This window comes from Mus caroli, unplaced genomic scaffold (assembly GCF_978045245.1).
Source record: "Mus caroli unplaced genomic scaffold, Mus_caroli_1 scaffold_4, whole genome shotgun sequence".
Taxonomy (NCBI): Eukaryota; Metazoa; Chordata; class Mammalia; order Rodentia; family Muridae; genus Mus; species Mus caroli.
In genome coordinates, this window is record NW_028227259.1 from 32,537,799 (window position 1) to 32,598,746 (window position 60,948).

Genomic DNA, 60,948 nt, shown 5'->3' on the forward strand with positions numbered 1-60,948 from the left:
AGATGCATATTGTATAGAGCCCAATAAAGTGCTAACACACACACACAAAACCTAGATTAGGCTGGGCATGGTGGTGGGTGCCTCCCAGCACTTGGAAAGCACAGGCAGGAAGATCTCTGTGAGTTAGAGGCCAGCTTGGTCTACATATTGAGTTCCAGGATATCCAAGACTACATTGAGAGATCCTTTCTCAAAAAAACAAAACAACAAACAAACAAGCAAAAAAAAAAAAAAAAACCCAACCAACCAGCCCTACCTAGATTAAAATATCTCCCATCTTTAAATGAAAAGTATTTTGACTCTGCTTGACAGAAAAAAAAAAAAATCACAAACAAGATTAATAGCCTAGACTTTAGGTCTGGGTGTGTAGAACCAACTTTGTAATCTTGGGAAAATCCTCAACTATTTAGTACTCTTTATCTGCATAATTATGGAGTTACAGATAATGGCACAGATCCTTCCAGATGGAATATTCTGTGACTTAAATTTATTTGCCCCAAGATACATCAAAATTTCTGTCCTTTACCAAGTTCCTACTCTATGCTGGGCAGTTTTTATCGTTGAATCCTTGAGACAAATGTCTAAGAGGGACTTCAATAATTCTTTATTGAAACATAGGAAATACTTAGGAGAGTAACAAGCTTGAAGCCAAAAGAGAGCCTGGGACTGAACCTAAGGGTGCCTTTTTATTTATTGGACTGCTTAGTAGGGTTCTAAGAAGGTATAGCTTCCCTTTTCTGTGTCCTGGCTATGAAAGAGCATGACTTGGCCCTCTAGTGGTGTTTGTTGTAAGAGGTGTTTAAGTGATTGCTCTGGTAATCTTTTGCAGTTGTGCAATGGCAATTCTGATTGTATGAACAACGATGATGCACTTGCAGAAAACAATCTGAAACTTCCAGAGATACAAAGAAATGATGGATGCTACCAAACTGGATACAATCAGGTAGAAACTTGTCACCTTTACTTTCAACAATTCTTCAAGGTTCTCTCTTGCTCATGTTACCTGCATTTGTACAGTCCCAGACAGGCAACAAAGATGGGGGAATACATCCAATACCACTTGGAAGTAACTGGCCTGCAGTAGCATGAATACAAAAGGAGATTGAGAGGTACCTCAGCAGCTGCTAGGGTGAGGGAAAGTTTACCAACCAGTGCTATACATGTTCACTCAATCTATGTCCATCAGGAGCTAAATGTTTAAAGTCTCTATGCTCATCTTGGCTTTGAGGTGTTAGATGATTAAAAAAACATTTTTTTTTTGTCTAAAAAAGTGGAAGAGTAGATATAAAACATGTTATGTAAACGTCATGAGGAAAGTAACTTACAGATTTAATTAAAAAGCAGTTTATTTGAACAGGTAAAGGCCCACTATGCGGGGATTCTTCCCCACTGTTAAATGTTAGAAGTGATAGCAAGTTTAGCTAGTTCATGAGCCACTCTCTTCTCTGGCTGCCCCTGGAAGGATCCAGGCCTACACAGAACACTCTTCACACCCCTCTCCTTCCAGCCAGTGAGATAGCCTGCATGGGTTTCTCAATAGTTCTTATAATCAGGTCTCAGGTCAAGCCAGACAAGCACAAGAGTACAGGAAGGGCACTGCAGGGTAGAAGGGAAGGAGTGAGGGTCAGAAGTGGATTCCCACTGCCACACTCTGGGGCCAGGGTGGGGTGGGGGGATACTAAGTGGTACCTCTCTCTACTTGTCCAGACAATTAAGGAGGTCAACTGATGCTGCCTGTTGTCTAATTTTGTAGAAGATACTGAACAGCAGGAATCTTTTTTTTTCATTTTTTATTAGATATTTTCTTCATTTACATTTCAAATGCTATCCCAAAAGTACCCTATACCCTCCCTGCTCCCCTACCCACCAACTCCCACTTCTTGGCCCTGGTGTTCCCCTGTACTGGGGCATATAATGTTTGCAAGACCTAGGGGCCTCTCTTCCCAATGATGGCCGACTAGGCCATCTTCTGATACATACGCAGCTAGAGACGTGAGCTCTGGGGGTACTGGTTAGTTCATTTTGTTGTTCCACCTATAGGGTTGCAGACCCCTTCAGCTCCTTGGGTACTTTCTCTAGCTCCTCCATTGGGGGCCCTGTGTTCCATCCAATAGAAGACTGTGATCATCCACTTCTGTATTTGCCAGGCATTGGCCTAGCCTCACATGAGACAGCTATATCAGGGTCCTTTCACCAAAATCTTGCTGGTATATGCAATAGTGTCTGGGTTTGGTGGTTGATCATGGGATGGATCCCCAGGTGGGGTAGTCTCTGGATCTTCCATCCTTTTTTCTTAGCTCCAAACTTTGTCTCTGTAACTCCTTCCATGGGTATTTTGTTCTCCATTCTAAGGAGGAATGAAGTATCCAGGCGTTGGTCTTCCTTCTTGATTTTCTTGTGTTTTGCAAATTGTATCTTGGGTATTCTAAGTTTCTGGGCTAATATCAACTTATCAGTGAGTGCATATCAAGTGACTTCTTTTGTGATTGGGTTACCTCACTAAGGATCATACCCTCCAGATACATTCATTTGACCAAGAATTTCATAAATCCATTGTTTTTAATAGCTGAGTAGTACTCCATTTGTAAATGTACCACATTTTCTGTATCCATTCCTCTGTTGTGGGACATCTGGGTTCTTTCCAGCTTCTGGCTATTATAAATAAGACTGCTATGAACATAGTGGAGCATGTGTCCTTATTACAAGTTGGAACATCTTCTGGGTATATGCCCAGGAGAGGTATTGCTGGATCTTCCGGTAGTACTATGTCTAATTTTTTGAGGAACAGCCAGACTGATTTCCAGAGTGGTTATACAAGCTTGCAATCCCACCAGCAATGGAGGAGTGTTCTTCTTTCTCCACATCCTTACCAGCATCTGCTGTCACCTGAATTTTTTATCTTAGCCAGTCTGACTGGTGTGAGGTAGAATCTCAGGGTTGTTTTGATTTGCATTTCCCTGATGATTAAGGATGTTGAACATTTTTTTCAAGTGCTTCTCAGCCTTTTGGTATTCCTCAGTTGAGAATTCTTTGTTTAGCTCTGTACCCCATTTTTAATGGGGTTATTTGAATTTCTAGAGTCCAGCTTCTTGAGCTCTTTGTATATATTGGATGTTAGTCCCCTATCAGATTTAGGATTGGTAAAAATTCTTTCCCAATCTGTTGGTGGCCTTTTTGTCTTATTGACAGTATCTTTTGCCTTACAGAAGCTTTGCAATTTTATGAGGTCCCATTTGTCAATTCTCAATCTTACTGCACAAGCCATTGCTGTTCTGTTCAGGAATTTTTCCCCTGTGACCATATCTTTGAGGCTTTCCCCCACTTTCTCCTCTATAAATTTCAGTGTCTCTGGTTTTATGTGGAGGTCTTTGATCCACTTAGACTTGAGCTTTGTACAAGGAGATAAGAATGGATCAATTCACATTCTTCTACATAATAACCACCAGTTGAGCCAGCACCATTTGTTGAAAATGCTGTCTTTTTCCCACTAGATGGTTTTAGCTCCCTTGTCAAAGATCAAGTGACCATAAGTGTGTGGGTTCATTTCTGGGTCTTCAATTGTTTTCCATTGATCTACCTGTGTGTCGCTGTACCAATACCTTGCAATTTTTATCACAATTGCTCTGTAGTACAGCTTGAGGTCAGGCATGGTGATTCCACCAGAGGTTCTTTTATTGTTGAGAATAGTTTTTGCTATCCTAGTTTTTTTTTTTTTTTTTTTTTTTGAACAGCAGGAATCTTATTCTCAAATTGAATCTATCTCCTAGAAAGAACTGACTTCCTTTTCCATTTTACTTTTAGGAAATTTGCCTATTGAAAATTTCCTCTGGTCTTCTGGAGTACCATATCTACCTGGAGTACATGAAGAACAACTTAAAAGATAACAAGAAAGAGAAAGCCAGAGTCCTTCAGAGAGATACAGAAACTCTAATTCATATCTTCAATCAAGAGGTGAGTGCTTCCCCATCTCTCATGCAGTGTGGGGAAGAGGACACCCGGCACTTTTTCCAGACAGCTGCTCAGAAGGGAGAGAGTCTGAACAACAGTTCTTGATTATAAGACCTTGCTTCGTTTTACTTTGGGGTTTCGTTTGAGGTTCTCTTTTGCAAAGAACATCAACACCTGCTTTAAACTGTATTAATAGAATGTTACTAATTGCGTAAGACGTATGAAAACTATGACAGACAGCCATACGTAGTCACCCATTATGAGAGCACAGAGCACAAAAGTGACTTTAATATTTAATCCTTGGCAAGTGACATTTTTGTTACCAGAGTTCTAACGCAGAAAAGTAACCAAAAGCTAAAATGTCAGGGAAGGAAGGGATCAAGGGCTTCTGGCTACCGTTAGCCAGAAGAATGGTAGATATGGAGGATTAATGACTCAGAGTGTGGATAAACAAAGCCAGATGCAATAAGAAGGGCCTGGAATGAAACCCTTATGCTAAGGCTGCTTTTGCCACTTGTTTTTCTTGCCTTAAACCAGAGAGTTTCCCAATTTAATATGCACAGGAACCACTTAGGGTCTTGTTCCAGCAGGGTCTTACTTAGAAGGTCTAGGAAGGGAACTAAGATTCATTTTTGTAAACAGCTGCTTGTTTATGACCCTGCTATATAGTATTCAGGCTCCTAACTAGTGGGGCAAGCCTTCCAGTTAGTCTTCCCCATGCCAGTGGGCCCACTGAAGGGTGTTTTCAGAATTCTTCATGCTACCACACTAAGAGACTCTCAACAGAGTCTGAATGGAAACCATGAAGGAACACATTTGTTTTAGATTCCTCTGTGCCACCTTTACTGATAGGAGCTTCTGTTTTCCAGTAGCAATACAGTATGTTAGCATGGATGTTTGGATAACAGACAAATAAGATGGTGGTGCTGACGTCTGGACGCTTACTCTCTAGTGGCAGACAGAACAGTAAGGTTAGGATTCTGTTGCTATTAAAAAACTAATAATGATCACCTTGAAAAAAAATGGAGTTGTTAGGCATGGGTCTCTCTCGGGTAAGCTTGGAGCAAAAGCATCTCCCCTGGCTTGGGTGAGTCAAAGCAGATGGACCTAGTTCGTCTCATTCATTCTAAATTAGAACTTCTTCCCACAGCCCAGAACACTCCACAAGAAAAAAATTGAGCGATATTTAACCAGTCTTTGTTTTTTCCTCCTTTAGGTAAAAGATTTACATAAAATAGTCCTTCCTACCCCAATTTCCAATGCTCTCCTAATGGATAAGCTGGAGTCACAGAAGGAGTGGCTAAAAACCAAGACCATCCAATTCATCTTGAAATCACTTGAAGAATTTCTAAAAGTCACTTTGAGATCTACTCGGCAAGCCTAGTGCGTTATGCCTAAGCATATCAGTTTGTGGACATTCCTCACTGTGGTCAGAAAATATATCCTGTTGTCAGGTATCTGACTTATGTTGTTCTCTACGAAGAACTGACAATATGAATGTTGGGACACTATTTTAATTATTTTTAATTTATTGATAATTTAAATAAGTAAACTTTAAGTTAATTTATGATTGATATTTATTATTTTTATGAAGTGTCACTTGAAATATTATATGTTATAGTTTTGAAATGATAACATAAAAATCTATTTGATATAAATATTCTGTTACCTAGCCAGATGGTTTCTTGGAATGTATAAGTTTACCTCAATGAATTGCTAATTTAAATATGTTTTTAAAGAAATCTTTGTGATGTATTTTTTATAATGTTTAGACTGTCTTCAAACAAATAAATTATATTATATTTAAAAACAAGAGACTGATGACGCATCTCAGCTGGTAAAGTACTTACCCAACATGAGCAAGGTCCTAAATTAGATCCAAACATCCTCCCCCAAATCAATAATTAAGCACTTTTTATGACATGTAAAGTTAAATAAAAAGTGAAAGCTGCAGATGGTGAGTGAGAGATGCCATGAGAAAGCATTGCATATACCACATTAGTTAATTTCAGGTCTTGTACATTCCTTTCTGGACATGAGAGTAAGGGATTTAGCTAAACCACCTTTTGGAAACATAAAACATAATCTCTGATTTGAATTCAAGTCTACCTCCCTCCGGGTCCATTTTTAACTTTTAGTTGTAATTTGAAGACAGATATAGAAAAATCTCAAAACATTTTAATATGAATTATACACTTAGAGTTGAAGTCACAGATTCTGAGACCATGGAACTACTTAGGTAAGATATAGCTCCAAAAGATACAAGCTCCAAAATAATATCCAGAAGTTCTGCCTCCCTTGTCTGGAGTCTCCATGCACTGCATACCTCCTATTGGTGTCTGCCATTATATATCACACCTTAAAACTGAAGGCGCTTTCTATCCAGCTAGCATATGGGTCCCTCAAGAAAGCAGACTCTAGTGTATTAACCTTTTCTTGCTATAGGTAAGGAGCCTGAACAAAGGAGACCCCTATAAGTATTTGCTGAATGAAAAGAGAATAGTTAATCACAGTATAACAAAAGTCAGTTCTTGGTGAATACAGAGCATTTGGGTGACATTACAGTGATGTGTTATTGTCTTAAAAAAAAAAGTAGAAAAGAATGGAAATGAAACATTTTAAAAATTTCTAAATAAGGGGCAGATACAAGAGTATTTTGGGTTTTAGCCCAGACTACACTGTAGGGGGAAAGCCTGTCTCAACTTTATCCCAATTTCATATATGTATGTGCACATATGTGCATGTATGTGCACATGCACACATGGGTGTGTATGTGTGTGTATATGGTGATTATGATGATGATGAAGAGATGATGTCTATAACTTAATGTGTTTCTTCCTATTTCTGTACAAAACTGAGAATTTGGTGCCAATTCTCTCTCTCTCCTCTCTCTCTCTCTCTCTCTCTCCTTTTTATTATTTTATTTACATTCTAGCCATTGCCCCCCAGGATCCTCTCCCACAGTTCCTCATCCCATTCCTCTTTCCCCTGGTCTCCGAGAGGGTGCTCCCCACTACCAGACCTCCCTCTTCCCTGGGGTCTCTAGTCTCTTGAGGATTAGGTGCACCTTCTCCCACTGAAGCCAGACCAGACAGTCTTCTGCTACATATGTGCCTGTGTATGCTGCCTCATTGGTGGCTCAGTCTCTGGGAGTTCCCTGGGGTCCAGGTTAGTTGAGACTTCTGATCTTTCTATGGGTCGCCCTTCCCTTCAGCTTCTTCAATCCTTCCCATAATTTAACCATAGGGGTTTCCAACTTAAGTCCAATGATTGGGTTTAAGTGTCTATTTCTGTCTCAGTCAGCTTCGGATTGGGTTTCTCAGAGGACAGCCATTTTACACTCTTGTCTGTAGGCACATCATAGCGTCAGTAATAGTGTCAGGCCTTGAACACCCTCCAGCACCCTGTCATGAGATGGATCCCAATATGGGCTAGTCATTGGACCGACTTTCCTTCAGTTTCTTCTCCATTTTTGTCCCTGCAGTTCTTTTGGACAGGAACAATTTTGGGTCAGAAATTTTGACTATGGGTTACTAATCCAGTCCCTCTACTTGTGGTCCTGTATATCTACTGGAGGTGGACTCTCTGAGTTCCCTCTCCCCATTGTTGAGCATATTGGCTAAGGTCACTCCCCCATTGAGTCCTGAGAGTCTCTCACCTCCTGGGTCTCTGGTACTTTCTAGAGGGTTCCCCCACCCCTCACCATCCAAGGCTGCATATTTCCATTAATTCTCCTGGCCCTTTGGGCTTCTCTCCTGTCCACCACCCCCACCCCACCCCCATCTAATCTTGTTCCCTTTCCCCTTTCACTCCCCTCTCTCACCCAGGTCCCTTCTTCCCTCTGCCTCCCATGATTATTTTATTCCACATCTAAGTGGGATTAAAGCATCCCCACTTGGGTCTTTCTGCTTGTTACACTTCTTATGGTCTGTGGGTTGTATCCTAGATATTCTGTACTTCTTGGCTAATATCTATTTATCAGTGAGTACATACCATGCATGTCCTTTTGGGTCTGGGTTACCTCACTTAGGGTGATATTTTCTACTTCCATCCATTTGCCTGCAAAATTTGTAATATCCTATTTTTAATACCTTAATAATAGTCCATTGTGTAAATGAACCACATTTTCTGTATCTATTCTTTGGTTGAGGGACTGCCGTGGACTAGACTTAGTCGGTCCCTCAACCCACAGGAAACCAGAGTTTCAGTACTCATGTGGGCAAGGAGTTGGCGAAAAAATGGCAAACAGACACTGACACAGAGAGAGTGCTGTATCTGAATATAATTTCTCAAAGTGAGCATCAGACTTATATTACAGAAGAAAACAAATAAGTTATGTGACACATCAGCCAAGGTACATTGAAGTTATCTGACACAAAACAGAAAAATGCATACATAAAGACTGACAGGAACCAGGCAGTGGTTGCAACTGAGATAAAGGGCAGCCCTTTCTAAAGTCAGCCATTAGGGAGCCAGGTAAGGATTTCACACCCTAGTCACAATTTATGCTATTCCTCTGAGCCTTGTGAAAGCTTGTACCAGGGGGGTCAGCTCTTGCTTATGAATAATGCAATACTGTAGTTCCACCTTAAACCACAACCCTCCTTCTTCCTAGGCCATTGTAAATTCCTGCATATGGGAGTGACCGGCTGTAATTCTAAGCTTACTTTGTAGAATTTGCCCTGAGATTTTTAGCTCTTATCCAGTAAAATACTGCAAGAAAGCATACAAAACCCTCCACACTAATTCAGGGACAAATCTGGTTATGGGGCACCAGAGACTCTCCAAGAGACAAGTTTCTGTGAAACTTTTTGCCTCAGGACTGTGTCCAAGCTTTTGGGCTTGCCACGCAGACTTCGCTGGAAAGGTGTGGCAAGGGACATCTGAGTTGTTTCCAGATTTGTTTCTGGCTATTACAAATAAGGCTTCTATGAGAATAGTGGAGTATGTGTCCATGTGGTATGGTGGGGCATCTTTTGGGTATATGCCCAAGAGTGGTATAGCTGGGTCTTCTAGTAGTACTATGTCCAGTTCTTTGAGGAACGTCCAGATTGATTTCCAGAGTGGTTGTACCAGTTTGCAATCCCACCAGCAATGGAGGAATGTTCCTCTTTCTCCACATCTTCGACAGCATCTGCTGTCACCTGAGTTTTTGATCTTAGCCATTCTGATTGATGTAAAGTGAAATCTCAGGGTAGTTTTGATTTGCATTTCCCTGATGAATAAGGATGTTGAACATTTCTTTAAGTGCTTCTTGGCTATCTGAGATCCTTCTGTTATGAATTCTCTGTTTAGCTCTGTACCCCATGTTTTAAAAAATTTTTATTATATATATATTTGAGACAGGGTTTCTCTGTATAGCCCTGTCTGTCCTGGAACTCATTTTGTAGACCAGGCTGGCCTCAAACTCAGAAATCTGCCTGCCTCTGCCTCCCAAGTGCTGGGATTAAAGGTGTGTGCCACCACGCCCTGCTTATTATATATATTTTTACAGCCCAGTCACTGCCCCCTTTCCAGTCTGCTCTCCCACAGTTCTTCATCCCATTCCTCTTCCCCCCTGTCTTCAAGGGGATGTTCTCTAGAACCCCTGCTAGGCCTCCCCACTCCCAGAGGCCTCAAGTCTCTAAGGTTAGGTACCTGTTCTCCCACTGAGGCCAGACCAGGCAGTTGTATCCCATTTTTAAATTGGGTTATTTGTTTTGTTTTATGGAGGTTAACTTCTTGAGATCTTTATATATTTTAGATATTAGCACTCTTTCGGATGTAAGGTTAGTGAAGTGTTTTTCCCCCAATCTGTAGGTTGCCAATTTATCCTATTGATGGTGTCTTTTGCTTTACAGAAGCTTTTTGGTTTCATAAGGTCCTATTTGTCAGTTGTTGATCTTAGAGCCTGAGCCATTGGTGTTCCTTATGATCAAGAAAATTTCCCCTGTGCCAATGAGTTCAAAGATCCTTCCCACTTTCTCTTCTATTAGATTCAGTGTATCTGGTTTTATGTTGAGGTTCTCGATTCACTTAGACTTGAACTTTGTGCAAGGTGATAAAAATGGGTCTATTTTCATTGTTATACATACATACATACATACATACATACATACAGTTATACCAGCACCATTTATTGAAGATGTTTTCTTTTTTCCACTGCATGATTTTGGCTTCTTTGTCAAAGATTAAGTGTACATAAATGTGTGGGTTTGTGCCTGGGTCTTTGATTCTATTCCATTGTCTATCTCTGTACAATACAGTTTTTTTCACTGTACAGCTTGAGGTCAGGGATGGTGATTTTCCCCAGAAGTTCTTTTTTGTTGAGAATTGTTTTGGCTATCCTGGATTTTTTTTTGTTTTTTCTTATGAAGTTGAGAATTACTCTTTCCATGTCTGTGAAGAATTGAGTGGGAATTTTGATGAAGATTGCATTGAATCTGTAGATTGCTTTTGGTAAGATAGCCATTTTTACTATGTTAATCCTGCTGATCTATGAGCATGGGCGATCTTTCCATCTTCTGAGGTCTTTTTTTTTTTTTTTTTTTTTTTTTTTTAGGTTTTTCGAGACAGGGTTTCTCTGTATAGCCCTGGCTGTCCTGGACTTTGTAGACCAGGCTGGCCTCGAACTCAGAAATCCGCCTGCCTCTGCCTCCCGAGTGCTGGGATTAAAGGCGTGCGCCACCACGCCCGGCTTCTGAGGTCTTTTTAACTTCTTTCTTCAGAGACTTGAAGTTCTTGTCATACAGATTTTTCACTTGCTTGGTTAGAGTCACACCAAGATATTTTATATTATTTCTGACTATTGTAAAGGGTGTTGTTTTCCTAATTTTTCAGCCTGTTTATCCTTTGAGTATAGGAAGACTACTGATTTGTTTGAGTAAATTTTATATCCGGCCACCTTTCTGAAGTTGTTAATAAGCTCTAGGAGTTCTCTGGTGGAGTTTCTGGGGACACTGAAGTATACTATCATATCATCTCCATATAGTGATAGTTTGATTTCTTCCTTTCCAATTTGTATCCCTTTGATCTCCTTTTGTTGTCTAAGTGCTCTAGCTAGAACTTTGAGTACTATATTGAATAGGGAGAGAGTGATTGTCCTGATTTTAGTGAATGATGGTTTTGATGTGTTCTTAGATTCAATTTATGAGAATTTTATTGAGTATTTTTGCATCAATACTCATAAGTAAAATTGGCCTGAAGTTCTCTTTATTTTTTGGGTCTTTGGTTTTGACTGAGACAGAAGCAGATACTTACTTACACCCAATAATTGGACTGAAGTTGGGGACCCCTATGGTTGAATTTTGGGAAGGATTGAAGAAGCTGAAGGGAAGGGCAACCCTATAGGAAGATCAGAAGTCTCAACTAACCCGGACCCCAAGGAGCTCCCAGAGACTGAGCCACCAATGAGGCAGCATACACAGGCTGGTCTGAGGCCACAGGCACATATGTAGCAGAGGACTGTCTGGTCTGGCTTCAGAGGGAGAAGGTGCACCTAATCCTCAAGAGACTTGAGACACCAGGGAAGAGGGAGGTCTGGTAGGGGGGAGCACCCTCTCGGAGACAAGGGGAAAGAGGAATGGGATGAGGAACTGTGGGAGGGGGTCCTGGGGGGCAATGGTTGGAATGTAAATAAATAAATAAGATAAAAAGAAAGAAATGGCTCAAATGTAAATAAAAAAATTCTTAATGCCTAGTGTGGGACAGCTACCACTAAGTCATTGGTTAAAAGTGTCACAGACACTAAGATATCAGGCTTCTGACTAGTCATCTTCAGTATTATAGGTTATAGGTTATATTTTTTGTCTTTTCAAATAAAACTCTAGAATTTGTTTCTCAACATCCATAAAATTACGTTCTTAAATTTAGATTGGAATTTTATTGAATATATAGATGAAAGTGATAAGCTGATATTATGGAGTCATTCTATTTATGAAAATGGAATGACTTTCCATTTCTTTAGTTCTTTCTTAATAGCTTTCATTCAGGTTTTTGGTTTGTGTTACACAGATTTTAACATATGCTTTTGATAGGTTTATACCTGCTTTATTGTTTTCCTGGGTGGAAATATAAATGGCATTAAGTTTTTAATGTCAAATTTCACTATTTTGTAAACTGTAAAATCACACTAGAAAGGTAGATGGGGCTCCTAATAAAAACAGAATTAGAAAAACACTATTCAAGCTTGTAATTTTCACTGCTACATCGAAAAATAAATAAAATGAATGTATGAATTTGTAGACAGAGCTCACTGAATAATCCAAGGTGACCTGAAATCTGTAACCAAAACTTGTCTGAAACTTTCAGTCCTCCATCCTCAGCCTCTTGAGTCCTGGAGTTTCACTGTGTGTGCCACATGACTGAACCTGACTGAACAAAAATAATTTCAACTAAAAAATACTAGTACTGGGCTGGAGAAATGGCTCAGCAATTAAGAACACTGACTGCTCTTCCAGAGGTCCTTAGTTCAATTCTCAGCAACCACATGGTGGCTCACAACCATCTGTAAAGGGATCCAATGCCCTCTTCGGGTGTGTCTGAAGACAGCTACAGTATACTCATATACACAAAATAAGTTTAAAAAAATACTAGTACTTACTATCAGTGAACTAAAGAAAGAGATGCCCATGAACATACAAGAAGCCTAGAGAACTCCAAATAGACTGGACCAGAAAAGAAATTCCTCCCGACACATAATAATCAGAACAACAAATGCACTAAATAAAGATAGAATACTAAAAGCAGTAAGGGAAAAAGGTCAAGTAACATATAAAGGCAAGTCTATCAGAATTACACCAGATTTTTCACCAGAAACTATGAAAGCCAGAAGAGCCTGGACAGATGTTATACAGACACTAAGAGAACACAAATTCCAGCCCAGGCTACTATACCCAGCCAAACTCTCAATTACCATAGATGGAGAAACCAAAGTATTCCATGACAAAACCAAATTCACCCATTATCTCTCCACGAATCCAGCCCTTCAAAGGATAATAACAGAAAAAAACCAATACAAGGATGGAAACCACGCCCTAGAAAAAACAAGAAGGTAATCCCTCAACAAACCTAAAAGAAGACAGCCACAAGAACAGAATGCCAACTTTAACAACAAAAATAACAGGAAGCAACAATTACTTTTCCTTAATATCTCTTAATATCAATGGACTCAACTCCCCAATAAAAAGACATAGACTAACAAACCGGCTACACAAACAAGACCCAACATTTTGCTGCTTACAGGAAACTCATCTCAGAGAAAAAGATAGACACTACCTCAAATGAAAGGCTGGAAAACAATTTTCCAAGCAAATGGTCTGAAGAAACAAGCTGGAGTAGCCATTTTAATATCTAACAAAATCGACTTCCAACCCAAAATAATCAAAAAAGACAAGGAGGGGCACTTCATACTCATCAAAGGTAAAATCCTCCAAGAGGAACTCTCAATTCTGAATATATATGCTCCAAATACAAGGGCAGCCACATTCATTAAAGAAACTTTAGTAAAGCTCAAAGCACACATTGCACATCACACAATAATAGTGGGAGACTTCAACACACCACTTTCACCAATGGACAGATCATGGAAACAGAAACTAAACAGGGACACAGTGAAACTAACAGAAGTGATGAAACAAATGGACTTAACAGATATCTACAGTACATTTTATCCTAAAACAAAAGGATATACCTTCTTCTCAGCACCCCATGGTACCTTCTCCAAAATTGACCACATAATTGGTCACAAAACAAGCCTCAACAGATAAAAAATATTGAAATTGTCCCATGCATCCTATCAGATCACCATGGACTAAGGCTGATCTTAAATAACAAATTAACTAATAGAAAGCCAACATTCACGTGGAAACGGAACAACACTCTTCTCAATGATAACTTGGTCAAGGAAGAAATAAAGAAAGAAATTAAGGACTTTTTGGAGTTTAATGAAAATGAAGCCACAACATACCCAAACTTATGGGACACAATGAAAGCATTCCTAAGAGGAAAACTCATAGCTCTGAGTGCCTCCAAAAAGAAACTAGAGAGAGCACACATTAGCAGCTTGACAACACACCTAAAAGCTCTAGAACAAAAGGAAGCAAATTCACCCAAGAGGAGTAGAAGGCAGGAAATAATCAAACTCAGGGGTGAAATCAACCAAGTGGAAACAAGAAGAACTATTCAAAGAATCAACCAATCAAGGAGCTGGTTCTTTGAGAAAATCAACAAGATAGATAAACCCTTAGCCAGACTCACTAGAGGGCACAGGGAAAGCATCCTAATTAACAAAATCAGAAATGAAAAAGGAGACATAACAACAGATCCTGAAGACATCCAAAACACCATCAGATCCTTCTACCAAAGGCTATACTCAACAAAACTGGAGAACCTGGATGAAATGGAGAAGTTCCTAGACAGATACCAGGTACCAAAGTTGAATCAAGATCAGGTTAATGATCTAAACAGCCCTATATCCCCCAAAGAAATAGAAGCAGTCATTAATAGTCTCCCAACTAAAAAAAGCCCAGGACCAGATGGGTTTAGTGCAGAGTTCTATCAGACCTTCAAAGAAGACCTAATTCCAGTTCTTCACAAACTATTCCACAAAATAGAAACGGAAGGTACTCTACCCAACTCATTCTATGAAGCCACAATTACTCTGATACCTAAACCACAAAAAGACCCAACAAAGATAGAGAACTTCAGACCAATTTCCCTTATGAATATCAATGCAAATATCCTCAATAAAGTTCTTGCTAACCGAATCCAAGAACACATCAAAACAATCATCCATCCTGACCAAGTAGGTTTCATCCCAGGGATGCAAGGATGGTTCAATATACGGAAATCCATCAACGTAATCCAGTATATAAACAAACTCAAAGACAAAAACCACATGATCATTTCCTTAGACTCGGAGAAAGCATTTGACAAAATCCAACACCCCTTCATGATAAAAGTCTTGGAAAGATCAGGAATTCAAGGCCCATACCTAAACATGATAAAAGCAATCTACAGCAAACCAGTAGCCAACATCAAAGTAAATGGTGAGAAGCTGGAAGCAATCCCACTAAAACCAGGGACTAGACAAGGCTGTCCACTCTCGCCCTACCTATTCAACATTGTACTTGAAGTCCTAGCCAGAGCAATTAGACAACAAAAGGAGATCAAGGGGATACAAATTGGAAAGGAAGAAGTCAAAATATCACTTTTTGCAGATGATATGATAGCATATATAAGTGACCCTAAAAATTCCACCAGAGAACTCCTAAGCCTGATAAACAGCTTCAATGAAGTAGCTGGATATAAAATTAACTCAAACAAGTCAATGGCCTTTCTCTACACAAAGAATAAACAAGGCTGAGAAAGAAATTAGGGAAACAACACCCTTCTCAATAGTCACAAATAATATAAAATACCTTGGCGTGACTCTAAGGAAGTGAAAGATCTGTATGATAAGAACTTCAAGTCTCTGAAGAAAGAAATTAAAGAAGATCTCAGAAGATGGAAAGATCTCCCATGCTCATGGATTGGCAGGATCAACATTGTAAAAATGGCTATCTTGCCAAAAGCAATCTACAGATTCAATGCAATCCCCATCAAAATTCCAACTCAATTCTTCAACGAATTAGAAAGGGCAATCAGCAGATTCATCTGGAATAACAAAAAACCTAGGATAGCAAAACTCTTCTCAAGGATAAAAGAACCTCTGGTGGAATCACCATGCCGGACCTAAAGCTGTACTACAGAGCAATTGTGATAAAAACTGCATGGTACTGGTATAGTGATAGACAAGTAGACCAATGGAACAAAATTGAAGACCCAGAGATGAACCCACACACCTATGGTCACTTGATCTTTGACAAGGGAGCTAAAACCATCCAGTGGAAAAAAGACAGCATTTTCAACAAATGGTGCTGGCACAACTGGCGGTTATCATGTAGAAAAATGCGAATTGATCCATTTCTATCTCCTTGTACTAAGGTCAAATCTAAGTGGATTAAGGAACTCCACATAAAACCAGAGACACTGAAACTTATAGAGGAGAAAGTAGGGAACAGCATCGAAGATATGGGTACAGGGGGAAAATTCCTGAATAGAACAGCAATGGCTTGTGCTGTAAGATCGAGAATCGATAAATGGGACCTCATAAAATTGCAAAGCTTCTGCAAGGCAAAAGACACCGTCAATAAGAAAAAAGGCCACCAACAGATTGGGAAAGGATCTTTACCTATCCCCAATCAGAGAGGGGACTAATATACAATATATATAAAGAACTCAAGAAGGTGGACTCCAGAAAATCAAATAACCCCATTAAAAAATGGCACTCTGAGCTGAACAAAGAATTCTCACCTGAGGAATACCGAATGGCTGAGAAGCACCTGAAAAAATGTTCAACATCCTTAATTATCAGGGAAATGCCTGAGATTCCATCTCACACCAGTCAGAATGGCTAAAACCAAAAATTCGGGTGACAGCAGATGCTGCCAAGGATGTGGAGAAAGAGGAACACTCCTCCATTGTTGGTGGGATTGCAAGCTAGTACAACCACTCTGGAAATCAGTCTGGCGGTTCCTCAGAAAATTGGACATAGTACTACCACAGGATCCCGCAATACCTCTCCTGAGCATATATCCAGATGTCCCAACCGGTAAGAAGGACACATGCTCCACTATGTTCATAGCAGCCTTATTTATAATAGCCAGAAGCTGGAAAGAACCCAGATGCCCCTCAACAGAGGAATGGATACAGAAAAATGTGGTACATTTACACAATGGAGTACTACTCAGCTATTAAAAAGAATAAATTTATGAAATTCCTAGGCAAATGGTTGGACCTGGAGGGCATCATCCTGAGTGAGGTAACACAATCACAAAAGAACTCAAATGATATGTACTCACTGATAAGTGGATATTAGCCCAGAAACTTAGAATACCCAAGATACAAAGCACATGAAACTCAAGAAAGAAGACCAAAGTGTGGACACTTTGCCCCTTCTTAGAATTGGAAACAAAACACCCATGGAAGGAATTACAGAGACAAAGTTTAGAGCTGAGACAAAATGATGGACCATCTAGAGACCACCATATCCAGGGATCCATCCCATAATCAGCCTCCAAAGGCAGACACCATTGCATACACTAGCAAGATTTTGCTGAAAGGACCCTGATATTGCTGTCTCTTGTGAGACTATACCGGGGCCGAGCAAACACAGAAGTGGATGCTCACAGTCAGCTATTGGATGGATCACAAGGCCCCCAATGGAGGAACTACAGAAAGTGCCCAAAGAGCTGAAGGGATCTGCAACCCTATAGGTGGAACAATATGAACTAACCAATCCCCCCCAACCCCCTCCCCCCCCCCAGGAGCTCCTCTCTCTAGCTACATATATATCAGAAGATGGCCTAGCGGGCCATCAGTGGAAAGAGAGGCCCATTGTTCATGCAAACTTTATATGCCTCAGTACAGGGGAACGCCAGGGCCAAGAAGTGGGAGTGGGTGGATAGGGGAGTGGGTATGGAGGACTTTTGGGATAGCATTGGAAATGTAAATGAGGAAAATACCTAATAAAAATTTTTTTTAAAAAAGTGATTGTCCTAAGAAAAAAGGTGCCAAGAGTGGGCAAACAGGCCGTGTCCCAGGAACTTGTCACTGGTGCACCATTAGGCTAAGGTGTGCAAATCCAAGCTAGGCATTTTGGGCCGTCTGTTGCTGGGAAACGAGAGGAGGGGCCAGCCCCAGACCCCGACCTACTCAGAGAAAACAGCTTATGGGGCCATGAACCTGCTGCGCAGCCAGAGATCAGTTTTTTAACTTGTCAGGGAAAAACCAGGAGGTGCAGGATTGGACCTCTGTTCCACCACCCATGCAGTATTATCCCCAGAAATGGGAGTCCAAACTCTGCCTACTGGAGTCTTTGGACCTCTACCTGTAGAAACTTGTGGATTTCTTTTAGGACGAAGGAGTTCTATTGTAAACGGCCTGCAGATTTATCCAGGTGTTATAAATAATGATTATGAGGAAGAAATTAAAATCATAGCTGTTTCCGTCATGGTGTTATAACTGTAACAGCTAATCAAAGAATTGTTCAAATTGTTTTAATTCCTCTACATCCACCATCGTCCAGATTTGTTAAGAATGAGAGAGGACAAGGTAACTTTGACTCCTCTGGTTTGAATTGGGTTCAATCTATTACTAATAAGAGACCTAACCTTAAATTGACATTTGATAGAAAAAGCTTGGAAGGATTGATAGATACTGGAGCTGATGCAACAATTATTAGAGGACAGGATTGGCCTTCAGCTTGGCCTTTGATTGATATGCTTACTCACCTTCAAGGAATTCATTACTCTAGTAATCCAAAACAAAGCTCCAAATTGCTAACCTGGAGAGGTGGGGAAGGCAAATCAGGACAAATTCAGCCGAATGTTATGTCGAATTTGCCTGTAACTCTATGAGGAATAGATCTCTTGTCACAGATGGGCGTTATAATGTACAGTCCTAATGAGATGGTGACTAAGCAGACGTTCAGACAGGGGCCTTTGCCTGGACATGGGCTAAAAAAGAAGGGACTAGGAATTAAGACTTTTGAAGATCCTAAACCTCACTCTAACACAAGAGGTTTGGAGTGTTTTCAGTAGTGGCCATTATCTTGCCTGCATCCCACACCGATAAAATTCAATGGCTTAATGATATTCCAGTGTGGGTGGATCAGTGGTCTTTACCTAAAGAAAAAATAGAAGCCGCCTCTTCGCTAGTGCAGGAGCAACTAGAGGCAGGACATTTAGTAGAATGTCAGTCTCCTTGGAATACACCAATTTTCATTATCAAGAAAAAATCTGGTAAATGGAGATTGTTACAAGATTTAAGAAAAGTTAATGAGACCATGCTATCTATGGGAGCTTTACAACCTGGGCTTCCGTCCCCAGTAGCCATTCCTAAAGGATGTTATAAAATTGTGGTAGATCTGAAGGATTGTGTCTTTACTATTCCTTTACATCCTGAGGATTGTGAAAGATTTTCTTTTAGTATTCCTTCTATACATTTTAAGGAACCTATGAAGAGATATCAATGGACAGTTCTTCCACAGGGCATGGCTAATAGGCCTACCTTATGCCAAAAGTTTGTGGCACAAGCCACTCAGCCTGTGAGACAACAATGGCCTATGATCTACATCATTCATTTCACAGATGATGTTTTGATGGCGGGAAAAGACCCCCAGGATTTGCTTTTGTGTTAGATTTACAAAAAGCTTTATCTGAGAAAGGATTACAGATAGCTCCTAAAAAGATACAAACTCAGGATCCTTATAATTATTTGGGCTTTAGACTTACTAATCAAGTGTTTTTCCCCAGAAGATAGTTATTCGCAGAGACAACTTAAGGACTTTGAATGTTTTTCAAAAATTATTAGGTGATATTAATTGGCTTTGCCCCTATTTAAAGCTTACTACAGGGGAGTTGAAACCTTTATTTGATATTATTAAAGGGAGTTCTGATCCTACCTCCCCTAGATCTTTAACCTCAGAAGGATTGCTGGCCTTACAACAAGTGGAAAAAGCTATTGAAGAGTAATTTGTCACTTATAGATTACTCTTTGCCTTTACATCTGTTAAATTTTTAATATGATTCATATGCCTACAGGATTGTTATGGCAAAAGTCTCCTCTAATGTGGATACATTTGAGGATTTCTCCTAAACGTAATATCTTGCCATATTATGAAGCAGTAGCTCAGATGGTTATCCTTGGAAGGAAGCAGGCACTAACTTATTTTGGCAAAGAGCCAGATATTATTGTTCAGCCTTAAAGCGTAAGTCAAGGCACTTGGCTGAAACAGCACAGTACTGATTGGTTGCTTGCTCAAATAGGGTTTAAAGGAACTATAGACAGCCACTACCCTCAAAATAGATTAATAAAATGTTTAAATGTACATGAGGTGATATTTCCTTTTTTTTTTGGTTTTTCGAGGCAGGGTTTCTCTGTGTAGCCCTGGCTGTCCTGGAACTCACTTTGTAGACCAGGCTGGCCTCGAACTCAGAAATCCGCCTGCCTCTGCCTCCCGAGTGCTGGGATTAAAGGCGTGCGCCCCCACGCCCGGCTGAGGTGATATTTCCTAATATGACCTCTTTAGAACCCTTACACAATGCTGTTCTGGTGTTTACTGATGGCTCCTCTAAAGAGCAAGCTGGATTTCTTATAATCAACAGGTAATCAATCATAAAGACTCCTGGCCTCTCAGCTCAATTAGCAGAATTAACAACTGTACTGAATGTCTTTCAGTCTGTGCATGAGGCTTTTAATACTTTTACTGATAGTTTATATGTTGCACAATTGGTACCCTTATTGGAGACCTGTGGTACGTTTAACTTTAATATGCCAGCAGGATCCCTGTTTTCACAATTGCAAAACACCCCTTCTATATTGGCCACATACCATCTCATTCTGGTCTTCCTGGACCTTTAGCTAAAGACAATGATTGCATCGACAGAGCTCGCATAGGAGAAGCCTTAATTTCAGATCCTGCTGCTTTGGCCAAACGTGATCATGAAAAATTTCATCTCTCTGGCCATACCTTAAGCCTCCGACATAAGATCACTAAGGAGCAGGCAAGAATGATTGTAAAACAATGTCCTAAATGTATTACATTATCTCCAGTGCCACATTTAGGAGTTAATCCACGAGGTCTTATGCCTAATCATATTTGGCAAATGGATGTAACTCATTATGCAGAATTTGGAAAATTAAAATATATACATGTTTGTACTGACACTTGTTCAGGATTTCTTTTTGCTTCTCCGCATACTGGAGAAGCCTCCAAAAATGTAATTGATCATTGCCTAAAAGCCTCTAATGCCATGGGATTGCCTAAACTTATTAAGACAGATAACAGGCCATCCTATTCTAGCAAAAATTTTACTTCATTTTGTAAAGAATTTGGCATCAAACATAAAACTGGAATTCCTTATAACCCCATGGGACAGGAATAGTTGAACGTGCTCATTGCACTTTAAAAAATTGGCTTTTAAAAACAAAACAAAGGCATTTATATCCCCAAAGGCACATCCTGCTTATGCTTTGTTTTAAATTTTTTGCAAACTAATGTTAAAGGTCAGTCTGCAGTGGATCACCATTGGCATCCAGTTACTTCTAGTTCTTATGCCATGGTAAAGTGGCAGGACCCATTAACTAACGAATGGAAGGGCCCAGACCCGATCCTAATCTGGGGAAGGGGCTCAGTCTGTGTTTTTTCACAAAAAGATGGAGCACGATGGCTGCCTGAAAGATTAGTTCATCAACTGGACAAAGATCCTGAATCCTCCAGTAAGTATGACTCTTATTAAAGCTAAAAATCCTCTTTAACCAAAAAGTTAATTTGGAGCACAGCCTCCTCTCCCAGAAAGTCACCTCCCCACACCGGGAGCTCTAAGTCTAAGCATGATCATTGCTAATTTGCAATTGGAGTACCTGGACTTCCCCCAAAGCAGCTTTTATACTGTTGCTTTTCACTGTCTCCACTTTTTCAAGCAGGTCAGTCAACGCCCTTCATCCTTACTGCAGCAGGTGTGCACCCTCACCTCCAACAGCACAGGTGGCAGTTATTAAATCTTCATGAAGAAGTACATATTGTGGTTTTGGTTTGAATTGGGAATAAGGTTTGCTATGAGGGCCGGACAGTCTAAGACGGGCATCCGGATCTCAGAATCATATCAGTCTAGACAGAGGTACACGCCAAAAGGCTGTAGTTTATTAATAATACACCACAGAGCCATGTAAAAAAATTGGAGGCAAAGGTTAATGTCTTATAAGTAGTAGTCTTAACAATAGGGCAGGACATAGCATACATTAAGGCTAGAAAGGCAGAAGTTTCAGATATTAGCAAAAGTCACTTGGGCACTTGGAACATTGATGAATTGGCCAGAGATTAAAAACAAAACAAAACAAAACAAAAAACCTAAGTACATTGAATCCACTGGATTGGGTTATATATATATTCAACTTGCTATTATTATTGGCACTATTCTATTAGTGCCAATTCTATTCCACTCATCTTTAGAGCACTCCTGAATATAAAAAGGGGGAGAATGCTACACACACTCCAGTGAAGTTTGCTTGGCAGGCAGAGGCGCCTGGGAGCACTCACGAGGCAGAGTTTCACGGAAACTCACCTCCTGGAACTTTGGTGATCTCATAACCCACCCCCCCACCCACCCCCCACCCCACCCCACCCCCGTATACTCATACCCTACCCCCACGATCCACGTGTTCTCTTTTAGTATTATCTTAAGTGCTTTTTAAGATTGAATTCTGACATAGCTAAGTTTTCCCCAGTGTTCCAATGACCTAGAAAATACTTGAAGCTGAGGAGCTTGGAAGAGACAATGAAACTAATTAGGCATTACAAAGAATGAGCTAGAATAGCTCTGGGCTAGTCTGCAGAGTGTTTACTTGGGACAGTAGCCAGTCTTACCCAGACAAGGGTATTCACCATGGCCTAGCGAATAGGTGGGTTTACAATGAGAAAAGTTAGGGAATCCCACTGAGACAGGTTTCTTCACTAGACCCAAAGAAACCAGGCAGAACTATAGAGCATAAATAAACTTTATGCCTCAGTCCAGCTTTTTTAAATATTAATAACAGGGAGGAAATTGTAACCTCCTCCAGCCTGAAGCAGGCTGAGCCAGACATTGACCTTTCTGCCACTAAGGAGACTACCTAGGATGTAGCCTCCCTCCCTAGATCACTCTATTGCTCAGCCACTGCCACTGTTCCCCTTCAAGATACTGCTGCCTGCTGGGAGGCCGCTGAGCTATTCTGGAACTACACCCTATCCTGCACGTCGTCACCTGCAGCTGGGCTCCTAGAATGAATTAGAGGGAATGGGCCTCCCCCTTCCCCCTTTTATAAGTGCATTTGCCATTAAACATTTGAGCTTTGATCAGGAATCTTGACTTCGCTCCATTTTTCTCTTGACTGCCTAGTTCCCCTCTCTTTCAGCCTTGGCCTGCCACTCAGGTGTACCCTGTCCATGTGAGCCATGAGCTGGCTCACAACAAGTTACTGCATGGGGTCCTCCATGAGGGACTGTGAAGGCTCATACTTGAAGGACTTCCAGGGTTCCTTCCGGGAAGGACTGGGTGGACTTCTCCTTGATGTGCTGTGTGGGGTGCTTAAGTGACTGTGAGGGCTCCTCTTTGAGTGACTACAAGAGGTCCTCCATGAGGGACTGTGAGGGCTCATCCTTTGAAGGACTTCGAGGGTTCCTTCTTGAAGGACTGAGAGGACTTCTTGATGGGCTGTGTGGTGTCCTTGAGTGACTGTGAGGGCACCTCCTTGAAGGACTGCATGGGATCCATTATGAGGAACTGTGAGGGCTCATCCTGAAGGACTTTGTGGGTTCCCCATTGAGGGACTACGAGGGCTTCTCCTTGATGGGCTGTGTGGGGTCCTTGAGTAACTGTGAGGGCTCCTCCTTGAGGGACTGCATGGGGTCCTCCATGAGGGACTGTGAGGGCTCATCCTTGAAGGACTTTGAGGGTTCCTTCTTGAACTACTGCAAGGACTTTTCCTTGATGGACTGTGTGTGGTCATTGAGTGACTGTGAGGGCTCCTCCTTGAGGGACTGGATAGAGTCCTCCATGAGGGAATGTGAGGGCTCATCCTTGAAGGACTTCAAGGGTTCTGCCTTGAGGGACTGCGAGTGCTTCTACCTGAAGTACTTCATAGGCTACTCCATGAGCAACTGTAATGGCTACACTTGGAGGTGTACACAGAAGTGGATGCTCACAGTCAGCTATTGGATGGATCACAGGGCCCCCAATGGAGGAGCTAGAGAAAATACCCAACTAGCTAAAGGGATCTGCAACCCTATAGGTGGAACAACATTATGAACTAACCAGTACCCCGGAGCTCTTGACTCTAGCTGCATATGTATCAAAAGATAGCCTAGTCGGCCATCACTGGAAAGAGAGGCCCATTGGACATGCAAACTTTATATGCCCCAGTACAGGGGAACGCCAGGGCCAAGAAGTGGGAGTGGTTGGGTAGGGGAGTGGGGGGGGAGGGTATGGGGGACTTTTGGGATAGCATTGGAAATGTAAATGAGGAAAATACCTAATTAAAAAAAAACGGTGATATTCACAGCATCACTGAAAGCACTCTAAACAGCCATTTCCATTTTAATTGTTGGATGTGGATTATACCCTTCAATCTGAAAGTCTTCAACTTTGAAATCATCGATTGTCTCAACTTTTCGAAGGATTTTGAGCTTTGGGAAAGGTCTTGGTTCTCGCTGTAGCTAAAAACAAAATCATGGCATTATTTTACATTCATTCCTGTGTCTCCTCATGAAACCAATACAGTATTTTACCACAGGGTACTATTTTACAGGAGTGCAATATTGTACTTCTTTTCTTTCTGCAACATTGGGGATTGCACCTCGGGCCTTGTGAGATCTACAAAAGTAATCTACAATTCAGCTGCAGCCCAGCTTCTTATTGTGAGACAGGGTGTTGGTCAGTTATCTAAGCTTATGTTGAACCCATTCTGTAGCCTAGGCAAGCCTTGGAATGCTCCTACTCCAGGAGTCTCTTAACTAGCTGTGATCATCAGCTGAAGCCACCAGGTAACTCCTGATAAATATACTAAACTTAGGGACACAGTTGTTTACTCATGCCAGTCTAGTTTTTTCCCTTAAGGGTCACGAAACATGGATACTCATTCTTACTGCCATCTCAATTCATTTGATGGCTACTGTGTTATAGGGATTAGAACAGACAGCCTTTTTAAAGTTCAGACCTAACTGCTTACTGGACTTAAGCATCAAACTAAAGTCAAACATTTATACTTTGATTCTTCCAGTAAAATTATGAGTTAAAACGACATATCTCTGGGCTTCTCTCCCTGGTACTGGTATGCAATACCTTATGATTTTCAGTGCTTATGGTTAAAGCTGGTTATAGTCTTATCCCTGCTCACCCCCATTATTAAAAGCCCTACGGTTGGAGCACTTCCATGTAAGACAGCATCAACCAGAGTGACTGTGAGACAAAAGATGTCCTGCCATCCAATCTGTTGTCAAGAGAAGGCACCAAGCTCAAAAAGAGACCTAACAGGTATATTTCTTACCTGAATTTTCAGCGGCTCTATATGATTCAGGTAAATATGTGCATCTCCCAAAGTGTGGACAAAATCACCTGGCTAAAAATGTCTCACAGGAAAAAACACAACAGTTAATATTTTCGTTTCAATTCTTTTTAAAGCACATCATTTTAAAACAGATTAAGGGCAGGTGAGATGGCTCAGTGAGTAAAGCCATTTGTCACCAAGCCTGACAACCTGGGACCCATTGTCCTCTGATCTCTACACACACACAATGGAATATGTGTGCCCCCACATATACAATAACACACTATATAACATACACAATAACACACTATATAACATACACAATAACACACTATATAACATGCAAATACTTCAAATCGTCCCAAAGCAGGAATTTTATCAGTGTGGCTTTTGAGAAGAGCTAATTTACAAAAGTTTTTTTTTAAGTTGTACATGATGGCTCACACACATATTTACTGCTCTCGTTGGCGTTGTGAACCTAGAAGAGCAGGGAGGGCCTAAAAATGAGGTGGACTAAAGTCTCATGCAATAGCCAGCTCTATCCAGAGCATCAGACACTCTATTCTCTGAGCGTTAAGAAGAGCCACGTGAGTAAAGTATATAATCAAAGACAAGCTGCATATGGCAAAAACATGTTTTTCCATAAAGGTATATAAATAACAGCTGAAGTAAACTCTCTCCTATCTGCTACACATGAGAGGAGCATGAACACACATTCCAAGAACAATTCTCTTTTTGAAAAAAACTAAAGTCACAAGACATTGTTTTTTCACAAGCACTCAGAAATCTTAGGTCTTCACTCTTAGACTGTGTGACAATAAGTTAGAGCTAATGTGGATTTTGAGACCATGTCTCAAAAACAAAAAACAAAAACAAAATTCCACCCCCCCTCCACACACACACACACACACAACCTATGTGAATGTTAGTTTTCATAGGCAACAAGAGGCCAGAAAGCTCCAAGGAGGGTTATAAGGTAAGCCAATTCATGTCTTATTTACATGTATAAAATTCTAATACTAATCAGACTGAATTCCCTGCTATGAGGTCAATGTGTTGCATTGGCTCTAACTATGCCTTCTGAAAGAAACTCACCTGCAGGCCTGTGATATGTGCAATCATGTAGGTGAGCAGAGCATAGCTGGCAATGTTGAAGGGCACACCCAGACCCATATCTCCTGACCTCTGGTAAAGCTGGCAAGATAGCTCCCCATTCACCACATAGAACTGACAGAGGGCATGGCAAGGAGGCAGTGCCATCAGGGGAAGATCTGAGGAGACAAGGGGATTGAGAGGGGTTTCATATAGCTATGAGAAAGGTAAAATAGCAAACAAGCCAACCATGAAAACAGCCAGCAGGTTACACACCTCAATTCATACCTTCAAAGTCAGACTATTTTCCCAACCATCCAGCAGAGGCCATGGAAGCTTGTCCATTAGCTATCTGCAAGTATACACTTATGCTGAAGTAATGCTCTCCCATCTGAGCTAAAATGAAGGATTAGAGCCACTGTTGATGGCATCAAATAAAAGGGAAATTATCTCATGTGCAAAGGCCATAGGAAACATGCATGTGAGATACATCTGTTATTAAGTTATTATAAATACAAATGTCCTTTCCTGGGTACTCACTATACCCTTGTAGAGTTTAGTTTTATAATCTAGTTAACACTTGAAACTTCATCTGCTCCAAATTAAAATTTTAAATCATAGGTGTTTTTCACAGGCAAGTCAAAATTACACTTCAAATGCTCATGTAATATAAAAGCATAAAGAGGATCACATGAGCCTAACCCCCAAAACATAAATGTGAAAATAAGAGCAAAGTGTGATTGAGTTGCTCAATGGTACACAATCAACTACATGATTAGAGGCAGTTCCAGTGGCCACCTTGCTTCCTTTTGGCTAATTTGCCAGTTTATCCAAAGGAAAATGACTGGGATGCTGTCCACCTTTTGGGTTCCAGGCACACATGATGATTCTTCTGTCATCAGGGTTGGTTTTGATGGTGTCAATCACTTTTTGCAGCTGGTCTACTCCTTGTCCCGAGTAATCTGTAGAATTGTCAGGAGAATACATGTATACTTAAGTCACATCAGACACACACAGCCTCTCTTGTGGTGACACTATCAGCATTCACTCAGTGCCCCTCCCTGACACATGGTTCTAAAAGACACAGCATATTCTGGGTATTTCTCAGATCTTGCTGGATAGTCCAGGATCCTTTCTGAAACCATATCTATCTTAAAGAGCTTAAGTTCTTTTATTCATAACTCTTCCAAATATTTAGTCTGTACAATGTCACTTCCTCCACTTAAAACTGTCCCTGTTTCTAACTGCTATTGGAATAAGGTTTAAATGTGTCACCCAAGAGTTTATGAGTTGAAATGTAATTTTCATTTTTAGGTAGAAATTTAATCCAATTATGCAGCCTTTAAAAGATGATTAGGATTAGAAGTCATTAGGGTGGAGCTCCGTTGAGTGAATTCTGATGACCTCATAAGAAGAAACACGCACTTCTCTTATCACCGAATATTCTGTCACCTTGGAATTCTGAAGACTATCATCAAAATGTAGACATCAGGACCACCAGCATTGAGATTTTACCACAGCTTCCTGAACTATGGGCTTAGGGTAAATACACACACACACACACACACACACACAAACAAATTCACATGTGATTGGGTAAAGGAATGTGGGAGCCATGAAAAACTAAACATGCAACATCCAAAAACTAATTTACAATCAAATGCATAAAGACCCCAACATGACTCTGAAGTGCTCCCTGTGTTGTATGTTGGCACTTCACTGCAGCCATGGTTCTAAATACTCAACACACTGTGCACTGTACATGTGTATAACACAAACACTGCCTGAAACACTTGAGCTTGGATTCGAGAAAATTAAATATTATAAATGGTGGCATGTTATTGTACATACAGCCTGCTGCTTTTCTAGAATCATAATGATCTAGTTCTGAAAAAACAAAGCTCTCATTATTTCCTGGCTCTGTCATATATTCAAATTAGTCTATCTTTGATTTGTGGGAGAGTTGTTCTTAATATTTAAATGTATCTAATATTGTGTGTATGCGTATGATGTAAGTGTGGAGTGGTGCATGTGTCAGTGCACATGGGGAGGGCAGAGGACAACTTTCAGGAATTTGTTTTCTTGTCCTGCCCTCTAAGAGACTGACCTTAAGTTATTACCTACTGAGTCATCTTCCTAGCCCAAATTAGTGTATCTTTGGATTGTATTAAGAATCTTTGGTTTTGAAAACTAACTTAGGTTTCGTGAAAACACCACTCAATGAATTCTGGCTTGGGATTAGAAGAAGAAACGCCTATTTCTCAAATGGCAACCATACTTCTGGCATTTTGTACTACATATTTCTGTGGTGTAAGTTCTCATCCCTGACGTGTATAAAATTAAACTATCCATAGACTCTGAAAATGCCCTACAACCTATATTAAGCCGATTTAATTCTTTGTGTGAAAATTAACAAGCATAACTATCTCATTACTGTGTAAATTTGTTTTCATCTTTAATAAATGCTGAATTACATTTATACCAAAGAATTGTCATAAAGTAAATTTTTAATGATTTACTTCATTTTGGCTTGTATATTTACTATATACCTGGAGCTACATAAAAATTTAATTTATTGGGCAAAAAAGAGCCAGAGAGAAGTTTAAGAAACCTTGATCTAAGTAAACTTCTTTTCCTCAAAGCTATTAGCGTTAGCAATTCTAGCTTAGTAACAAAACTATATCAATCATCTACAACCTCAGCAGTTCTAGATTCTCCCAGCATCCCCAGGAGATGCAGTTTTTGTGACTACTAACCACCCTTTGTCACCCTTTCAACACAATGTATTATTGTCCCATAGAACAGTGGATCTTAAATAGAAAATAGATTTCACACATATTCTAAATAATGGTACTGTAGACAAGGTACAAAACAAATTGTAGCAATTATTGCTTGTAGGGGAAACAATAAAAACACAGAGAGACTGTTTACATTAAAGAATATTTTTCCTGTGAATCTAGCAGGATTTTGAATGAAAATTTAAAAATAAGACAATAAGTTGGGTTTTGTGGTACACACCTCTAATCCTAGCACTCAGGAGGCAGAGACAGGTGGATTTCTAGAAGTTTGGATCTAGCTTGGTCAACATAGTATATTCTAAGACAACCACGGCTACACAAAGAAACCCTGTTTCAAAACATACAAACAAAAAGCAATAAAGTAAGCATGGTGGCACATGCCTGGTCCCACCAGCTAAAAGGTGGAGACAGTCCAAAGGAGTTGAAGGTCAGCTACAGCTGCATAAGACTTTCATCCTCCACTACTTTAAAAAAAAAAAGGTAATAAATCCTAGCACTTGAGAAGGGTGAGAGGGTAGATGCAGGCAGATCTGTACAAGTTCAAGACCAGCCTTGTCTATATAATTAGTTCCAGGCCAGCCAAGGCTCTTTATAGTGAGACCCTGACTCAAAAATAAATGAGTATATACAAACATTAAATTTACTATTAAAACTGACTTTACATTTTACTATATTCATTTATTTTGATATGTGTGGCATGTGTTATGGTATGTGTAGGTCAAAGAACCTGTGAGAATCGGTTCTCAAACTCAGGTCTTTAGGCTTGGAAGCAAGCACCTTTAGATGATGATGCCCCAGTCACACTATACATAACCATCACACTATTCATTTCCAGAACTTTTCAATTACTCTATGCCCATTAACACTAACTCTCCATCATATTAATTCCCAAATCTTAACAACCTCTTCCGCTCTACTTCCTACCTTTACCAATTTGCCCATTTCTAGTCCATAAAGAATTGCACAACTTCTAAAAAAAAAAAAAAAATTACGAGCATTAAAAACATCTCAACTGCAGACAAATACAACTTTAGGCTTTCCTGAAGAATCTGTGCGCTAGGCCTGTTCAGTGTTCTGTTGCTGTGAAGAGACACCAAGACCCTGGCAACTCTTGTTAAAAAAAAAAAGGAAAAGAAAAAAGGCATTTATTTCAGAGGTTTAGTCTATTATCAGCATAGAGGGAAGCACGGTAGCATGCAGGCAGTCATGATGCTGGAGAAGCAGCTGAGGGTTCTACATCCAGATGTGCAGGCAGAAGGCTAAGAGGCTCTGGGCTTGGCATGGGCTTTGCAACCTCAAAGCCCACCCCAAGTGACACTTCTTAATCCTTTCAAATGCACCACTCTCTGGTGACAAGCATTCAAATATATGAGCCCACAGGGGCCATTCTCCTTCAAACCCTCACAAGGCCCCAAATTCTCCCAATTAACTAGGAGCTGTGACTGACCCTTGAGAGGAAAAGCATACTGTCCAGGTTTCTGGCATCTGCCTAGTCAGTAATTTATTACTTCCTGCACACATGAGCACACACACTCTAGTGAGACATTAACCTGTCCTGGGGAGAAATGACAAAGGCTGAAGGCAGGTCTCTGCGACACTCAAGCAGGACCAAGAGAGAGGAAGATGCCAGTCATAAAAGGAGATGTTTTCTTCACCTCTGTTCCCACAGAGTAGGAAGAAAAGGGTAAGGTGCCACACTGAGACAAACTTGCTAGTGCCTCAGCCCTGCAGACAAATGATCATGAAAGACAGCTCCTGCACCCAGTCCCAGATGAACCTCCGTCTACCCTAAACCCTTACAAACCAAACCTGCCACTATTTGCCAATGACAAGGCTTAGAAACTTCCAAGCATCCAATCATGAACAAATACATGCTAGCCACCAAGTGTTTACTGGGATTTTGTGCAATTTAATTGTAACTTCTCCACTGTAACCCAGCATAGCTTCTCAGAAAACTTATCAGCTCCCCAAGATGTAAATTTATCCGGCATACTCTACAATGGATTTTTGAGGAAGAGCACTCAGGAAACCTGAGGCATTGGTTGCTCCTCACCTGAATCCATATCTTTGTACTCTGCTCCAAAATGCCTCCATTGGAAACCATAAACTGGGCCCAGGTCCCCTTCCTGTCGGGCAGAAAATCCCAAGCTGTCCAGAAAGTCTCGGGATCCATTGGCATCCCAGATTCTCACTCCCTTGGAGGACAATTCTTTAGCATTTGTGGATCCCTAGGGGAAAAAAAAAGAGAGTAGAACAGGAATAAGAGGGAATTCTGAGCTACTAATGTCACACCCACCACACACTGTCCATGTACAGCCTATCTTTACGCAGGCTGGTCCTGGCCAGACTTCCTTATTAGAAATTCCCTAAAGGTATTTCTTCTATTCCATTCAGCTTTTAAAAATCTTAGTGTATATATGTATATATGTAGTTGTAAGCGTGCAGTTCTTGCCTTCTACCTTGTTCCTGTTGCTGTACCACCAACCCAGGCTAGCTAGCCTATGAATTTCCAATAGATTCTCCTATCTCCATGGTCCATCCCTCCCAGAAAAATTCTGAGATTAGATGGCACTACCAAATAGGGCTTTTTATGAGAATCCCAGGGATCCAAACTCAGTCTGTAAGATTTAGATGGCAAGTGCTTTTATCCGTTGCACCATTTCTCCAGCCTTTTAATTTTTTCTTTTTTCCCCCTGAGACTGAGTTTCTCTATGTATCCCTGGAAGTCCTAGAACTCACTCTGTAGACCAGGCTAGCCTCAAACTCAGAGATCCACCTGCCTCTGCTTCTTGAGTGCTGGGATCAAAGGTGTATACCATCACTGCCTGGCTTTAATTTTCTAAAACCTCCAAATTCCTAATATATTCCTACCTCATCTGACAGTTTTGAATTGCTGAATCAAACATGATCCATATCTATGAATAATACTGCAAGTGGACTTGTTTACTAATACTCCATGTACAGTCTGTTCATGTATCATAGTGACAATAAATAGTTAGCTTTTCTGGAAATGCTTCAGTCACACTAAACTAAGTTTGAATTCTATTTCATTCATCTATATGACCCCATAAAACTGCATTTACCTCATGTATATTTTATATAACATTATGTTTATCTTATATTTTGACTCATCAGATTGGCTCCATGATATCCTAACCCATCCTCTCATCCTGCAGCCAAGTATGGAGAGAGTCTGCCCCACGCCTTTGGTGATACATATACTCAGGCCTGTGCCTGATCCTGCTATTAATTCCTCTTGTGACTGCTTTAGCCTCATCTTACTGAAGAACACCTTAGCAGAATTTAACACACATGTCAAATGAGGAAGAGTTAACACTAGCAAAATGCTTGGTGCTTAGTAGGCATTCTGTGACATGGCTTACATTCTATCTTCACACAGGTGACAACTGCAATACAGATAACTGACTTTTCTTTCCTTTTCTTCTTTTCTTTTGCCTGCATGGATATCTGTGCAACAAGTGCCATCTAGGACCTACAGAGACAATAAGAGAGCACTGATCCCCTGGAACTAGTTACAGATGGTTGTTAGTCTTCCTGGGACTAGTTACAGATGGTTGTTAGTCTTCCTGTGGAGACTGGAACAAGTGCTCTCAACCACGGAGCCAGATTTCCAGCCCCTCTTTCTATTAGGTTTCTTTTAACTTTTTCACTCCCAATTAATAACTTCTCAATCTTTTTTTGTTTTGTTTTCCAAGATAGGGTTTCTCTGTGTAGATCTGGCTGTCCTGAAACTCACTCTGTAGTCCAGGCTGGCCCAACTGCTTGGGCTAAAGGTGTGTGCCACCACTGCCTGGCTAACTTCTCAATCTTTTATGGTGTGCTTTAAAAGCCCCCCTTTCCCATTTTTTGGGTTGGGCTCAAGCTATTTTATGGATGTTTAGAATTTCTGAGGAATTACCTTGAATCAGAGGCTGTCAGTTACTACATAGAACTAAGACAGACTAAATACACTGTCAACCTGTTCTAGAATGGGTAAGCAATCTAGGGTCTGGTAGGTCTAAGATGATGTAATTCATACTGAGTGCCCTAGATTTTACTTATTTTGTGTGCTAAGTGTGTTGTGCGTGCACATGTGTGTACCTGAGCCCATAGGAACCAGAGGACACTGCTCCATCACTTCCTACCTTTCCCTTGAAACAGGGTCTCTGTTTAGGCTGGAGCTTGTTTAGGCTAAACTAGTAGCCAGCCAAACACCAAAGATCCTATGTCCACCCTCCCATTATAGCACTGGGGTTACAGATACATGCAATCACACCCAGCATTTTTAAATTTTATGTGTATGGGTGTTTTGCCTGCATGTGTCTATACACCATGTACATGCAGTGCCCAAGGAGAGCAGATGATATTGGAACTAGAGTTACAGATGCTCTTAACTGCTAAGCCACCTCTCCAGTCCCACACACAGAATTTGTATGTGACTGCTGGGGACTGAACTCAGGTCTCATGCTTGTACAACAAGCCCTCTTTTAACCTACTGAGCCATCACCCTAAGTATTCTAAAGAAGGAGTTGTAGTATGGCCCAGAACTCAGCTTGTCTTCTGGAGTTCTCTCAACCAGCACTAGACAGAACCTCACTTGTTCTAGACGAGGACACACAGGAGGAACTTGGGGCTGTCATCACATATGCAAGGTACCTACTCGACTCTTTGGTATCTATTGATCCAGTAAACAATATAGACTGAGTACATACCATGTGGCTGGCTATGTTCTGGACCTAGGAATACAATAGCAAGTAGCAAAATAGATTCTCTAACTTTGGGAAACTCACAGGACATTGTACTTAATTAGCTCTCCATTATTTTCCAGAAAAAAATCAGGAAAAGCTGATTTAGAGGCCAGCTGATGATGTTTCCCTATAAAGAGAGACAAAGAAGTGAGAAGGGAGAAGAATCGATCTTGATTAGGTCAAGGCTGTCTCAGTGGGACTGGACTGAAGGGAGAGACTCATACTTCATATGGAAAGAAAAGGTAGTAAGTACTGGGCGTGGCAAGTGCCAGAGGCCTGGGCAGGGGTATCCCAGTGTTTTTAGATTAGTGAGGAGAGAGAGCAGGATAGCTGGGAGAGAGAAAACAGAACTGGAAAATGAACCGGAGAAGTGGGAATGGCTAATAGCTGCAAGCTTGACTTCCAAGACTGGGATTGTGAAGCCTGACAGCTCCCAATAGCAGCACTACCCTTACCTTGATAAACCACAACAACTCCTCCAAAACACCCTTCCAGAACACTCGTTTGGTTGTGAGCAGAGGGAACTCATCTGGAAAACAGTTTGTCATACAGTTAAAACGTGGGGAAACACAGCAAGCCACCATCCAGCTTTCTCTGCGGAGGGCAAGTGCCTGGGACCCAAGACCCCGGAGCAGCCGCAGGAAAAGAGAGAGCCCCTGCCCAGCTACGCGGCAAGTCAGTGAGGACACACAGTTCTCCAGGGGATACCCATGTGGCAAAAAGTCCCCGCCCACTAATCGGCCACTGTGAATGCCATCGCTGGGCTGTAATGACATCACACAAAATGTGGCCTCAGACACAGCCTAAAAGCACCTCACCCGCACCACCAAGTCCACTATGCCATGGGCATAGAGGTGATATCAATCATGTAAAAACTGAACAGTTTTCAGATATTTGGAAAGCAAACTGACCTAGTATATGGAAACAGAATTGTTTACTCCTCGGAATGGCTATCAGGGAACTTTGTGACCTCCACTTCGCAGGTACCCAAAGGAAATGCACAAGTAGCTTAAGAGGCAAAGGGGTGGCGCAGGTGAGGCAACCCACAAGGCAGAGTGAAAATGCTCAGGTTAGTGGTGTAGTCTGAGTAAATGTTTTGCAACCAGAGCACTACTTCCAGCTTTAACTTCATCGAAAAGCTGAATGAACACTAGAGAGGTAAAGGACAAAAACAAAACAAAACTAAACTAAAAACAAAACAAACAAACAAACAAACAAAAAAAAAACCTATCCACAGTCTAAGCAGAGGAAGTGAATTAAAAGGTCTGTGGTTCATCAGGGACCACAATTCTTGGAGGTCCTTTAGGCTGGACCAATCTGTGCAGTAGAAGCTGTAGTTTACAGCTCTAGAAAATGTTTAAGAGACTAAGCAAATTTCCTAAGAGTGGCCATATCCCCACTCAAAGCTACTCTCTACTCCAGTGTCAGGTTGCTCTTCATGTTTCCTGAATACCACCATTAGCACCCCCACCCTCAGTCAACACCTAGGAGGTTCTGTGCCCTTCCGGGCCCTGTGGTTGATTCCATCCTTTCCTCCTAAACAGCCTCTTGTTACTCTTTAAAAGCCAAGGCTGCAGTACTTGGGAGGCAGAGGCAGGCGGATTTCTGAGTTCGAGGCCAGCCTGGTCTACAGAGTGAGTTCCAGGACAGCAAGGGCTACACAGAGAAACCCTGTCTCGAAAAGAAACCAAAAATAAAATAAAATAAAATAAAATAAAATAAAAAATAAAAGCCAAGGCTGTTGGGAGGAAAAACCCCACAGTTCCCGCCAACGGCCCCGGGTCTCCCCTTTCCCGCGCAGCCATAGCACCGCCCAAGCCATTTTCGCTCCAACTTTAAAAACTGCAGCAAAGAGGTACCGGAGATAAGAGGAAGAGGAGGAGCAAAGTCAGGACCTCAGAGCAGGATTCGGACAAGCTCCCAAAGGTTTCTTCCCACTCCCTCCCTCTGGGCCGCACAACTGGTTGAAACTGGATGCGGAAGAAAAGGTTTAACAGGGACTAAGGTCAAAGGCAGACCTTCAGAACCTGTTTTACTTGCAGTAGTTGTCACCTGGGTCGCGCGCGGGAAGTTTAGGACTCCTAGAACCTCAGAGCCCGGGTTAGGACTATCCAAGAACGCGCGCCCCGCGTCTCCGCGCGCCCAGCTTGCCGGACATCCTCCCGCTCATCCAGACCAGCCCCAGTTACCTCTCAGGCTGTATCGTGCCTGCATGCCGAACACCGACAGGGTGCCAGTGCCCGTGCGGTCCTCCTTCTTGAAGCCGCAGCGCAAAATGTGCTCCACCTGCCTCAGGTATTGGAGTTCTCCATGCTGCGGGGCTTCTGCTTCCAGCTGCTGAGCGCCGGACTGCAGCTTGGAGCCAACCACCAGCATAACGGAGCAGTCTGGCAGCAGTGTAGTCAGCGACAAAACCAGGACCTTCCTGGCGCTCTTAGCCCGCCTCTTCCTGCTGGGAAACTTCCGGCCACGAGAATTGGCAGACCCCATCCCCACGTGGCAGAAGTGGTTACAGCTTGCAAGGCAAACACCTGCCTGCTTTCGCAAATCTGTATTTACCCTATTTTGGCATTAAGAGCCTATAGGATCAGGGTATGGGGATGCATGCCATTAAATCCCAGCTCTTGGGAGATTGAGTCGGCTAGAGGATCTGGAGATAGCAAGTTCAAGGCCAGCCTAGGTGCTTGAGACCCAATCTCAAAAAGAGCCTTTGGCTTATACTATACTTATACTTGGATCTTTATGTAGTTTGGGAATCACAGTAATTTTGGCTTCATAGAATGAATTGGGTAGAGGACCTTCTGTTTCTATTTTGTGGAATAGTTTGAGGAGAATTGGAATTAGGTCTTTTTGAAGGCCTGATAGAACTCTGTACTAAGTCCTGGGCTTTTTTTGTTTGGGAGACTATTAGTGACTGCTTCTACTTTTTTAGGGGAAATGGGACTGTTAATTAATCTGATCCTGATTTAACTTTGGAACCTGGTATCCATCTAGAAAATTGTCCATTTCATCCAGGTTTTCCAGTTGTGTTTAGTATAGCCTTTTGTAGTAGGATATGATGATGTTTTGGATTTCTTCAGGTTCTGTTGTTACGTCTTCTTTTTCATTTCTGATTTTGTTAATTAGAATATTGTTCCTTTGCCCTCTAGTTAGCCTGGCTAAAGGTTTATCTATCTTGTTGATTTTTCTCAAAGAACCAGCTCCTGGTTTGGTTGATTCTTTGAATAGTTCTTTTTGTTTCCACTTGATTTCTGCCCTAAGTTTGATTATTTCCTGCTATCTACTCCTCTTGGGTGAATTTGCTTCCTTTAGTTCTAGAGGTTCTATTTGTGCTGTCAGGCTGCTATTGTTTGCTCTCTCTAGTTCCTTTTTGAGGAACTCAGAGCTATGAGTTTTCCTCTTAGGACTGCTTTCATTGTTCTCATAAGTTTGGGTATGCTGTGGCTTCATTTTCTTTAAACTCTAAAAAGTATTTAATACTTTATTTCTTCCTTGACCAAGGTATCATTGAGTAGAGTGTTGTTCAGTTTCCACGTGAATGTTGGCTTTCTATAATTTATACTGTTATTGAAGATTAGCCTTAGTCTATGGTGATCTGATAGGATGCATGGGATAATTTCAATATTTTTGTATCTATTGAGGCCTGTTTTGTGACCAATTATGTGGTCAGTTTTGGAGGAGGTACCATGAGGTGCTGAGAAGAAGGTATATTCTTTTGTTTTAGGATAAAATATTCTGTAGATATCTGTTAAATCCATTTGTTTCATAACTTCTATTAGTGTCCATGTGTCTCTGTTTAGTTTCTGTTTCTAGAATCTTTCCATTGATGAGAGTGGGGTGTTGAAGTCTCCCACTATTATTGTGTGAGGTGCAATGTGTGCTTTGAGCTTTACTAAAGTTTCTTTAATGAATGTGGCTGCCCTTGCATTTGGAGCATAGATATTCAGAATTGAGAGTTCATCTTGGTAGATTTTACCTTTGATGAGTATGAAGTGCCCCTCCTTGTCTTTTATGATAACGTTGGGTTGGAAGTCAACTTTATTCGATATTAGAATGGCTACTCCAGTTTGTTTCTTTGGACCATTTGCTTGGAAATTTGTTTTCCAGCCTTTTACTCTGAGGTAGTGTCTGTCTTTGTCCCTGACGTGGGTTTTCTGCAAGCAGCAAAATGTTGGGTCCTGTTTGTGTATCCAGTCTGTTAGTCTATGTCTTTTTATTGGGGAATTGAGTCCATTGATGTTAAGAGTGATTAAAGAAAAGTAATTGTTGCTTCCTGTTATTTTTGTTGTTAAAGTTGGGATTCTGTTCTTGTGGCTGTCTCCTTTTAGGTTTGTTGAAGGATCACTTTCTTGCTTTTTCTAGGGTGTAGTTTCCATCTTTGTGTTGGTGTTTTCCCATTATTATCCTTTGAAGGTCCGTTCGTGGAAAGTTTGTGTGAATTTGGTTTTTTCATGGAATACTTTGGTTTTACCATCTATGGTAACTGAGAGTTTTGCTGGGTATAGTAGCCTGGGCTGGCATTTGTGTTCTCTTAGGGTCTGTATAACATCTGTCCAGGATCTTCTGGCTTTCATAGTCTCTGGTGAGATGTCTGGGGTAATTCTAATAGGCTTGCCTTTATATGTTACTTGACCTTTTTCCCTTACTGCTTTTAATATTCTGTCTTTATTTAGTGCATTTGTTGTTCTGATTATTATGTGTTGGGAGGAATTTCTTTTCTGGTCCAGTCTATTTGGAGTTCTGTAGGCTTCTTGTATGTTCATGGGCATCTCTTTCTTTAGGTATGGGAAGTTTTCTTCTATAACTTTGTTGAAGATATTTGCTGGCCCTTTAAATTGAAAATCTTCATTCTCATCTACTCCTAGTATCCATAGGTTTGGTCTTCTCATTGTGTCCTGGATTTCTTGGATGTTTTGAGTTAGGATCTTTTTGCATTTTGCATTTTCTTTGATTGTTGTGTCCATGTTCCCTATTGAATCTTCTGCACCTGAGATTCTCTCTTCCATCTCTTATATTCTGTTGCTGATGCTCACATCTATGGTTCCTGATTTCTTTCCTAGGGTTTCTATCTCCAGAGTTGTCTCCCATTGGGTTTTCTTCATTGTTTCTACTTCCATTTTTAAATCTTGGGTGGCTTTGTTCAATTCCATCACCTGTTTGGTTGTGTCTTCCTGTAATTCTTTAAGGGATTTTTGTGTTTCTTCTATCTGTTTAGCAGTGTTTGCCTGTACTTCTTTAAGGACTTCTACCTGTTTAGCAGTGTTCTCCTGTAATTCCTTGAGGGATTTTTGTGTTTCCTCTTTAAGGGCTTAACTTGTTTAGCAGTATTCTCCTGTAATTCCTTGAGGGATTTTTGTGCTTCCTCTTTAAGGGCTTCTACCTGTTTAGCAGTGTTCTCCTGTATTTCTTTAAGTGAGTCATTAATGCCCTACTTAAAATCTTCTACCACCATCATGAGATATGATTATTAAATCTGACTCTTGCTTTTTGGGCTTGTTGGGGTATCCAGGACTTGCTGTGGTGGGTGTACTGGGTTCTGATGATGCCCAGTGGTCTTGGTTTCTGTTAGTAAGATTCTCTTTTTTTTCCAATTTTTTATTAGGTATTTTCTCCATTAACATTTCAAATGCTATCCCGAAAGTCCCCTAAAACCCTCACCACCACCACCCGGTCCCCTACCCACCCACTCCCATTTCTTGGCACTGGTGTTCCCCTGTACTGGGGCATATAAAGTTTGCAAGACCAAGGAGCCTCTCTTCCCAATGATGGCCTACTAGGCCATCTTGCAGCTAGAGACATGAGCTCTAGGGGTACTGGTTAGTTCGTATTGTTGTTCCACCTATAGGGTTGCAGATCCCTTTAGCTCCTTGGGTACTGTCTCTAGCTTCTCCATTGGGGTTCCTATGTTCCATCCAATAGTTGACTGTGAGCATCCACTTCTGTATTTGCCAGGCACTGGCCTAGCCTCACAAGAGACAGCTATATCAGCTAAATCTTGCTGGCACATGCAATAGTGTCTGCGTTTGGTGGCTGATTATGGGATGGATACCCGAGTGCGGCAGTCTTTGGAAGGTCCATCCTTTCATCTCAGCTCCAAACTTTGTCTCTGTAACTCCTTCCATGGGTGTTTTGTTCCCAACTATAAGAAGGGGCAAAGTGTCCACACTTTGATCTTCATTTTTCTTGAGTTTCATGTGTTTTGCAAATTGTATCTTGGGTATTCTAAGTTTCTGGGCTAATATCCACTTATCAGTGAGTACATGTCATGTGAGTTCTTTTGGGATTGAGTTACCTCACTCAGGATGATGCCCTCCAGGTCAATCCATTTGCCTAGGAATTTCATAAATCCATTCTTTTTAATAGCTGAGTAGTACTCCATTGTGTAAATGTACCACATTTTCTGTATCCATTCCTCTGTTGAGGGACATCTGGGTTCTTTCCAGATTCTGGCGATTATAAATAAGGCTGCTAAGAACATAGTGGAGCATGTGTTCTTATTACCAGTTGGAATATCTTCTGGATATATGCCCAGGAGAGGTATTGCTGGATCCTCCGATAGTACTATATCCAATTTTCTGAGGAACTGCCTGACTGATTTCCAGAGTGGTTTTACAAGCTTGTAATCCCACCAACAATGGAGGAGTGTTCCTCTTTCTCCACATCCTCGCCAGCATCTGCTGTCACCTGAATTTTTAATCTTAGTCATTCTGACTGATGTGAGGTGGAATCTCAGGGTTGTTTTGGTTTGCATTTCCCTGATGATTAAGGATGTTGAAAAATTTTTTAGATACTTCTCAGCCCTTCGGTATTCCTCAGTTGAGAATTCTTCGTTTAGTTCTGTGCCCCATTTTTTAATGGGGTTATTTGATTTTCTGGAGTTCACCTTCTTGAGTTCTTTATATATATTGGATATTAGTCCCCTATCTGATTTAGGATTGGTAAAGATCCTTTCCCAGTCTGTTGGTGGCCTTTTTGTCTTTTTTTTTTTAATTTAAATATTTTTTATTAAGTATTTTCCTCAATTACATTTCCAATGATATCCCAAAAGTCCCCCATACCCTCCCCCCCCACTTCCCTACCCACCCATTCCCACTTTTTGGCTCTGGCATTCCCCTGTACTGGGGGATATAAAGTTTGCATGTCCAATGGGCCTCTCTTTCCAGTGATGGCCAACTAAGCCATCTTTTGATATGTATGCAGCTAGAGTCAAGAGTTCCCGGGTACTGGTTAGTTCATAATGTTGTTGCACCTACAGGGTTGCATCTTTAGCTCCTTGGATATTTTCTCTAGCTCCTCCATTGGGGGCTCTGTGATCCATCCAATAGCTGACTGTGAGCATCCAATTATGTGTTTTCTAGGCCCCAGCCTTTCTGTCTTATTGACAGTATCTTTTGCCTTACAGAAGCTTTGCAATTTTATGAGATCCCATTTGTCAATTCTTGATCTTACAGCACAAGCTATTGATGATGTATTCAAGAATTTTTCCCCTGTGCCCATATCTTCCAGGCTTTTCCCCACTTTGTCCTCTATAAGTTTCAGTGTCTCTGGCTTTATGTGGAGTTCCTTGATCCACTTAGACTTGACCTTAGTACAAGGAGATAAGAATGGATCAATTCTCATTCTTCTACATGTTAACTGCCAGTTGTGCCAGCACTATTTGTTGAAAATGCTGTCTTTTTTCCACTGGATGGTTTTAGCTCCCTTGTCAAAGATCAAGTGACCATAGGTGTGTGGGTTCATTTCTGGGTCTTCAATTCTATTCCATTGGTCTACCTGTCTGTCGCTATACCAGAACCATGCAGTTTTTATCACAGTTGCTCTGTAGTATAGTTTTAGGTCAGGCATGGTGATTCCACCAGAGGTTCTTTTATCATTGGAATAGTTTTTGCTATCCTAGGTTTATTGTTATTACAGATGAATTTGCAAATTGCCCTTTCTAATTCGTTGAAGAATTGAGTTGGAATTTTGATGGGGATTGCATTGAATCTGTAGATTGCTTTCGGCAGGATAGCCATTTTGACTATATTGATCCTGCCAATCCATGAGCATGGGAGATCTTTCCATCTTCTGAGATCTTCTTTGATTCTTTCTTCAGAGACTTGAAGTTCTTATCATACAGATTTTTCACTTCCTCAGTTAGAGTCATACCAAGGTATTTGGTAACTATTGTGAAGGGTATTGTTTCTCTAATTTCTTTCTCAGCCTGTTTATTCTTTGTGTAGAGAAAGGCCATTGAGTTTGTTAGTAAGATTCTTATGTTTGCCTTTCGCCATCTGGTAATCACTGATGTTAATGTTCCCGCTGTCTCTGGCTGGAGCTTGATCCTCCTGTGATTCTTTTAGCCTCTGTCAGCACTCCTGGGAGTTGAACTCTCACCTGAGTCCTGATGGTCAGAGCACTCTCTGCAGGCAAGCTCTCCTCTTGCAGGACAGGTGTCCAGAAGTCTGGAGCTCTGATCCACTTCCTGAGTTCTGGGGTCAGACTCTCCCTGTAGGCCGACTCTCCTCTGGCAAGGAAGGTGCCCAGGTGTCTGGGTCTCAGCTCCCCCTCCTGGCTGAGGATGAAGGCCCGAGGAGACCCTGTCCAAGAAGCTCTGTTGCTTCTGTCACCCACGTGCTCTTCAGTTATCATGAGGTCCTAGGTGTGCTGGGGTCCTGTGGCATGGAGATACCTCTGGGTCCCTTGACACCCTCTGCCGGGTTCACACAGAAGATGGTGTGGCTGGCCCTAACCTGAACGGATCCCAGCCTCTGGTTGGGCGGGGTTCCTCCGTCCCTGTTGTTGCTGGCACAAGACCCTCCTGGATTCTTTGGAGCTGATGTTGTGTTCCACTTAACTGTGATCCCGAGGTGCTTCAGCTCCAGACCCTAACAACCAAATTCTTCCCACTGTTAGGGACTACAGATATCAGTTACAAGGCTGCTGCAATGTTCTTGAGATACTCTGTGTGCCCCATGTGCAACACTGCCTGGTAAGCTTCCTGCTGTCTTCATCTCATTGATCCCCTAGAAGTAGTACATAATATGCTGTACACAACATGCTTGGCATTAGCCATAGCTTATGCAAGACTTCCTAATCCCAAATATATCTATTTCCTTATCTTCTGATCTGGTCCTCTCTCTCAAGACCTGTCACTCAAGAACAACCTGCTGGTCCAGGTCACCCTAGTGTCACAAAGAACATTCAGTTCCTAGTCATAGTAATTTGTAATATATGTTATTTGATCAATGGTGTATAAATAATAATTACAATAGTAGCAATTCAGAATGAATATTGACACATATTGATTTGGTGTTACAGAAGTTTTTTGTTTTTTTTTTTTAGATTTTAAATCTTAGTTTTTAGACATTTAGTATTATTGATCATCAAGAGATATTTAGGTTTAGGGCATAGCCAGCATAGGTGAGTTGCACACATGCAGTCCCCCTGGTCTCCATTGTCTAACTCTGGACTTGCCCTTTCATTTTGAGGAGACTTGCAGGACCCCAAGAGTATCCTTCTTCCCTGTGGAGGCCCATGGGAGCCCCAAGAACAAGACTGGAACACTGCTCCACCAATCCCTTCCCAGTTGGGCCCCCTGGAGCCACAGCTAGGAGAGGTGATATGCTTGTGGCACCCTAACCTACACTATAGGGCCAACCCACCCTCTCTGCCTTCTTGAGGGGTCCTGCTGGCATGAGGACCAACTAGACAACACCAGGGAAAACCAGAAGACTCAAGGACAGTGTAAGAACACAATTAACAAGAGGTAGGGCAGCTGGGCAGTGGTGGCACGTGCCTTTAATCCCAGCACTTGGGAAGTAGAGGTAGGCAGATTTCTGAGTTTGAGGCCAGCCTGGTCTACAGAGTGAGTCCCAGGACAGCCAGGGATACACAGAGAAACCCTGTCTGGAAAAAAAAAAAAAGTAGGGCAATATGGTACCACAAGAGCCCAGCGACCCTCCTACAGCTACAGCTAGCCCTGGATATCCTAACAAAACTGGAGCACAAAAAGATGATCTAAACTCCTATATTATAAAGACAATAGAGATATTTAAAGAGAATATGAATAATCCCTTAAAATATATAGGAAATACAACCAAACAGGTGATGGATATGAATAAAACTGTCCAAGAACTGAAAATGGAAATAAAAGCAATAAAGAAAACACAAACTGAGGCAATCCTGGAGATGGAAAACCTAGGAAAGATAACAGCAGCAAACTACAGCCACAAGCATCATCAACAGAATATGAGACATGAAAGAATCTCACACGTAAAGGATATAATGGAAAAAATTGATATATTGGTCAAAGAAAATGAAAAATCTAAAAAGTTCACGACACAGTCTAGGAAATTTGGGACACTATGAAAAGACCAAACCTAAGAATAATAGGAATAGAAGAAGGAGAAGTTTCCCAGATCAAAGTCCAGGAAAAGATCTTCAACAAAATCATACAAGAAAATTTCCCTAACCTAAAGAAAGAGATGACTCTAAGTATAAAAGAAGGTTACAGAACACCAAATTGATTGGAAAAGAAAAGAAAATCCCCCCACCACATAATAATCAAAACACTAAATGTACAGAACAAAGAAAGAATATTAAAGGCTGCAAGGGGAAAAGGCTAAGTAACATATAAAGGCAGACCTATCAGAATTACAACTGATTTCTCAACAGGGATTCTAAAAGCTAAAGAACCCTAAGGGATCACAGATATCAGTTCAGACTACTATACCCAGCAAAACCTTCCATCACCATAGATGGAAAAACCAAGATATTCCATGACAAAACCAAATTTGAATAATATCTTTCCACTGACCCAGCCCTACAGAGGATACTAGAAGGAAACCACCAACTTGGTGAGGTTAACCCAATAAAACATAAGAAATAAATAATTTCACACCATTAAAATCAAAAAAAGAAAATCTCTCTTACTCACTCTCTCTTACCCCCACCCTCCCAAACACACTCACACACACAAACACACACATTGCTCATTAATGTCTCTCAATATCAATGCATCCAATTCCCCAATAAAAAGACAGGATAACAGAATGGATGTGTAAACAGGATCCATTATTCTGCTGGATACAAGAAACTTACCTCAGCAGTAAAGATAGACATTAGCTCAGACTAATGGGCTAGAAAAAGGTTTTCCAAGCAAAAAGACCCTAGAAACAAGCTGGAGTACCCATTCTAATTTGTAATAAAATAGACTTTCAACCAAAAGCAATTAAAAGAGTCCGGGAAGAACACTTCATACTCATCAAAAGAAAAATTCACCAGGACAACTTCTCCATTCTGAAGATCTCTGCCACAAATGCAAAAGCACCATATTAGTAAAAGAAACATCACTAAAGCTTAAATCATACAACATCAAACCACACACATTAATAGTGAGAAACTTAAACACCCCACTCTCACCAATAGACAGTTCATCAAGGTGGAAACTAACCAGAGAAATGATTAAATTAACAGAGGTTATGATTCAAATGGACCTAATAGATATTGATAGAATATTTCACCCACACGCAAAAGAATATACCTTCTTCTCAACACCTCACAGAACCTTCTCCAAAATTGACCATATAATCTGTCACAAAGCAAACCTCAGCAGATACAAGATCAAATTAACCCCTTGCATCTTACCAGATCACCATGGATTAAAGCTGGACTTAAACAGCAAAAGAAACAACAGAAAGCCTACATATTCATGGAAACTGAGCAACTCTCTACTCAATGATCACTTGGTCAGGGAAGGAAATTGAAGACTTTCTAGAATTCAATGGAAATGAGGGCACAATATACCAAAACTTATGGGATACAATGAAAGCAATGCTAGGAGGAAAGTTCTTAGCACTAAGTACCTTCATAAAGAAATTGAAGAGTTATCATCCTAATTATTTAAAAGTACACCTAAAAGCTGTAGGGGAAAAAAAGAAGCAGACAGACCCAAGAGGAGTAGACAGGAGAAAATAATCAAACTCAGGACTGAAAACAATTCAAAACAAAGAGAACAATACAAAGAATCTAGAAAATCAAGAGCTGGTTCTTTGAGGAAATCAAACGATAGACAAACCCTCAGTCAAACTAACTAAAGGTAGAGAGACTCAAATGACAAACTCAGAAGTGAAAAGGGAGATATAACAACAGACACTTCAGAAATTCAAAGAATTTCATTAGGTCTTACTTATTTCAAAAACCTGTACTACATAAAATTGGAAAATTTAAGCCGGGCGTGGTGGCGCACGCCTTTAATCCCAGCACTCGGGAGGCAGAGGCAGGCAGATTTCTGAGTTCGAGGCCAGCCTGGTCTACAAAGTGAGTGCCAGGACAGCCAGGGCTACACAGAGAAACCCTGTCTCGAAAAAAACCAAAAAAAAAAAAAAAAAAAATTGGAAAATTTAAATGAACTGGATGATTTTGTAGGCAGATACCAATTACCAAAGTTAATTACCAAGATCAGGTAAACTATCTAAATAATACTATAACCCCCCCCCAAAAAAAGAAAGAAAGTCATTAAAAATCTCCCAAACAGTAAAAGCCCAGTGCCAGATGATTTTACTGCAGAACTCTACCAGATTTTCAAAGAAGAGCTAATTCTAATGCTCCTTAAATTATTACACAAAGTAGAAACAGAAGGAACATTGCAAATCATTCCATGAGGCCATAATCATTCTGATACATAAACTACACAAAGACTGAACAAAGAAAATTACAGACAAATTTCTCTTATGAACTTTAATACAAAAACAAACAAACAAACCCTCAATCAAACGCTAGCCAACTGAACCTAAGAACACATCCACCACATCTACCACCATGATCAAGTAAACGTCATCCTAGGGATGCAGGGGTGGCTCAATATATGAAAATCCATCAACACAATCTACCATATAACAAACTGAAAAGAAAAAACCAGATGATCATCTCATGAAATGCTGAAAAAGCCTTGGACAAAATCCAACACCCCTTCATGTTAAAAAGTCTTGAAGAAATCAGGAATCCAAGGTACATACATAAACACAGTAAAGGCAATATACAGCAAGCCAATAGCCAACATCAAATTAAATAGAAACTTAAAGCAGCTCCACTAAATTCAGAGACAAGGCAAGGCTGTCCACTCTCTCCCTATTTCTTCAACGTAGTACTTGAAATTCTAGCTAGAGCAGTAAGACAGCTAAAGGAGATCAAGCAGATACAAATTGGAAAGGAAGAATTCAAAGTATCTCTGCTTGGAGATGGTATGACAGCATACATAAATGGCCCCCAAAATCTTACCAGAGAACTCCTACAGCTGATAAACACCTTCATCAAAATGACTGGATACAGAATTAACTCAAAAATAATCTGTAGCCCTCCTTTTCCTAAACTATAAACAGGTTGAGAAAGAAGTTTGAGCCGGGCGTGGTGGTGCACGCCTTTAATCCCAGCACTCGGGAGGCAGAGGCAGGCGGATTTCTGAGTTCGAGGCCGGCCTGGTCTACAGAGTGAGTTCCAGGACAGCTAGGGATACACAGAGAAACCCTGTCTTGAAAAATCAAAAAAAAAAAAAAAAAAAAAAAAAGAGAAGTTTGGGAGATAACACCCTTAAAAATAATATAAAAAAAGATATAAAATACCTTGGTGTAACTGTAACCAAGCAAATGAAAAACCTGTATGATGTTGGACATTGGGCTATACACAGACAATCTGGTCTCCAGTCAAGCTGAGGTCTGAACCCAAGGACCCAGTGGTGATAATTCACCTACATGGAACAGAAGGAGTTCTTTCATGTCTCCTGGACCCTGGATCCTGTTGAAGTTACCGCCCGCACAGCCCCAACAGAAGAGTGGCTTTTAGTCACTTAGGCAATGTCCCAAGCTTCTGACCTTCAGGCTAGACTCCTCCCAGTTACCTAGCAACAGTAAAGATAACAACCCACCACCATAAGAGGGGCTGCTTGGCCCTACCTCACTCTCTTACTCCCCTTACACTCTTCTTACTCTCCTCTTGCTCTCCTCTTTTTCTACTCTCCTTTCTCTCTCTCTCTCTCTCTCTCTCTCTCTCTCTCTCTCTCTCTCTCTCTCTCTCTCTCTCTTTCTTACTCTCTAGCCTTTCTAATCTCTCCTCCTTTTCCTCTTTCTCTCCTCTTGGCCATGGCAGCTCTCTCTCTCTCTCTCTCTCTCTCTCTCTCTCTCTCTCTCTCTCTCTCTCTCTCTCCCTTTTCTCTTTCCCTCTGCCTTTCTACAATAAAGCTCTAAAACCATAGACTGCCTCTATTCATCAAGGCCCTCTGCACTTGGATGATGGGATGGACTTTCACCTAATGAGCCATTTCTAATCTCCCAATGGAAGGCCTTCCTGTGCTCTAGTCAAGGGGGAACCTCTCTCCCTCAGCCCTCTCTCCTGTAACCCCGGGGCTACAGGGTGTCACCCCAGGGCCCCTGGTCGGGGGCTGCCCCGTGTCCACCCCCCATCAAGTGGGGTAAGTGGCTTAGATGCCCACCTGGGGCCAAGTGGAAAGCGTCTGGCAGCCCTCACATGTCTGCCTTCCCAGAGCATAGGAGGAACTCTGGCCAGATGTGGGCTATCCTCCCTGCCCCCTCTTTCCCCTACACCCTTTAGTTCCCACAGTATGACAAGAACTTCAACTCCCTAAGAAAATAAATTGAAGATCTGAAGATGAAAAGGTCACCCATGCTCATGGATCAGTAGATTAACATAGTGAGAATGGCCATCTTACCAAAAGCAATCTACAGATTCAATGCAATTCCCATCAACATTCTAACAGAATTCATTACAGGCCCTGAAAGAACAATTTTCAACTTAATATTGAAAAACAAAAAATCCAGGATATCTAAAAAGTCCTGTTCAATAGAAGAACTTCTAGAGGTATCTGCATCCCTGATATCAAGTTGTACTACAGAGCGTTAGTAATACAAACAGGATGGTTATGGCATAGAAACAGACAGGTTGATCAACAGAATCAAGTTGAAGAACCAGAAATAAACCCACACACCTACAGACACTGATTTTTGACAAAACCATACAATGGAAAAGGGAGAGAGCATCTTCAGCAAATGGTGTTGGTCTAACTGAATGTCTGAATGGAGAAGAATGCAAATAGATCCACATTCATCACCCTGCACAAAACTCACATCTAAGTGGATCAAAGGCCTCAAAACAAACCAGATACACTAAATCTAATAGAACAGAAAATAGGGAATAACTTTGAACTCATTGGTACAGCAGACAACTTCCTGAACAGAAAACCAATGGCCCATGCTGTAAGATCAATAATTGATAAATAGGACCTTAAGAAATTGAAAATTTTCTGTAAATCAAAGGAGACTGTCATTAGGACAAAATAACAGCCTACAGATTGTGAAAAGATCTTCATCAACCCTATACCTGACTGAAGGCTAATATCCAAAATATATAGAGAACTCATGAAGTTAGAAATCAACAACTCAAATAACCCAATTAAAAAATGAGGTACAGAGCTAAACAGAATTCTCAGCAGAAGAATCTTTAATGACCGAGAAACACTTAAAGGAATGTTTACCATCTTTCATCATCAGGGAAATGCAAATCAAAATGACTCTGAATTTCACCTTACACCCATCAGAATAGCTAAGATTGAAAACTCAAGGACAGCACATGCTAGCAAGGATGTGGAGCAAGGGGAACACTTCTCCATTGCTGGTGGGAGTGCAAATTTGTACAACCATTCTGGAAATCAATTTGGCTGTTTCTCAGAAAAATGAGAATATTTCTACCTGAAGACCCAGCTATACCACTCCTGGGCATATATTTAAAAGATGCTCCACACTACCATAAGGACACTTGCTCAACTTTGTTCACAGCAGCTTTATTCACAGTAGCCAGAAACTGGAAACAACATAGATGTCCCTCAACTGAAGAATGGATAAAGAAAATGTGGTTTATTTACAATATAGAATACTATTCAGCTATTAAAAACAAAGACATCATGAAAATTGCAGGCAATGGATGAAACTAAAAAATATCATCCTGAGTGAGGTAGCCTACACTCAAAAGAACATGCGTGATACGTACTTATAAGTGGATAGTAGCTATAAAGTACAGGATAACCACACTACAATACACAGACCCAAAGAAACAAAATAACAAGGAGGATTCAAGGGAGGGTGGTTGAATCCTTCTCAGAAGGGGAACTAGAATATATCCTGAAGTTAGATGGAGAAAGGGACCTGGGTGGGAGAAGGGAGTGGGAGGGGAGCAGGTGGGAAGGCTGGTGTAGGGAGAGCAGAGGAGAGAGAACAGAATTCTGTAGTGGGTGGGTGGGGACCCAGGGTACTATTGGAGGGACAATAGCTGAGATTTCTAACAGTGCATGTGGGTTGGTGGGTGGTATGGGGGATTCTGAAGTAGCCACTTATTTTAGCCAGGCAGGACTCCCACAGGAGGGATAAGAACAGCAACACACCCACAAAACCTTTGATTCCAAATGTGTCCTGCCTACAAGATATGCAAGGACAAAGAGCAGAGACTTAGGAATGACCAACCAATGACTGGCCAAAATTGAGAGCCACCCCATGGGCAAGAGCCAATCCCTGACACCTGCACTGTTATGCTTGTAGACAGGAGCCTAGCATAACTGTCCTCTGAGAGACTCCACCCAGCAGCCAATAGAAACAGATGCAAAGACCCACAGCCAGACATTAAACAGATCTTGGAGAACCTTGTGGAAGAGTTGGGGGGAAGGACTGAGAGACCCAAAGAGAACAGGGACTCCATAGAAAGACCAACAGAGTCAACTAACCTGGACCCTTGGGGGCTCCCAGAGACTGAACCCCTAATCAAAGAGTGAGCATGGGCTGGACCTAGGTCCCCTGTCCATATGTAACAGAAGTACAGCTGACCTTCATGCAGGTCCCTAATGACTAAAGCAGGGGCTGTCCCTGAATCTGTGGCCTGCTTGTGGATCTAGTTCCCATAGCTGGGCCACTTTATCTGGCCTCTATGGGAGAGACTGTGCCTAGTTCTGCAGTGACTTCATGTGCTGCGGGGAGGGGTCTGCATGGACATTGAAAGACTCCGTGAGGAGCCCTTCGCTCAGGCCCCGGGATAATAGCAGACCCCCAAGAACTCATGAGACACCAAGCTTGATGCAAACCACACGAGGCTTTATTCGGGGAAAGCCAGAGCTCTGGGGATGACTCGTATCCCACACTGGGGTAGAGGAGTCGACCCTGAGGGAAAAGGGGTCCCAGTTTTTATAGGTCCTTAAGAGAGAAAGGAGAAGGGAGGATTAGGGGATTTCCAGATCTAAACAATGTCTATTCTAAAATGATTGGTTCCTCAAGAAATGGGTATGGGAGGGAAACAAGGAAGGAGTCTAATGAAGGTGCAGCAACTCCGGATTGGCCCTGACTGTGGTTGCTGGGGAGATTTTCCGACTCTTTCCCAGCAACCAATATCACAAACACCTGGCAGTGAGGTGTAGCAGTGGGCATACACCTGGGTTCAAGGAACGGTCAGAACATTGGCAGACACACAGGTTCGAGGAGTGGCCAGAGCATTGTGCACCTCTATTTTTCTAAATCAGTGAAGCTAGTTCTGCTAACAATGAAATCTATTTTGCCAATTTCAGGGCTTCTGTGACCTTATGCATTCTGTCAGGATCTTTCAGACATAAAGATGGCACTTCTCAGGAGAAGGGGAGGGGAGAATTGGGGGGAGGGGAGAATTGGGGGGAGGGGAGAATTGGGGGGAGAATCTGTGTGAGGGAGTACTGGGAGGAGAGAGGAACCTAATACTGGGAAGTAAAGCTAATTAATTAATTAATTAATTAATTAAAAAGAAATATCTAAGTATAAAAATATGTTATAGATAAAAATTTGGGGACTGGAGAGACAGCTCAGCAGTTAAGAGCACTGACTGCTCTTCTGAAGGTCCTGAGTTCAAATTCCAGCAACCACATGGTGGCTCACAACCATCTGTAATGAGATCGGAGCTCTCTTCTGGTGTGTCTGAAGACAGCCACAGTATACTTACATATAATAATAATTAAATCTTTGGGCTGGAGTGAGTGGAGCAGGAGTGATCAGAGGTCCTGCGTTCAATTCCCAGTAAGATATGATGGCTCATAACCACCTGTACAGCTACAGTGTACATATATATATATATATATATATATATATATATATATATATTTGTTTTTCGAGACAGGGTTTCTCTGTATAGCCCTGGCTGTCCTGTAACTCACTTTGTAGACCAGGCTGGCCTCGAACTCAGAAATCCGCCTGCCTCTGCCTCCCGAGTGCTGGGATTAAAGGCGTGCACCACCACACCCGGCAAATAAATATTTTTAAAAAGATAAAAGTTTCAGCAGAATGTAGAGTGAAAATAAAAGTTTGGGGAGAAATGTAAGAAAATTAAAAGAAAGGACAAAAGAAAGGATGTGGCAATTCAGTATTCTAAAATTATCTCTTGAATTCTGAGACTAGAAATGGTGGACCTCCCAACCAGAGTTAGTAATACCCTTGAGCTCACTTAAGATTCAAGGCTGCTATGAACATAGTGGAGTATGTGTCCTTATTACCAGTTAGAACATCTTCTGGGCATATGCCCAGGAGTGGTATTACTAGGTCCTCAGGTAGTCCTATGTCCAACTTTCTGAGGAACCGCCAAACTGATTTCCAGAGTGGTGGTATCAGCTTGCAATCCCACCAACAATGGAGGAGTGTTCCTCTTTCTCCACATCCTCACCAGCATCTGCTGTCACCAGAATTTTTAATCTTAGCCATTCTGACTGGTGTGAAGTGGAATCTCAGGGTTGTTTTGATTTGCATTTCCCTGATGGCTAAGGATGTGGAACATTTTTTCAGGTGCTTCTCAGCCATTCAGTATTCCTCAGTTGAGAATTCTTTGTTTTCTAAAATGTACCCCATTTTAGAATAGGGTTATTTGGTTTTCTGGAGTCTAACCTCTTGAGAGAGATATATATATGCTACATCCACTCCAGTAGTGACAAGTGCGACAGGCCCCGAAAACCTGGGCTCTGTCCCGAGGCGAAAAGTTCCCGGAACCTTAGTCTCCTGGAATTGTGGCATCCTATATAAGGAATGCTCCAATGTCCTTGCTTTAGTTGGTAAACAGATCTGTGTGATTTCCCTTAATATTGTTTTATTATAAGTGCTCCTAAGGATCGATTTTTTGACATATAGCTAAGTTAGATTCTAGGGTCCTTGATCCGACCCTGGGTATGGATAGCTAAGTCACTGCCCTATGCAGGAATTTACCATTATCTAAGAAGAAGGAAGTTTGTGACCTAAGAAGGAACCAGAGTAGATACTTAGAACTATAGATAGCTGAGTTACACCCATATAAGTATTTACAATGGCCTAGGGGGAAGGTGGACTATACAATAGACTAGAATAGGAACTATGGCAAGGGCACGAAGCCCTTGACCCTGGCTTCTAAGATTAAGTGGACCTTAGGTGGAGCTGTTTTTGATCCCAGTTCTTAACATTGAATTTTATCCCAGCTTGTTCCTGCCAGTCCTTCTGTGTTTGCATTCCTCTGTTTTGTGTAAGAATCCAGTAACCTCTTTGTACCTTGCCAGTGTGTCACCCAACTTCCCTATTTTCTTCTGTATAAAAAGTTTGATGCTCAATTTGACAAATTACATTCAGATCCACACTCCTTTGTGTCGAGTCTGTCTGTCAATTCCTGCTGATTCCTTGTCCACCTGCAACCAGAGACCTGTTCCACGCAGATAAAACCCAAAAAGGGGATAGTCTGGGATATATATACATGTATATATATGATATTAGCCTCCTATTGGATTTAGGATTGGTAAAGATCTTTTGCTAATCTGTTGGTTGCCTTTTTGTCTTATTGACAGTGTCCTTTACTTTACAGAAGCTTTGCAATCCCAGATGTCCCTCAACAGAGGAATGGATACAGAAAATGTGGTACATTTACACAATGGAGTACTACTCAGCTATTAAAAATGAATTTATGAAATACTTAGACAAATGGATGCATCTGGAGGATATCATCCTGAGTGAGATAACCCAATCACAAAAGAACACACATGATATGCACTCACTATAAGTGAATATTAGCCCAGAAGATCAGAATACCCAAGATACTGTGGCCTCCCTTCCCCCAGCCTGGAACCTGCTTGCTCAAGGGTGGAGCTACCGGCTCATTCGTCCTGTCACGCCTACCTACTGCTGGAACCTGCCTTTGCTGCCTGGAGGCACACACGTGTTCGTCCTGCTACTGGACCCTGAGTTACTTGGCGGGATATTGGGTTCCCTCCCCCTTCCTTTATAACTGAGTGTCTGGAAATAGTAAAATTGAGCTTTGATCAGGATTTGTCTTAGCTCCATTCTTTCTTCCGCCCCGTCTAGATTCCTCTCTTTTCAGCGAACTGCCATTCTCAGTTGAACCGTTCGTGTTGTGGACTGCGGGCAGGCCGCAACAAGATACAATTCGCAAAACACATGAAATGCAAGAAGGAAGACCAAAGTGAGGATACTTTGGTCCTTCTTAGAAGGGGGAACAAAATACCCATGGAAGGAGTTTAAGAGACAAGGTGTGGAGCAGAGAAGCAATGACCATCCAGAGACTGACCCACCTGGGGATCCATCCTATTTACAATCACCAAACCCAGACACTGTTGTGGATACCAAAAAGTGCTTACTGACAGGAGCCTGGTATAGCTCTCTCCTGAGAGGCTCTACCAGTGCCTCATAAACACAGAGGTGGATGTATGCTCACAGATATCCATTGGACTGAGCATAGGATCCCCAATGAAGGAGCTAGAGAAAGGACCCAAGGAGCTAAAGGGGTTTGTAGCCCCATAGGAGGTTCAACAATATGAACTAGCCAGTACCTCCAGAGCTCCCAGAGATTAAACCACTAACCAAAGAGCACACATGGTGGGACTCATGGCTCCAGTGGCATATGCAGCAGAGGATGGCCTAGTCTGACATCAATGGGAGAAGAGGACCTTTGTCCTTTGAAGGCTCTATGCCTCAGTGTGGGGGAATGCTAGGGCCAGAAAGCTGGAGTGGGTGGGTTGTTGAGCAGGGGGAAGGGAGGTTATAGGGGGAGGGTGTTTTTCGGGTGGGGAAACTAAGAATAGGGATAACATTTGTAATGTAAATAAAGAAAATATCCAATAGAAAAGATACTTATTCAGGATAAAAAAAAAAGACTGTCATAGATAGAACTCTTTATTGTTAATTTGTAGGTACAGCGATTTCACAGGAGTGCCCTCTCAAGTGACTCACTTGGCTAGACACTTGGTTTCATGTCTGACTGTGACGTTTTCACTCCATTGATGAGCAAAGGGTAGCAGAAAGGCCGGAATCTTCACAAAGTCACTCAGTGAGCTGTGACAGAGGCAGGATCATCACCTCATATTCCCAGCCTGGGAGTTCCTGGTCCCCATCACTTGCCCCACATGGACACAGCTAGCACCAAGTTCTCCAGCTTCCTGGTGGGGATTCAACCAAACCCCTTTGCTCTTGGCCCTCTGCATTCTACCCTTTCCTGGAAACCTGAGCTGTAAAACTAAGGTGAAGAAAAGTCGGAAAAAAAGAAACAAAAGGAAAGGAAACCACCCCCCCTCCCCAAGTGGGTGGCAAGTGCTAGCTACTTCAGCTCCTCAGGGAGCTGTCTGCTCTACCTCACGTCCACCTTCATTTCACCTCACTCCCGTGAACCCTGATGCCCGCGCTTAGCATGGTGTCAGAGCCATGGCCACCTAGCAGTGTGGGAAAGCCCAGGTTATGGACCAAGAGTCTGCAGATCCTGCTGCTTGCCAATGCGAACACACCCGGGAGCCAAGCCCCAGGAGTCCTGGACCTAGCCTGGTGTTTTCAGAGGCTCTGTGGGAGGCGAGGGTGGAGATGGGTTGGTGACCCAGAAAGCCACAACAGTCAAGCTTGCTGCAAACACACGAAGTTTTAATGGCACACAAACCAGCATGCTGAGGTCGAGACCCATACACCACGCAGGGGTAGAGGAGTCTGACGACGACCCTATTTTCCAGCAGGCTTATAAAGGCAAAAAACACAACCTAGGGGGAGGATCGGAGAGGAAATAGGGGAAGTCTAGGGGCGGATATTTACTTCAAGGCACCTGGGACATTGAAACATTTTGTGGTTGTCTTTCCCAAAAGTTCCGGGGAATTAGGCCATCTGGCCAGGGGCCGGGGCCCATGTTCTCAGGGCAGTCAGTATTTTTTTATTCTTCAGTACGAACTTCACACAGGACCAAACTAACCAGTGTCGCCAGAGCTCCCTGAGACTAAACCACCAACCAAAGAAAACACATGGTGGGACTCACGGCTCCAGCTGCCTAGTCGGTCATAAATGGGAAGAGAGGCCCTTAGTCAGCCTGTGAAGTTTCTATGCCCCAGTATAGGGGAATGCCAGGGTCAGGAAGCAGAAGTGGGTGGGTTGGGGAGCAGGGGGAGGTGGGAGAGGATAGGGGCTTTTCAGAGAGGAAACTAGGAAAGGGGATAACATTTGAAATGTAAATAAAGAAATATCTAATTTTTAAAATGTGAGCATTTTCAGCAGTAAGCCTCAGAGGCTGAAAACATTCTCGGCCTTGTTAAGATTGTTTAGAGGCCGAGGCTTCCAGGACTTAGGCCTGATTAGCAAATGGAGGTAAGAAGCCTCAGAGATGACAATTACAACAGGAGACTTAAAAAATCATATTTCTAAAAATATAAATGAGAGTGAAACTTGAAGATGGAAAGACTCCGGGGTGAGGGGATAGAAAGAGCGCCTCGGACTATATTTGTTTTGGATCAGGACATGGCAAAGGACAAAGAGAAGAATGAGAGGATCAGTTTGGAGACAGACAGGAAGAGACCAAGGGTATCTTGTCTTCCATCTGAATGATAGAAGGGATGCATGGAACATCTTTTAACTGCTGAGGGCTGAGAACTAGAGCCCAGAGGAGAAAGAACTAGGTAGCTCAAACAAGCAAACAAACAAACACAATGAATCAGCATCCTCCACTGATTTGGTCCTGTGGGAATTTAAGCACCAGGTTGCCATTCTTTTTCCAGAAAAATTTCCAGATGCCTGAGGTGCAAATGTTAATGTAAACTACTGTTTTCTAAACATTACCATCTAGCTTAATTTCTTTCTCCTAAAACGGTTTTTGTTGTCTTTCTCTTGGAAAACCAACCTGTTAACTGTTATTACTGTTTGCCTCAAGATCTAGAATTTAACTGCTAAGATCCGACTGTAATTGATGAGCCAAGGGAACAACCTACAGGCTGTCTCTGAAATGGAGACTGGGGAATGGAAGAGAATCAGAGTTCTTCGTCATCTTTGCCTACATGAGTTCAAAAAGATTCTGGTCAAAAAAAGACCACAAACAATAAAACCACATTTGTTGTCTGTCAAGATTAGCACGTACATTTAATCCCAGCACTCCAGAGGTAGAGGCCAGCCAATCTTTATGAGTTTGCAGCCAGCCTGGCCTTTATAGGGAGTTCCAGATTAGCCTACCCAGTGAAACTGTCTCAAAACAACACCCCTCCCAGGAGAAGGGGAGGGGAGGTGGGGGAGGATCTGTGTGAGAGAGCAACTAGGAGGAGAGGTGGGGGGCGCTGATATTGGGATGTAAAGTGAATAAATAAATTAATGGGAAAAAAAAACCCACAAACCCACCCACCTTTGTATAAAGTAGATAAGGTCATTCTTATGTGCCCAACCTGCCCTCTAGTGTTTCATTTGAAGTGCTACTAAAATTTCTTAATCTCAAAATATCTGCTTAATAGGATTAAGAACTGTCATCAAATGAACAGAATAAGACTAAATCTCTGACAGGGATGAAAATCACATAGTAGAAAAGTGAAGGTCCTTCCAGAAGTTAGTGGCAATTTCTCTGGGGAGAGCTGCAATATCAATGGTAAATATACATACTATATTTCAAGTTGTTTGTTAAATGGGGCATTGTACCGGCTAGTTTGGTGTCAATTTGACACATGCTGGAGTTATCACAGAGAAAGGAGCTTCAGTTGAGAAAATGCCTCCATGAGATCCAGCTGTAAGGCATTTTCTCAATTAGTGATCAAGAGGGAAAGGCCCCTTGTGGGTGGGACCATCTCTGGGCTGGTAGTCTTGGTTCTATAAGAAAGCAGGCTGAGCAAGCCAGGGGAAGCAAGCCAGTAAAGAACATCCCTCCATGGCCTCTGCATCAGCTCCTGCTTCCTGACCTGCTTGAGTTCCAGTCCTGACTTCCTTGGTGATGAATAGCAGTATGGAAGTGTAAGCGGAATAAACCCTTTCCTCCCCAACTTGCTTCTTGGTCATGTTTGTGCAGGAATAGAAACCCTGACTAAGACAGGCATGTACAGAAAGAAGAGAACAGTTCAAATGTCATATAAAATGTGATCACTATGTTATTGCTAATATAGCTGCTGTTACATTCATGTATTAAAAGATATTTAAAATGTTAATTAGTACAGTTTTATTATAACAGATATTCATAAAGTAGATAAATATAATTTTAAATCTTTTAGGTTTAATTTTATTAAAATATGCATTTAATCTTGTCTTGATAAAGTTTAAAGTGTTTGTGTTTGGGATATTTATAACTAATGTAAACTATGTTTATTTTTTTCTTCTTTCTTTATTGTTAGGTACAACATATAAATACATAACAAGCAAGAACATAAGAAGCTTAAAAAAAAAAACCAAAACAAAAACAAAAAACAAAAAAACAAAAACCCAAAGAGGTCTTTAAACCTTTTTCTGAAAGTATAAAACCATGAGAGTGCTCAGACCAAGGGTGATACTGCAGGCCAGAGGCAGCAGGAGGCAGACAAGCACTGCTTCTCTTCCAGAGCCTGCACCTAACAGGGTTTCTATCAGCAGCTGGATGCTCTACAGGGGAACCACCCAAATAGCACTCCCCTTTGACAGGGAGGCGAAGAGGAAGCAGTCATTAAAACTCTTTCTTTCTGCCCCAAACCAAGGAAAAGAACATAGTCTCTCCCCAGCTTTCCTGGGCATGATGCCCCGAACCTGACATTTACCCAATCTGTCCAACTCAGTTCCTAACCAAAGCCAGAAGGTGCCCAAAGTTTTTGGGAGAGGGGAAGAGGCTAGCGTGTTATCAAACAGATCTTTATTTAAAGTCATCATTGGTGCTGTTTCTTGCTGTTTATTTGTTTGCTAGCCTGTTCTTCCAGTTCCATGACTAGGTGCAGGCCTTGATGACTTCTTGAAGGCCTGAGAAGTGCTTAGCCTGCTTAGCCTGCTGTGTCAGGGCAGATTCTGCCTTGTTCACAAAGGTCTCCAGGTCACAGTCTGGCTGATTCGTCATCTCAGAGAGCTCAAGCCAGCTTGGTCCTTGCTGTGTGATCTCCCTGGGCTCTTCCAGGGCCCTGATCTGAGTCATGGCTTCATTAAAGCTGGATATCTGGGAAGACAGCTCCTCCTCTTCATTGCCAGCCAGAGACGTCCCATTAGAGCTGGCTTCCATCACTTCTGTTCCCATCTGAACCGACTGCTCTCCAGCGGGCCCACTGTGGGGGCTTAGCTCCTTGACTCTGTCTGTGTATCTCAGCATGTTTAACATGAATTCATAGGAGCTTATGCCTGGTGAGATCATGGTAGTCATGCAGGTCTTTGAGTTCTCCCCAGTGAACGAGGCCCTCAGCAGCTGTGTCAGCTTGCTTTCACAGACCGGTGTATGAGCCTTGTTCTGTCCCAGAGCCCGGATACATTCCTTCAGAGCCAGGAGAGACTTGTTAATTTCTGCACTCTCCATGTGAGTCTGCCGGTCAGCACTACAAGTGTCAGCCCCTCATTCATTCCCTGCCAGATCCACCAAAGAGAATTTGCCATGTAATCTCCCTTGCGCTCGAAGAAGAATCTGGAAGCAGGTGTGGGAGCAGGAGGAAGTGGAGTTGGCAAATGTTTGTCCAGAAGTCCTGCAGGTGCTGCCCATGTTGATCATCTTGACGACATCATCAGCACAGGTAACCAGATACTCCTGCAGTCCCACAGCCTGCACCTGCTACCTGCTGTCCTCCAGCACATGTAACTTGGCCTTTTTGTTGAGCAGATCAAACACCTTCCCATTGTAGATCACGAAGAACATCACATAAACTTCCAGTTTTAAGTTCCAGTATGGAGACTGATTCTTCAGAAGGAAGACATCCTGAGAAACCATTGTGTAGATCCCTTTGGATGTGTTCTGACTTTTACCAGACAGGTCTCCACCCATTGTGTGTGTCTTCCCACTGCCTGTCTGTCCATAGGTAAAGCATGTTGCTTTTCTCCCTTCAAAAATTGCCTGTACCAGTGGCCTTGCTGTGAACCTGAATCTGCTAAACTCATGTGGGTGATGAGGTAGCTGCATAAACCACTGAAAGGTGTAATCTCAGCACTTGCGAGGCTGAGGCAGAACTGTCATGGTTCAAGACCATCTGAGCAACACAGGTCTAGGATAGCCTGGGCTACAGAATGAGCTCTTGTCCCAACAAAACTTCAAAGAGAACTGCTCGTAAACTATGTTTAAAAGAGAAGTCATTGTCTCAGAAAAGTTTAACTGCACATTGTATATTGTGATAGGTTTGTAAGAAGTATGAAAAAATCCAAGCACATGGAAATGGAGACAGGAGGACCGAGAATTTTGGACATAAGAAGTCTCCATGACATACATCAATTCTGCCTTTACACACCCTTACTGTTGATAAGAAAAGCCAATGAAATTTAGACTCTATAGTGCTATGAATCCTATTATTCATTGGCGTGGCTTTCTAGTACACACACATATGATACTATTATAGTTGTGGTTATTGAGGCAGGTCTTGCTATGTGGCCCATGCTGCCTGAAATTCTCAACACTATTGCCCCAGTGTCTATGTACTACCATGCCCAGCTTCATGCACATACTTAACTGTCAGGAAGAATGTAAATGAAATAGGACTAAGTGAGTTTGTTTGGCTTTGAACTGGTAGTTTATGTGTCCTTGTGCGCTAGACACTTTAGCATGAAGTGTTTAAAGGAATAGAGAGAAATTGACAGAAAAGTGCTTTGAAGCACCATGTGTTCTCAATTTACTCAAGAGAGTAGCCTCAAGGAAAGCATTAGAGCAGGTTGGTTTCCCTTCATAGGAGCACTAGACCATGAAGCCACCACTCTTGGTGCTTTCTGTGTATCTGCTATGGTTGGAATATTGTGCACCTACTTGGAAGGAGACAGATGCTACTGATGGAAACCTGAAGAGTATGTTTGGCTTGTCTGCCCTGTTTGCATGTTT

At 41.8% G+C, this 60,948-nt stretch overlaps 2 protein-coding genes and 1 pseudogene across 2 annotated transcripts in view; 1 reads left to right on the forward strand and 2 right to left on the reverse strand.

Annotated features, from left to right (window-relative positions):
- Positions 1–5,401, forward strand: part of Il6 (interleukin 6) — a 6,181-nt gene extending 780 nt beyond the window's left edge. The window contains exons 3-5 of the mRNA XM_021163844.2: positions 829–942; positions 3,801–3,950; positions 5,164–5,401. Of these exons, the coding sequence (XP_021019503.1) occupies positions 829–942; positions 3,801–3,950; positions 5,164–5,331 (432 nt within the window). The 3' untranslated portion in view covers positions 5,332–5,401. The remainder of the gene's footprint in view (positions 1–828; positions 943–3,800; positions 3,951–5,163) is intronic.
- Positions 5,402–24,074: 18,673 nt separating this feature from the next.
- On the reverse strand, positions 24,075–36,126 carry Tyms (thymidylate synthetase). Its single transcript, XM_021162903.2, has 7 exons — positions 35,880–36,126; positions 34,146–34,219; positions 30,996–31,170; positions 27,005–27,106; positions 26,148–26,323; positions 25,053–25,124; positions 24,075–24,222 (listed from the first exon to the last, which is right to left on the reverse strand). Exons 1-7 carry the CDS (start codon positions 36,064–36,066, stop codon positions 24,085–24,087), a joined length of 924 nt encoding a protein of 307 aa, XP_021018562.1. The 5' UTR covers positions 36,067–36,126; the 3' UTR covers positions 24,075–24,084.
- A 22,693-nt stretch (positions 36,127–58,819) lies between these two features.
- Positions 58,820–60,045, reverse strand: LOC110294166 (kinesin-like protein KIF2C pseudogene; annotated as a pseudogene).
- Between the last annotated feature and the right edge of the window lie 903 nt (positions 60,046–60,948).

What these genes read in the sequence shown, in the direction of transcription:
- Tyms (XM_021162903.2), bottom strand. Translation starts at nt 36,066, where the DNA reads ATGCTGGTGGTTGGCTCCAAGCTGCAGTCCGGCGCTCAGCAGCTGGAA. An exon ending in GGCACGATACAGCCTGAGAG is followed by an intron (nt 34,220 to 35,879) that starts GTAACTGGGGCT and finishes ACTGTTTTCCAG; the next exon opens with ATGAGTTCCCTCTGCTCACA. An exon ending in GTGTGCCTGGAACCCAAAAG is followed by an intron (nt 26,324 to 27,004) that starts GTGGACAGCATC and finishes TTGTCTCCTCAG; the next exon opens with ATCTTCCCCTGATGGCACTG.